At 43.1% G+C, this 72,089-nt stretch overlaps 2 protein-coding genes across 7 annotated transcripts; both read left to right on the top strand.

Moving 5' to 3' along the window:
* Positions 1–13,178: 13,178 nt before the first annotated feature.
* On the top strand, positions 13,179–33,900 carry YDJC (YdjC chitooligosaccharide deacetylase homolog). Of its 6 annotated transcripts, none has more exons than XM_072144604.1 (6): positions 13,179–13,428; positions 18,184–18,368; positions 18,707–18,866; positions 23,675–23,774; positions 24,165–24,342; positions 32,875–33,900. In XM_072144604.1, the coding sequence occupies exons 1-6, from the start codon at positions 13,408–13,410 to the stop codon at positions 33,209–33,211; spliced, it is 981 nt and encodes a 326-aa protein (XP_072000705.1). In that variant the 5' UTR covers positions 13,179–13,407; the 3' UTR covers positions 33,212–33,900. The 6 variants fall into 6 exon arrangements, with proteins under 6 accessions (XP_072000705.1, XP_072000723.1, XP_072000709.1 ...); XM_072144622.1 differs by lacking the exon at positions 13,179–13,428 and adding an exon at positions 13,764–13,858; XM_072144608.1 differs by lacking the exon at positions 13,179–13,428 and adding an exon at positions 13,818–13,853.
* LOC140115988 (uncharacterized) lies at positions 28,731–32,656 on the top strand. The gene is made up of 4 exons (XM_072132840.1): positions 28,731–29,117; positions 29,650–29,733; positions 30,048–31,910; positions 31,989–32,656. The coding sequence occupies exons 1-4, from the start codon at positions 28,731–28,733 to the stop codon at positions 32,283–32,285; spliced, it is 2,631 nt and encodes an 876-aa protein (XP_071988941.1). The 3' UTR covers positions 32,286–32,656.
* Positions 33,901–72,089: the final 38,189 nt, after the last annotated feature.

Raw genomic sequence — 72,089 nt, forward strand, 5'->3', positions numbered from 1 at the left:
TTCCTGCATCATCTCAGCTCCACTTATGTGCAGGTATGTGTGGGTCAGAACAACCATTTCCAAATGGTAGGTTTCCTTTAAGGCCTTCACCTATTTGGATCTGTAGGGAGCCATTAATAATCTCTACAATCTGGAGATAATTTGTCCCATAGCCAATATACTCATATAGTAGCTTGAGGACTAAATGAACACTTTCTGGACTGACACTGATTTCATCCATGTACAACAATAACTATAAAATAGGCGCTCTTTGTTAAAAAAAAAAGTACAATGTACAAAACTGTTGGTTATATAAAGGCATAAGTTGTTTACCTCTTTTTTCTCTTTAGGTTATTAGATACACATAGTCGCTGATTATTTGCGGTTTCATACAAATACATCTAAGAGATAAATGTCCCTCTAGGAGCAGGATAATTTTTATTTTCACTGTGTAATTTGTGTTGTTAAATTACCCAGAAAAAACATTACCCTTAAATATTTTACATATTTGAAAAACTTTTTTGTAATTCACAATGGTAAATGCTATTTGTGTAATGACAGCAGCTCATTAAATGTCATGAAAGTTTGATGATCCAGCAAAGCTATTCTCTTTATATAAAGTGTCATAGGAATTCAAACTACTGCAACTCTGAGACCTGCACATTTGTTCTAACAAGCAAAAACGTCAAAAAGAATGTCACAACCATATTGTTATCTGTTCTCAATTGCCATATATTCCCATGTTGCTGATATATTCTCAACAGCCACAGGAGGTTTATAGATTTGAGGATTCATGTAAATATTCATGTACTTAGATAAATCAACGAACAAAGTCGGAGTCATGAGAAAACGGACCGACTCCGCACACATATAATAAATTATAAAAATTGCAAAATTTCCTCTAAATGTTCATTCAATTTCTGATCTAAGGATTTAGACCAGGGGTAAGTTACATTTATATATTCAAGGGCCACATTGTCATACTGCTCAAGGCCTCATTCACATGGCTGTATGGAGGGATGTATATGTGGCCACAAATTGTGGCCACATACGGCTTTATGAATGTACCCCAACTTTAAGGGTTCCATCAGTAACCAGTACCCTAGATGCACCAACAACCACAGTACAGCACAAAATGCCAACCCAGAATATAAATATAAATACCACAGAACAGCAATAAATATTACCTCAGAAACCAAATACTGAATTCAGAGCAGATAATAATAGTACTGGAGATGACATCAGGCTTAAAATACTGGAGACCCCAGAGCATATAACTACTAATACTGGAGACCCATGTAACAAACTAACAATACTGGAGTACCCCAGAGCAGAATAACAATACTGGAGATACCCAGAGTATAAAACGAATAATACTGAAGACGCCATAGCAGACAATAGTACTGGAAACCCCCATTCCAGCAATAAATATTACCACAGAAACCAAATATTGCATTTAGAGCAGATAATAATAGTACTGGAGATGACATCAGGCTTAAAATACTGGAGACCTCAGAGCATAAAACTACTAATACTGGAGACTTCTGTAGCAGACTAACAATATTGGAGTACCCCAAAGTATAAAACTAATAATACTGGAGACCCAAGAGCAGAAAAACTAAACAAAACCTCCCCTCTCCTGGCTCTTCTTCCCCTCCTTGCACCACACTGAAACTTATTCTCACCTCCCTACCTCCGATCCATAGTCAGGGAACCCAGGTCAGACAGATTCCCCCCTCTCATAGTCAGAGACCCCCACATCTGACAGACCCCCCCCCCCCAATAGTAAGAGACCCCAGATCGGACAGATTACTGTACCCCTGCCATAGTTAGAGAGCCCCAGGTTAGACAGCCCTCTTCCATAGTCAGAGACGTCAGATTGGACAGATTCCCCCCTGTAGTCAGAGACCCCAAACCGGACAGAACCCCCCCCCCCAAATGTAAGAGACCCTCAGATCAGACACCCTCTCCCCCCATAGTTTGAGACCACAGATCAGACAGGTCCCTCTTCCACACAACACTGTGACATCAGGACAGGTGCTGAGAGAGAGGCTGTTAGTATGTGGAGCAGGTGGGCGTAGATGTGCCCGATGCCTGGCCCACAAACACATGACAGACCCGCCCAATGGCATCGATCATTTTTTTTATATATAAAAATAAACTCACACACAAGAAAGTTAGTAAGTGACTACATGACTAACCTAGGCATAGTCAAAAGTGACATATGGCATCTTACAGGTAATTATCTGCTATATTCTGCATGCAATGCCCCCCAGATGTATTTTTAAATTAATGAAGGGATGTTCTGGACAGAGCTAAAGTCAACAGACATTTATAGTCCCACACTGTGTTCCAAAATATTATATACTCTTTAAAACCCTTCTGACCACACTCTGATCATCTAAAAATATTATAAACCATATATCATAACGTTTATATAAATATGAACGAATATATACGTTTGAAACTTTGGAGGTTAGTCATTAGTCTGATAGTTCGGGAAAGGGCATTCCAGAGAATTGATGCAGCTCAGGAGAAGTCCTGGAGATGTGCATCAGAGGTTGAATTAAAGAATAATCTAATATCAGTGGCAGATTGAAGAACATGGGTTTGCCGATATACTGTATTCAGAAGGAGATGTGCAGTGACTGGCACAGTCTAGAGACATCCATGTAGCGAAAGACAAGCATGGCTGCTGCATTAAGAATAGATTAGAGTTTAGTGAGTAAAAGACCTATTAGTAGGGAGTTACAGTAGTTTAGTCGAGAGTGAATCAGAGCAACAATTAGCATTTTAGAGGTCTCAATTGTAAGAAATGGATGAATTCTAAATATGTTTCTGAGTTGCATATAGCAAGAGCGTGCAAGTGATTGAATATGCAGTGAATTAGGTGATGATGTTAGAGACTGCAGAGAGACAATCACTGGTGTTCTGAAGTAAGGCAGGGGTGATGTTATGTGCAGAAGTACTGTATATAGTTGATTATCATCAGCACAGAGATGATACTGGAAACCAAATCTGTATAGAGGAAAAAGAGAAGAGGACCTAGGACTGAGCCCCGAGGAACCATGACAGTGAGAGGAAGAGAAGAAAAGAGAGTTCCAGAAAATGAGACACTGAAATTGCAGTCAAAGAGATAGGAATAAAACCAATAGAATAAAATGACCTTCAGGCCAATGGAACGGAGCTGCTGGCCCACAGTATCAAATGCTGCTGAGAGATCCAGAAGAATTAGGAGAGAATAGCCACCTTTGGATTTAGCAGTGAGGAGACCATTGGAGAATTTAGAAAGAGCAGTTTAAGTGGAATGCATAGTATGAAAACCAGAATGTAGGGAGTCAGAGAGGGAGGTAGCAGAGAGAAATTTGGTAAGCCAAGAATAGACCAGGTGTTCCAGGAGTTTGGCGATGAATGGGAGATTAGAGACCCGTCGGCATTGGATGGGTCCAGGGAGGGTTTCTATAGTAATGGGGTAAAGAGAGAGGTTGAATATTTTAGTGAAGTGAGAAGAGACTGCTGGGGGGAGAGACTGTACGGGATATGAGAGGATAGGGTCACTTATACAGGTAGTGGGTCTGGGCACTTATTGCCTTCTGACTGGCTTAGAGGAAGAGAGCGAACAGGGTAAGGTACTGCGAGGAAGGGGATTAATGGAGTGAGTGGATTGATAGAAATTTCCTGGCAAATGCTGTCAATTTTATCTTTAAAGTAGGTGACCAGATCTTCAACCCCAAGGCCTGTGACAGGTGGCAGCACCTTTGGTGTTAAAATGGAATTGTCACAGGTGTTCCCATCTTCCAGGTGCACCCGTGCCCCTCTCTATGCCCAACGCTCTTTCTGGCTTCACTCACCTCTTCGCGTTCCTGCTCCCGTCCTGGCTGCCTGGCGCGCACCTCCCTGCCTCATAGAGCGCACACGGGCCGGCATTAGTAAACCGCTGATTGGTGCTACCCATTTCCAGTATATGAATAAAAGCCTCACATGTGATTCACTGTGTTTCTGATTCCCCATTGTGAACCCAGTTCTGTTATTTACTCTGATCCCTTGCTGCCTGTCCTGACCTTCCACTAAGTCCCTGACCACCAGTTTGCTTTATAATTCTGTACTTCGTCTTGGCCGCCACCATGTACAAAGTCACGCCTGTGGAGTGACCTGGTGGTACCATGCCGCAACAAGTCCAAGCTGCTTTGCATCAAGCTCTAGTGAAAACCGTGTGCCGCTTAGACTCCGGTCCCAGGAGTCAGCTTACGTCATCATCAGCAGTGGTACAGAGGATCCACTACCTTCAAATCAGGAATGAATAGTATCAAAGAGCCTTTTGGGATTGTTAGAGAGCAGATATTATATTAGTCAAATAGACTTGTTTACCTAGAAGAAGGGCAGAGTGTAGATTCTGAGCATAAATTTGAAGTATACAATGTCTGCAGATGCACACAATTTTAACCATCGTTCGGCACTGCAAAGGAAACGGGTTTTGCCAAAGCGTCTTTTTAGAAAATTTTGGAGAGAGCGGTACCATCTCATCTAGGGCCCTTTGAACAGTATGATTATAATGGGTAGCAGCCAGGTTGGGACAGGGGAAGGAGGAGATGGGGACAGTGAAGACTGCAAGGTTTCTGTGAGCTGGTGAGTATCAATGGCATGTGGGTTTCGGGTATGAATGATGGGTGGATGGATACTGTGAAGGTGACGGATTATTGACAGGGAAAAGAAAGAAAGTTATGGTCTGAAAGTGGGAAGGAGGAATTGGTAAAATGAGATATTGAAGAAAGTCGGGAGAAGACCAATTCGAGGATTTTTCCCTCATTATGAGTGGCAGAATCAGAGAGTTTTGAAAGACCTAGAGAAGTAGTTACTGATAAGAGCTGAGAGACAAGAGAGGAGTTAAAAGGTATGTTAAAGTCTCCTATGATGATGGTTGGAATCTCACAGGATAGAAAGTGAGGGATTCAAAAGACATCATGGTCAATGCATTGATAGGGTGGAGTCTGGAGCCACTACATATACTACAGCCACATGAAGAGAGAATGAATGGAAAAAGTCTGATGGTGAGATGGAAAGGATTCAAAGGATGGAAAGGTAAGAGGAATGACCTGGAATGTGCATTGTGGAGAGAGGAGTAGGCCTAACCCTCCTACCGGCCTATTCTCAGACGTGGAGCAGTGAGAAAAGTCTAAGCCGCCATAGGACAAAAAAGCAGGGGAGGCAGAGTCATCATGCTGGATCCATGTCTCAGTGATGGCCAGAAAACAGATTCTAGTTTATTGCACACAGAGCGGGCATTTCTTAGGGCATTCTTAACCTCTTAATGACACGTAACAGACACCTCTTCATAGCAGTTCAGCGTTTGCGGCATATTGCAAGAAACACCCACCGGTAACACCCACAAACAGTGGTAGCACCGTTCGCGGGTGTTAGCGCATCTATTGCTGCCGGCACAGCTGCTGGTGGCATCAAAAAGCCGGCGGCGCCTGGGTGCCACCATGTTGTCTTGGATTGCACCACGGTCTATTGCTATAAGAGCTCAAGTCTCGATTTAACCCGTGCACATCATCAAGAGTCACAAAAAATTACACCACACAAGCTTTGTACACTGAAGTATGAAAAAGTTATTAGGACCAGAAGATGGCAAAATTAAAAAAAAAATTCAATTGTACAGGAGGTGTTCATTTTGGTAAATGTATGAAAACAATATAAAACCTATACAAATTTGAGAAGAGGGGATACACTGAATCTTGATAAGGTTAGCAGGGTTTCTATGTGAAGTGTTAAAATGAGCAGATGGTGGGTCTGGGTTAGTAAGCAGGAGTAGAAAAAAAAGAGACAAATATGCTTCAGAGATTTATAAGAAGTTATTTAGAATAGAATAGAAAACTTTATTATCCCCATAGGGGAAATTGAATTTGTCACGACAACAGTAGCAACACCTCCATCCATGATCACAGATAACATATATAGACAATAGGGGATAATAACATACATATAATACAATACACACAAAAACACTGCAAACAATGTAAAAGCAAAAAAAAAAACACTTCACAAAATAACACTGTAATAAGTTAGTATGATTACATAAAGTATAGAGCGTGTGAGTGGTGTACAAAACTGAGTGAAGTAGTGAGGCATTGATGTGGATAGATGGTACTGGTTGAATAGATGGATGGTAGGCAAGTAAAACCACTATAGCAAACATTAGAGAGAAAACAGAAAAGGTTTGAAGACAAACAAAATAGACGATAACTGTTCAGTGTTGTTGGGTAAGCTGGGTCTAGCTCAATTTACAGGAGGGCTAGCTGTGGGATCAAAATGATTGGGTACCAGTAAATGAAGGATATCAGCCATCCTACACAGCTCCAAGGAATTGCGGTCCTACCAGATATGTCTCACCACATGTCCAACAAGCATCTTTAACTATTGATGTTCTGAAATGGAAATAGAGTTAGGTGTATATATAGTTTGTAAATCCAGGAGTCTCTGCTTATTCATACAACCATAGACAGTGGTCAAGAACAAATATGGCTATCCAGCACTTTAAATTCAATTCTTCTTTATATTTTTTATCAGTTACAAACTAATGGACAGCCATTGGGGTCATTTAACAGGTCTTGTATACTAGTTTTCTGGTTTACAAGCCCAGAAATAATCGCTTTGCCTAGCAAACCACAAGGCATTGTGATTATTTTGCCCTTTACGCCACCTACACAACAAGTGGGCATGGAGAGGTGTGAAGGGGGTTAATGGCAGCAGCGGAGTGGGACGGCACAGGGAATTTCTGCCCTGCACCTGTGCACTCACGATCACCAGCTGCTGAATCCATTGATCGCTAGACATTTTGAATAATATATTCTTAAAGGGGTATTCCCATTACAGCTAATTAATGTTATTGTTTGTATTATAAAAAGTTTAACAACTTTCCAATACATTTTTTTATATCAATTCCTCACGGTTTCCTAGATCTGTCATTCTATAGAAAGCTTCTATGTTTCCTTCCAGTGAACAGAAATCCGACTGTGGTCCCACGGGTGCACGGCTCGTTATATCACACAGCTCTGATTATTCTCTGTGATATAACGAGCCGTGCACCGGTGTGACCATGGTCAGTTTTCTGCCCACTGGAGGTAAACATAGAAGCTTCCTATAGAATGACAAGCAGAGATCTAGAAAACCGTGAGGAATTGATACAGAAAGTATATTGGAAAATTATATAACTTTTTACCATAAAAACATTAATTTGCTGAAATGGGAATACCCCTTTAACCACACTATAACATTCACCATTACATGGATATTAATTTACCTGACAAAATGTGAATATCACCCCATTACAATTCTAAATATATTTCAAATAATTTTATAAATCTTTTTCTTTTAAGCCTTGGTGGAATTAGTGGAAATGTTTTTGTTCCTGTGCTGTCCTTTGTTCCTGACACATTCACTTCAATGGGCTCATGTACAGGATGGTATTTTTTACTGATTGGTGTGGAGGCTTAGAAAAATGCATACAAATATATATTTATAAAAATGCATACCTCCCAACCATACTGGATTTCAGCACTGGAAAGAAGGAGGTGAGGGGGGGCACAATATCAGGGGGAGCAGCTGGGATGATATAAAATAAGGGTAAGCTACTGGGGGGAACTAATTACAAGGGAAAGATACTGGGAGGGGGGGTCTGGTCTGCTTGGAGGGGACACAATAAAAGGGGGTTCTATTTTATGGGAAAGATGCCTTTCTCTCTCCTTTATAGCTTTGAGTCATAGATGGAGTTTCTTCTCCTTACCAGTGTACTAATTGTGACATTACTACTTTTATATGCAAGGCAATTATAGTTGTTATGATAGATGTTATATGACCAATAGGGCATTTTGCATTCTCTTTTCTGTTATGTTTACTTTGGATAACCAAATAAAATATGTTTCCAAAAGGAAAAGAGGGGGTGCTGCTGTGAGTGGCACAACAAGAGGGGGAGCTGCTAGGGGGGATACAGGGGTGCTTTAACATGAGGGAAGTTACATGGGGTACAAAATAAGGGGGCTACAATGTGAGGGGGAGATGGAGGGCACTAAGGCGATAATTATACTGTGTGGGTGTAGAGTAAAGGTTGGCGCAAAAGGTGTGGTTTATTAAGACTGGCGCACAATTGGGGACATTTATCAAAGTGTTACTGAATAGACAAGTGCAGACTTCGACTACAAACGTTTGCATGTGGCCTACACAATCTTAGTTCAAAGGCACACGAACATTTGTACTTTGTAAGCTGCAAACAAGGGACTGTGATCCTTTGTCTGCAGCCTGTTTGTCATTGGCAGGTAAACACTGCTCACAGCACCAATGTCAATACAAAATGACTGCCTAAAGACTACAAACATTGTCAGGAATAGGACCTGAATCATAATTTGTGGCACATACAATCAGACTGCCCGAAAAGCGGCGCATGCTCTGGTCGTGGGCATGAGCCAATGGAGAGGAATGGAGACATGTGTTGCCCATTGAATTAGTGGATAGCACATGTATATATTATATATATATATATATATATATATATATAAAAACATTGGTGGTCATGGGGCCTTGTTCTGTGAATTTATTTAATTTTTTGGCACACTGCTGTTTTGTCTTGAGGTCACTAACCCATTTCCAAGACCATGCACCTTTTTTTTTTGTACAAGCCTGAAAATAGTGTCTGAGGACTCGCCATAACTTAGCGACCACTTATTATGAAAGTACATTAAAAGGACTATATCCCAGAATGGTTTCAGATTTGGGCAACTCTACCAAATATGCATCATTGTTCCTGTTTCCACCCCTCAACGCCAGAAGAGTTCTTAGACTGAAGGGTAGAAGTGATGAAGAAGTGTTGGACACGGTACCACCTCATGAGAAGCTTATAATTCTTTTCCGTGGCTATGCAGGTGCAATGTTCACCCAGCGGGGCCTGACAGCAGTGTGAGGTCAGCTAGATTCCCTGGGACTGGCTTGTAGAGCGGCTCAGTACTAGGAGTTATGTCACGGGTGGGTTGGTCAAGGAGAACTGTCCTCGTTCACGCCCATCAGGGCCAGCAGGGAGATGCAACAAGATGGGAAAACAGTGTTGTGAAGGGTTCCCATTGGGGGAACTCCTGGTGTGTGATGGTGAAAGGGATGCTTGTGGTGTTGGCGGCAGCAGACCAGGGATCATACAGAAATCTTGAACAAAAATTCACAGTCTCTTTGATAACACAAAGAATCCAATGAAGCAGCAGGTAACAGGCTGCAAACATTTCTCTCTGCAGACTGTCACAAGGCGGTGGATTGGTTGGATGTGGATTTGTAGCTTAAAAGCGTACCTCAGCCCTGATCCAGTGGTTAAGGGCTGGCTAGTAGGAGGCAAAAAGGGCTCAGCCGGTTGGGCAGAAATCTGGACACGGTCTCTGTCACTAGGACTGACAAAATAGAAATATTCTCTACACTCCCCTAAAAATTCAGCCAGAGGAAATATCCTTTAAGCTCCCAAGTATGGAGATTTTCAATGGCTCCAACCAATCACTGGCTTCGGGCTGCAAAAAAAAAAAAAAATTGAAACATTTAACATATACATTACAGACATTAACCCTCTAATACACAGGCAGGTGCACTAGATGGCAGCACGAAATAAGAAATAAGGAGATTTTACAGTATGAATAGGTAAAACTCCAAGATTAGCAAAATAGAGACAGCTATACTCCATTAACTAGCAAGGGAGCCAACTGAAACTAATTTGATGGTAAGGATCTGTCCATTACACAGACTATTGGGAGTTTGTGAGAGAGCATGAATGCTTATCCCATTCTTTGGAGTTAAGTGGGGACGGTAGCTCATCAACCCCAGCAGCAACAAAGAGAGATTGCGTAGGATTGTACGCATCAATCAACAGCCTATATATTTCCAGGAGTGGGCAAGTTGGGAGAGAAGATTCACATAAAAGGGATTCAAGTGGAGTCCAGCCCCTAAAAAATTAATGACCGGAAAAGTTAAAAAAGGAAGACAACTGGAAGAAGGCCATCTTCCACATGCGGACGTCTGAGTCCCTGGAGGAATTACTCAGTTCTGGAAAATGGGAATGATAGTTCGCTGTTTGGTTTGGTAAATAGGGGAGTAGTCTTGAATCTATTTGGGCCTATCAAGTCGAAGGAGCAAAGGTAAGTTGCAAATGTTAACAATGCTAACCATACTTTAATGCTAACCCATTGCTTAGTGTTACCATGGGATTGCCAATCAACTCGCCGTAAAAGAACATTGGACAAGTGGTAAAGTTTCATGTCCGGGAGAGTGGTTCCATCTTTTTTTATGTCTCCTGAGGGCCTGGTAACCAATCCTGGACCTTCTGTCTCCCCAAATAAATCGCCCAAAAGCAGAGCATAATCAGTAAAAAAAGAAAGTCCATTTTTAGAACGTTAATAATGGACTTATTGGACTGAACCAGGAAAGAGGTTTCCTGTTATAGAAGGCCAGATGATCCAGCATTTTATTTAGCAAAGGGAGATAGTTGAGGCAATATAGATTCTGAGGATTGAAGGAATATGAGTTCCCAAGTATTTGATAGCTTCTGCCAGACAATGGGAGACATTTAAAGGAAATCTACCATTTGATTTGATGCATTATGAACCAAACATACCTTGAGAATGCTGTAGCTACACTGATGCAGAAAGATATATTTTTTTCATTCCTGTGCTGAGTGGTTTTGCTGAAAATTATAACAATTATAAAATTATGATAATGCTTTGCCCTTATGCTTTCACATTAGTTATGCACTGCACCAGAAGATGATGCCAGGCAGAATAATCAATTGCTGCACCATCCCATAGCTGCTGTGTATGAGTGATCAAGCTCAGGTTGATTAGTACGGTCTTGGCTGTTCAGAAAAGTTGTGTGTAATGTGGATCCAGCTTTCCCAAGGTTCTGGATTTTATAATAGTTTTTTCAGAAAAACCACTCAGCTCAGGGATTAAAGGGGTATTCCAGGAATCAGCATAATTCATATACAAGTGGGCACTCAAAATATAAGCCAATATGTAATTAGTTGTTATTTAAAATTTTGCTCCCCTTAGCAAAAATTGCTGGTGACATAGACTGTAATGAAGAATTAAAATGCTACTGGTCCTTTAATCAGTCCGTTAATTTCCTCCGCGCGGTCCGTCGCAGAAAAGAAGATGGCCGCTGGTCACATGTCCACATCACATGTCCTATACCTGCCTGGGCAGGGTCATGTGATCACCACTAGTTTGGCTGTTGTCGGTTGGTTGCAGCGCATCCAGTATGGTCAGTGTTGTGGTGATGGCAGTTACACGTCAATACTATGGTAACAGAGCAAGAAAACCTGTTACATCATCACTGGGAGCAGAGCATAAGTGGTAGGAGGAGTTACTGAGAACTAAAGGATCATGGAACTTGTAGTTCACAGTGGCGGCCATCTTAGTGATAACGACACCTACTTTAGAGAGGCCATAAATTTAGTAAATCATAAAATGATATTATTTTAGCTCCGTTTTGTGACTAATGACATTGAGTATTGTTGTATTCATTTATTTATATCATCAAGGGTTTTTGTGTCAGACGTTCATATTCCCGGAATACCCCTTTAACCAAGAAATGATCCATCATTAGTGTAGCTACAGCATTCTCAAGGTATGTTTGCTTCATAATGCTTCAAATCAAATGGTTTCCTTTAAGCAAGATACGGATACGTGATGTATCCTTAAAGGGGAGAGAAAGGCCTTGATCTTGGCTAGATTGACCTTAAAATTACTTACCTGACCAAAGCGTGAAAATTCCTGTACGAAGGAGGGGAAGGAGACCTGAGGCAAGACCTGAGTGACGTTGGCCCCCCCACCTTGTCCAAATCAAACAAAATTGGTGTCAAACGTTTGTGCTGGTTTGTGCAGCAGAAATTTTTGTTTGTGCCGCTATCGTTTTTAAGATATTCATGAAAGTTTCCAGAGGTCATCAGAGGTCAACCAGCCCCCCCACATTGCCAAAACCAAACCAAACTGATGCTGAACAATTCTGCTACGTTTGTTCTGCTTAAATTTTTGTTTGTGCTGCTTTTGTTTTGAATAAATGAACAAAAAATGAAAGGTCAAAAGTTCAACTTGCTCCCCCAATGAATATATTAAAAATGATAGCGGCACAAACGAAAATTTTTGCTGCACAAACGTAGCACTAACGTTTGACACCAGTTTTGTTCGATTTGGTTAATGTGGGGGGGCTACTTGAACTTTTGACCTTTAATTTTTTGTTCACATATTAAAACAAAAGCAGCACAAACAAAAATTTGAGCAGCACAAAACGTAGCAGAATTGATTGGCACCAGTTTTGTTTGGTTTGGGCAATGTGTGTGGGGGGGGCACACACAAAACAAAAATTTTTGCTGCACAAACCAGCACGAACATAGCACAAACGTTTGACACCAATTTTGTTTGATTTGAACAAGGTGGGGGGGCCAACTTCACTCAGGTTGGGGCAAGACATGGACAACTGCAGATCTTCCATACCTTGCTCGGTGGGGCTGTGGGGAGAGACACAATACGCTGCATCTGCTCCCCATACCTTGCTTAGGCGGAGGCTGCAGGATGAAAAGACGTATCTTGCTACTTCCCTCCATCCTGCCTTTTTTTTCTACGTACAGGAGGTATAGCGGTGAGACAGAGGCAACAACTATGCCTCTATCTGACACTATGGGGCAGATTTACTTACCCGGTCCAGTCGCGATCCAGCGGCGGGTTCTCCGCCACTGATTCGGGTTCTGCCGGGATTCACTAAGGTCCGTGCGCCGATATTCACCAGGTGTCGCTGCTGCGCCTAGGTCCGCCGAAGTTCACCTGCTTTTTTCTGGTGTATGTGAGTGCTTGATCTTGCGACACAAATGGCTTTTTAAATCCGAATCCTTCGGGTTGTCCGGTGGCCACGCCCCCGATTTCTGTCGCACGAAAGTCGGCGCGATTGTGGCAAAAATCGATCGCATGCGCCACAATCCCGTGAAATACAGCGCAAAGCGGAAATATTGCCCAGAATGGAGTTGCAGGAACCGGATGACACTCAATGGGACATAACTTGGAGCTTCCCCTTCTCCCTCGTGTCTACTACCTGCTGCCATCCGCCTCCCAGTACTGCTGTACGGCCGCCAGCTCTCTTTAGTCTCCACCCACGTACTTCTATCCTTTCCATGATTGGGTAAAACGCCAATCTGCCCCGCCCTGGTCTGCTGTCACATGTTGAGGGAAGTAGTAGAGCAGCCGGGCTGAGGCTGAGGCGCTGGAGAAGCAATGCTGCGGGCAGGGTTCGGGCTCTTGTTGCTCGGTCTCTGCTGTACCTGGTGTCCGGGGCAGGGGAGTGAGGACGCAGAGTATGTGACGTGCGGCTCCGTGGTGAAGCTGCTCAACACCCGTCATAATGTAAGACTGCACTCCCATGATGTCAAGTACGGCTCAGGTGAGTGATCTCCCGCTATAGACTCATCTGCTTGTCCAGGCTCCTGTGCCCGGGTGTTATCCAGATGCCTGTCACTTCCTGCCAGTGTTGGGGAAGGTCATCACATAGCAGCACCTCCGCCTGGCAGTGTTAGGCTGCTGCATGTAGTGGCTGCATCGTGCCCAATGGCGGATTACAGCATGGTTGTTATGGGCACACACCTGGGGCCCCGGCTCTCGGGGGGCGGGGGGGGGGGGGCTGATGGCTTCTCCAAAATGTCCATATGATTATGGAGACTCCACAATTATGCAGATTCTGATGGCCGCTCTGCTGGAGAGAAGCTGTCACAGGCCCCCTGGCTCCTCCCTTCCCCATGGCTCCTCCCCCTAGAACTTTACAGGAGCTGCAGGACACTAAGCAGTGAGATGTGCCGCTGCCGGACACTGGTGAGGTGAGAGGCTGCGGCCCCTGTGCGCGGGAGAGAGGTCAGGTGTTTGGTGTGTATTTTGCCTTGTTTCTCATAGGCAGCAGTACGACCACAGTGACTGCTATACGTGTGGCCATGCTGTTAAGGTCTCCCCTCACCCAGTATGACTCCCAGAATGCATAGAACATAGGGGCCCCGCGCTGCCCCTGATATTTAGGTGACTGTATGGCTGATGAATACAAGACTTGGAGGACCTGTCAGGGAAATTTTGGGACACAAAAGCAACTAAAGGTCCCTATGGTGTGTGGTGGTTTGGGAAGCAGTTGCCTGGCCCTACTCTATGAATTGCTGCTTCTCCATGAATTGTACAAGCATACATCATATATACCAGCACAAACCATGATAAATCTCCCCATAGAGTCCCAAGTAATCCGCAGGCCGTGACCTGAATGCGCACTTAGCTTGGGCTGGAGCTATTGAGAAGTAAACCACCGAGCACAGAAATCTGATATTGTCTGTAAATAAGTTGTGTGGCAGGGGGCCCCTGGTTTACTTAATCTGCCATTGGGTGAGAGGTGCCCTCTGCCTCAGGCCAACGCTGCTCAGAAAAACAATTCAACCTTGAACTTTGGTATCAGAGAAATGGAAGATGTAACGAAGTCTGATGTAACTTTGTAATTGCTCCTTCAGCTGCTGGCACCAACTCTGTCTGCTACCTCCAACCTTAGGCAGCCAGTGGGCATTCCAGCTGCTGTAGAACTACAACTTCCAGCATACCCACCATAAGTAGTCAGTGGGCATTCCAGCTGCGGTAGAACTACAACTTCCAGCATACCCACCATAAGTAGTCAGTGGGCATTCCAGCTGCTGTAGTACTACAACTTCCAGCATACCCAGCATAAGTAGTCAGTGGGCATTCCAGCTGCTGTAGAACTACAGCTTCCAGCATACCCACCATAAGCAGTCAGTGGGCATTCCAGCTGCTGTAGTACTACAACTTCCAGCATACCCACCATAAGTAGTCAGTGGGCATTCCAGCTGCTGTAGTACTACAACTTCCAGCATACCCAGCATAAGTAGTCAGTGGGCATTCCAGCTGCTGTAGAACTACAACTTCCAGCATACCCACCATAAGTAGTCAGTGGGCATTCCAGCTGCTGTAGAACTACAACTTCCAGCATACCCACCATAAGTAGCCCTCACAGCCTGAGCCATCTACTGCAGATGCGCTGTATCTTCCTATGGAGCGGGGCGGGGGTGAGCAGCGCTCATCCCCTGCTCCTCTCCGCAGCGCCGATGTATGCCCGCCGTACTACGGTACGGTGGGCATACATCGTGTGAATGTAGCCTTAATCTGTGTACAAGTCTCCAGTATGTCACAGCTGTTGCTTGGTTTCTTTACAATTATCTCCAGCTATGGGAGGAGACGATACATGTCATGCTGGGCATGTGACTTTTAGCTGTAGCCGTGCCTCATGAAACGTTGTTTCTTTTATTGCTGGATCATTATTGTATGTTCAGAGTCCATTAAATGGAAAATACGACATCTTTGGAATGTTTAGTTGCTATTTCCATTGGTTACATAGAATAGTGTAGCATTCTGCGCAATTCTTTAGTGACATCCAGTAATAAAAATGACGACTGTTGCACTTCAGATGCTGGACTCCAGTTCTCTAGACAGCTGCTATACAATCCATCCTCCATATAGTTCTAACACTGAAGTTTTCAGAACTTTTTTTTACTTTTTAACCTCATGTTGACAAAAATAACTGCAATAGAACATAAATGTTGTGCTTTGTTGGGTTCACCTATTACAGTGTGTGTCTTCTGGTTATTTTATAGGGTTATTTTGTTATACTATGGGGCACATTGACTAAGGGCTTTGCTCCGCACTTTTGTTGGACTATGCACGTTCTTCTAGGCTATAACTGCTTGCTCAGGTATTTATGGTGTCTGCGCCGCTATTGTGTCGCACATGACCCTTTTGTGGCGCAGCTGCGCTGGCTTTTATGCAATACAAATTAGGGGCGTGCCGTCGGACGGTCCGACTGATTTGGACCGAGCGCCGTATTAACCCCTTCACGCTCCGCGGCGGATATATCCGCCACGGAGCGCAGTGACTTAGCGCTCAGTGGCGGATATATCCGCCACGGCGCCTATGCCGGCTCGGCTCTGGATCAGAGCCGAACCGGCATCGGGAAACACGGGGTGCCGGCTGTAACTAATAGCCGGCACCCCAGTGTAACACCCGCGATCGGAGTTGTCTCCGATCGCGGGTGCTTAACCCTTTAGATGCCGCGGTCAGCGCGACCGCGGCATCTAACAAGCATCTGGGGTGTCTTTCCCCCACGATCGGCCCCCCCGAACCGTTTTCGGGGGGCGCCGATCGTTGCTATAGTAACTCTGGGGTCCGATCTGGACCCCAGAGTTACTAGCAAGAATTGCCAGTAAGATGGCGTCTGTGACGTCATCTTACTGGCAAAGTGCCAGCCTATGCAAGTGCATAGGCTGACACTGATAATACTCTGCAATACATGAGTATTGCAGAATATTATCATGAACAAGCAATCAGAGGATTGCTTGTTCATATCCCATGGTATAAAAGTAAAAAAGTAAAAAAAAAAGTTATTCAATAAAAAAATAAAGTCATAAATCACTAAAAATGCCCCAAACCCCCAAAACATATAAAGAGACATATAACTCAAAAAAAAAGTCTAAATCATAACACAAACCCCACATATATAGTATCACCGCGTCCGTAACAACCCGTAGAATAAAAGTAAATCATTATTGAACCCCCACGATAAACGCCGTAAAAAAAAACTGTTATAAACCCTCCAAAAATTATGATTTTTACCTTTTCAATCCCACAAAAAATGCTATCAAATGCGACCAAAAAACCATATGTACTTAGACATGATACTGGTGCAAAGTACAACATGTCCCGCAAAAAACAAGCCATCAACCAGCTCCGTAGCCAAAAACGTAACAAAGTTATGCCACTTGGAAGATGGCAATACAAAAATTATAGATTTTTCCCCACATTAGGGTTTTGTTTGACAAATTTAGTAAAACGTAAGAAAATATATTCATGTCTGGTATCCCCGTAATCGTATCAACCCATAGAATAAAGATAACATGATTATTAGGCTATACGGTGAACACCAAAAAAAAAAAAGTCAAAAATCCAGTACAGAATTGATGCTTTTCTACTCCTGCCCTCAAAAAAAGTTCCTAAATTTTCAACAATAGGTGATACCAACCCCAAAATGGTAACAATGGAAAAAGCATCTCATCCCGCAAAAAAAATGCCGTCACATGGCCCCAATAACGAAAAAGCGAAAATTTTATAGCCTTCAAAAGGGGCCAATGAGGAAACTAAAATCCTGGCAGCTGCAGGGCTCTCCTTCCCTTCTGCGTCTCGCTGTGCGCCCATAAAACAAGTCACAGCCACATGTGGGGGGTCTTTGTACTCAGGAGAAATTGCAGAACAAATTGTATGGTGGGTTTTCTCTTTTTATATTTTGGAAATGTGTAAATTTTAGTGCTAAATGAACGTATAAGGGAACAGTATGACCATTCTAAATTTCACCTCCATTTTGATTCAATTACTATGAAGATCTCAAGGGGTTAACAATCTTCGTAAAAGCTGTTTCTGATAGCTTGAGGGGTGCAGATTTGAAAATGGGTAGATTATATAGGGGGTTTTGATGCTAAATATGTAAAATTTCATTCAAAACTGTATTTATCCCCAAAATAGTCAATTCTGAAAATCCGGAAAAGCGATATTCTATTTGTAAGCTGCGTGACATCAAAATAAATTATCCAGACATTTCAGAAATTATGAAAATGTAAAGTAGACAAATGGGAAATGTTATTCAGCAACTTATTTAGGTGGTAAATCGATCTGCCTGAAAACGCAATGATTTAGAATTTCGAAAATGGCAAATTTTTCAAAAAATGTATCATATTTTCTTTTTTTTGTAAATAAACGCAAAACTTATCTGCCAAAATTTACCACTAAAATGAAGTACAACATGTGGGGAAAAAACAATCTCAGAATCGTTTTGATAAGTAACAGTGTTCAAAAGTTATAACCATATAAAGCGACGCATGTCAGAATCCAAAAAATCGGGCTGAGCCTTAAGCTGTAAAATGGCTGCGTCCTTAAGGGGTTAAATAGCAATTTTAGTGCAGTTTCCGACTTTCTAAGTAAATGTGTCCCTCTTTGTTTAGTATAATAGTCGCAATTAAACCACTGAATGGATAGAATAAATTGTCTTTACTTGACAGTGAGGGAAACATTGAAAATCTTTTAACGTATATTCTTTACTTTTCTATATTCTTAGTCACCCGGGCAGCAGATGATGACTTTGAACCCAGGCATCAAGCTGGTGGTGACGGGAGATGACTTTGGTTACTGTCCGCGCAGAGACCGTGGCATTGTTGAATGTTTCAATGCTGGTGCCATTACCAATGTTTCCCTTCTGGTAAATGGCAGCAATGCAGCTTGTGCAGCAGACCTAGCCCGCAGGTAAGAGTTATAAACACGGTTCTTATGGGATGTGATGCTAAGCAAACACTAGGAGGCCACAATTACACGTATGCAGCTAATTTCCTACACGCAGCAAGCTGTATGCCCCGTGACATGTTTACAATACTCCACACCCATTTAGCTTACTGAAGTGACATGAACACAAGTATTTGACATTTTATTTAACATTTTATAAATATGCAAGTTTTTCCCTCATAGCTTCAAGTCAAATATTACCGCAATTGTAAATCTCGTATATGCTTTTTGTATTAAGAATTCTGCTAAAGTGTGCATAGAGAAGGTTTTGCAACAACTTTTATTAACATTTATTATTTTAGGTATAATATACCAATTGGTTTGCACGCTAATCTCTCAGAAGGAATACCAGTATGTAGAGAACTCCATCAGAACTCCACTCTGGTTAACGCTCAAGGAGTCTTTCTTGGAAAAATGGGTATCCGAAAAGCGCTGGCACAAGGACTACTCAGGATGTCAGAGGCAAGTACATGATCAAATATAATATAGAACACATGATGTACACCAAACTAAAATGTGTAGATAACAAGCCATGAACATTATAATTTTCCGGAGCGATCTACTATTATGTATATTACCCCCCCCCCCCTGTGAGGGCTGCTGCTAATCAGAGCTGTACTTGGTCTGATCAGACTCAGAAGCTCTGATTAACCCCATGAGACCCAGCAGTGGCGTGGCATCCGAGTCTATAGAGCCAGCAACAGTGCTAGCTCCGCTCTTCTCTACATCGCGCTATTTCAGCATGAGGCTGTGAGGAGTGGAGAAGGGAGAAGCGGCAATAAACCACATCTCCCTTCTCCCTAGGAGACAAAAGGAGACCCAGTCCTGATCCCATGACTAGCGTGGGATTAATAGAAAATGGAAGCGATATCTAAAGATGTTGCTGTAGATTCCGGACCAGTGTTCACTGACATCTAAAGTCAGCGGGTGGTTCAGAAGAGGTTAAATATAGTGAATATTTGTTATTACAGCCATTCTGCAAATATAAGCAGTGAGATCTGAGTATCCATTTACTGTCACACAACAAAAGGCACTCTGTAGCCCTGGAGCAATGTTTGTGCTCACATAACTTATACAGAGATGTCTTTGTGTATCTTAACGGAAACAATACAAAGTAAGACGCCATTTAATATTATGGGTTAAATTGGTGATAAGCTCTCCATAAAATAGCAAATCAATATCAGATTGTAGGGGATCCTGCAACTGACATCCCAAAGATCATTTTTTTTTTAGAGGAGATGCTGAAAACAACAGAATGGAGCTGAGGGGACATGTGACATTTTTACATTGTATCCGTCCTGGATTCGGCAGGAAAGTTCTGTTTTCTAACCACTGTGCTGCCTTCCTGGGCCTTCCTGGTTGCTTGGTTTATCCTGCCTCTTCCTGGTCCTGATGCCTCTGCTGCTCTGCATCTGTAGCGTATGGGACCAGAATTCTGCTACCTCCATACATATTCATACCATATGCTGGCTGCGCCCCTTATGAGAGCAGTGGAGGATTGTGGGTGCACTACATGAGGGGGTGGAGGACAGGGGGGGGGCACAATATAAGGGCAGAGGAAGAGAGAGGCCATAATGTTGAAGAGATGGGCCACAATATGAGGACCCGGTGGAGACGGGGTAATTAGAACAGACTGGGGTGGACCTAAAGGAAAGGGAGGGTAAAATTAAAGGGGCATTATATGTTGCCGAGTTGCACTTGGGGGTATTATTTGGATCCATAGCGGGGTTGGTTACAGGAAGGGGGAATTATACTATGTGGGGGCTATTAAGGTTGATATTATACTATGCTTGGGGTGGACCAATGGGCAGGTTTTAGCAAAAATGGGATGGTCTTTTTGTACCTCCTTCTCTAGCATAAGAGTTGGGAAGTATGCAGTTACATAACGGTGTTTGTTTACAGGACAGAACAGCTTTGGCTGGCCACCTGTCCCCATACTTCAGTGCCTGATGCATGCAGTGCATGGCTGGCCTGTTCCCAGCGCAGCTTCCATGCCCCTGTAAACAAATAGGGAGGGACCGCAGAGGTAAGTACAAGTTTGCTTGGGTTTTTTTATTTTTTTTTAAAGCAGCTGTGGTTTCTCATTATTATTATTGCCTATCCATGGCCTCCCTTCTAAAATTGACTTTTATAATTATTTTAATGATTCTAAAGGGCCCCCTGGGTTGTTTCCAAAGCCCCCGAGTGCTGTAGCTTCACAGGCTATTACAATAAGGCCCGTTCCACACTTGCGAGTGTGATGCGATGAACTCGCAACGCAAGCTGCCGGGAACGCACGGCCCGAACGCTGCACACCGGGAGTGAACTGACATGCTGAGTTCACTCCCGCGGTGCAGCGTTCGGGCCGTGCATTCCCGGCAGCTTGAGTTGCGAGTGTGATGCGAGTTCATCGCATCACACTCGCAAGTGTGGAACGGGCCTAAGCAGAGCAGGTCTCCTCTCACCCTGCACTTTCTGCTGCTGCTAGATTATGGAGGGAGAGGGTGGAGATATCTTCTGTTCCTTGTAACAGCCTGTAAATCTGCAGGTCTGAGTGGCTCTGGTAACGCCCCCAGAGCCCTTGTTAGCATAACTTTAAAAGTTGATTAGGAGGAGTTGGGCCCAAGAAAGACCAGCAAGGACAGATCATGGATAACAAATATAAGAAGATTCAGTGCCTGGATCTATGAGTGAGTGTCACCGGTTTCAGGTTAGATTTTCTTTTTTCCTAAATGCGATGTTGGCACAGTGCAGTTCAGCAAATCAAAAGCCACGTGTGAACATATACCTTGAGGGACAACATTGTATTGGCAGGATTAGGTTATTGCAGCTAAGGTGCAGTTACTAAGGATTCCCACACTTGAAAGCCAAGTATCTGCTACAGAATCTGCTGTGTGTGAATGCACCTCAAGCATGGGGTGGTTTAATTGCATCTCCATTTGCCAGACCTTTGTTGCAAGGAAAATTATCTGAGAATTGGTTAGAGGGTTCCTCTGTGTGTTTTTTTTTTTTTTTTTTTAAAAAGGCCCTTAGACAGAAAGCACAAACATGTGCAATATAAAATATTACAAATGCTTTTTAAAGCCATGAAAGCGGGAAGAAAAACATTTGCAGTTTAAAATGCTGTGAGCCATCATGTGACCATCAAGCTGGAGTCACACCACTGCAGTCATTCAGCTCAAGACATCCCTGCACAATGTATCTCCAGTGTAAGAGCTCTATATAACCAATTGCAACTTGTAACCCTTTTCATGAATATCCATTCATTCTATTGCCTCTTCGGACAACACTCAAGTGCCTTAACCCCTACGGGCCTATTTTTGCCTTTAGGACGCGGCCTTTAGGACGAGGCCTAAATAATAGCTAGACTCGTAAATTATCCCATTATGGAAACTACACCCCTTAACGTATGAAAAAGCACTTTTAAGAAGTTTGTGTAACCCTTTAAGTTTTTTTGAGGGATTAAAACAAAACGGAGGTGCAGTCTACAAATTGTAATTATTTTTGACAAAACAATCATTTGAAATGGATTAAATGAAAAAAGGCTCCACAAAGTTTGATACCCAATTTCTCCCGAGTACACCGATACCCTATATTTGGTGGTATCCTGCTGTATTGGCGCACGGCCGGGCATAGAAGGGAAGGAGGCGCAATCCAGAGCAGATTTACATTGTCACATTATACAGGCTATATTTTTTTTTTTTCTTGTTTTTTTTTAATGTGGACCTACAGGGGCTTTTTTTTTTTTTTGCAACATGAGATTAACTTTTCTGTTACTTAATTTTGGGGCATCTATAGCTAACTGGTGAGATTTTATTAACTCTTTGTTAGTGGAGGAAATGAAAATCATCAGACCTCGGGGCTGCCCAGAAGAGGATCGGATCCCCCGGCAAGCAGCACGGGGGATCCGATCCATCGGGGGAAGAGCCTTACACGCTGCGGTGTGTAAGGGATTAACACGATCATAGCCGGCTCCGATCGTGGGTGTTACAGCGCGGTTCGTGAGCCGGTGCCAGAAGCGAGATGTTATAGAATGTCTCCGTGTGGGAAATATCTACCCGCAGGGATGTACTATAACATCCTGGTGCGCGGTGGGGGAATATCTACCACGAGGATGAAGGATTGTAACCAAGCACACTGACAAACTTGTGTGTGCCCCCTCTGGCAGGATCCACTCTTATTTAAAGGGAACTTACCACCACAAATCTACCTATGAAGGTTGGTAGGTGCATGTATTCGACGTGAGGCTAGCCCTTTTTCGAGCTAATCCTCAAATCCCCGATATTTTTTTTAAATCATTGGAAAATGTACATATTAGGGCAATAAAGAGGCTACTGGGGTGTGGAGTAGCCGGACATGAGGCTACACGTCGCGGCTACTCCACGCCCCAGTAGCATCTTTGTTCCTCCTCATAGCTGCATGTCCTCGTCTGAGAAGCCGGAGTTATGCGCATGCACAGAAGCTCAGGCTTCGGAGCAGTGGCCGCGCAGCCGCGGGTCAGAGGGCCGGCTTCTTGGACGAGGGCCGAAGATGTCAGGGTAGGAAGAACAAAGAGGCTACTGGGACGTGGAGTAGCTGCGATGTGTAGCTTCATGTCCGGCTACTCCACAACAACTACTACTCAGGCTACTTTGGAGTCTGAGGGGTTCCAGGCTTTTTTTTTTTTTGTAAAAACCAGGGCATAAGAAGCTAAGAGAAGAGTGGATCCTACCAGAGGGGGCACACGCCAGCATGTCACTGTGCTTGGTTCACAATCCTTGATCCTGGTGGTAGTTGTCCTTTAAAGTGCCCCTGTCAATGTAAAGGGGCGCAAAATATTTATGGTGAGTAAAAGACCGTGCACCTGGAATGCTGTGCGCCACATTTACTGAAGGTTTTAGGCCGTTTTCCCACTCCTCTGAAAAAGGGGCGTGAACAGAAAATGGCCTGTGCACCAGAAGATTCGATATTGTGGTGCAGAAAACTGACCAGATTAATCATCCAGCATCAGACCCAATGATTAGTTCTACTTTGCATTGGTCTGAAGACCGACATATTAATACATCTCCCCCATTGGGGCAATGTAAAAGCCACGTGTGAACGCAGCCTTAAGGGTAACATTACTACATTAAAAGAGGAAAGTATATTCGTACAGCTCCATGTTTTTTAATAACCTCCCATTGAAGAAATATATGCATATGGCAGATGAATTAAATAAAATGTCATTTCCCGGATGAGAATACCCCTTTTAACTGTGATTTAATTGGTGTTTACATTTTTGGTGTATAAATTACTGACCTTCTGCTTATCAGGTTCGGCAGGAATTGAGTGCGCAGGTCAAGCTGTTTTGTGAGTTGACTGGACAAAAACCCCAACACACAGATGGACATCAACACATTCACGTCTTACCAAGTAAGATTTTTATTTATTTAATTTTTTTTAATAGTTAACAAATGTTTTTAAAAAGGAACACATTTACAGATGATTGCATAATCTACAGGCCATGATAAAGACTGTGGCCATGCCAGGATACAAAAAAATAAATTTTTCACGTATTTAGAGAATGTGATAAATCTTTTTTTGCACGGATTTCATAATAATAGCTTCCATAAGGGTCCCAAGATCTCAAGCCCCCTTTCATCTCCTTGTAAAACTGCAATGAAGGTGGTGGTTACATTTAATGCCAGCATGTAATGGGGTAAAGAAAACTCAATTCAACCTTCTACTTTCTGCATGTGAAGATGAAAAGGTAATGAATGTTCTCTGGTAATCTAAGCTGCTCACATTTAGTTTTTGTCACAGAAATCAGAGAGGAGTTTGCAGAAGTTCTCAAGGAACATGGTATTCCTTATACTCGGGTGCCAGTAGAAGTTGGACTGCACAGATGTAGCTGGGTTAAGGAACAACTCCTGGAGTTTTACAGAGGCGTGGAAGAAGATGCATTAAATAGTGTGGAAATCTTCAGAAGTCATGGCATTCGGTGAGTTATGTAAACTTGTATGACTTCACAAAGTCATTGATAGACTCCTATTAGAATAATATACAGCAGAGGAAAAAAGCAGGCAAAAAATGCAGCGCTAATGTCTGTGACTAAAAAGGATTATCTTCATTAAAGGCTTTGTCCCATTTTGGCAATTTATGTTTTTGTTTGTATAATGAAAACTTTTTTAGATCTCTTCTTGCTGTCATTCTATAGGGAGCGTCTGTTTACTTCCTGTGGACAGAAATCTGACTTGTTATATCACACAGCTCTGATTACTCTGATACTAACGAGTCGTGCACCTGTGTGACCATGGTCAGATTTCTGTCCTATGGAAGTAAACATAGAAGCTTTCTATAGTATGACGGCAAGCAGAGATCTAGAAAACTGAAGAATTGGTACAGAATACAATATTAATTTTTTTAGCTGAAATAAGAACTCCCCTTTTAAACTAATTAATTCAAATCAATCTTGGACTTGTGAACCCATTTTAGGGACACTTGGCATATACCCAGGTGTTAATCCAGTTAGCACCACTGATTAGGGGTTGTTCTTTTCCCTTTTTTTCTTTTCTTATGCATCCTAATAGAATAAGTTCCCTTACCCACAAACACATTTTCTCATACGTGCTGTCAGAGTTCACATTGGACAGACCTCTGGCTCATTGATGGCCTATTTTCAGCTTCCTTGAAACGTGTGTGAAAAAATTGACCACACTAGGAGTGCATCTTATTCAGCAAGTTTCACGTACAAACTGGATCAGAAAGCTGTGTTTTTTCTTTAACAGTGAATGATTGTATCACAGACTTAAGGCCCCCGACGCGGCTAACACTGTAAGATAAATCTGTTGTCCAGTCTGAGTTCACACTACTATTAGCCTACTTTTTGCCAGTATTTTTGGATGAGATGGGGCGGTGGGGGGTAGTGCAGGTATTTTTGGTGACAATGTAGAAATTAGTTTGTTAAATTTCCCCTCAAAGTAATTTATAACATTTTGAGCCATAACTGTTTTCAGGAAGCTGGGATCCCCTTTGCTTGACCGTTGTATACAAGGGACTAGTGGTGCATGTTGCTGACAATGATTTCACCTATTAAAGGGCTTGTTCTGGATTAGTGAAATGAATGCTACAGTTTCTTATTAAGCACATTGCCACAGATGGGTACTGGTGGGTGGCAATGATATTAGGAAGGCGTCCCTGCCCTTCTGCCGCTGCTGTCTGGAGTAGATTTGCACCGCACTCAAGAGTGAAAGTTTGCAGGCTGTAATGTGTGCATAAGACAAACTCTTCCGCTGGCTGTGCCTTGTCCTTTACTTCCACTTGCCATTGTGTTGGCATAAAAGGGGGAAATAATTTGCAAGCAGTGTACAAGCCCTGATAAATGTCCCCCGGTGACCTGCATTTGGCATTGAAGCAACATTCACTTAATGATATTGAAGCGCACACACAGGCCTTGTGACAAATGTATACACTCACCGGCCACTTTATTAGGTACACCATGCTAGTAACGGGTTGGACCCCCTTTTGCCTTCAGAACTGCCTCAATTCTTTGTGGCATAGAGTCAACAAGGTGCTGGAAGCATTCCTCAGAGATTTTGGTCCATATTGACATGATGGCATCACACAGTTGCCGCAGATTTGTCGGCTGCACATCCATGATGCAAATCTCCCGTTCACCACATCCCAAAGATGCTCTATTGGATTGAGATCTGGTGACTGTGGAGGCCATTTGAGTACAGTGAACTCATTGTCATGTTCAAGAAACCAGTCTGAGATGATTCCAGCTTTATGACATGGCGCATTATCCTGCTGAAAGTAGCCATCAGATGTTGGGTACATTGTGGTCATAATGGGATGGACATGGTCAGCAACAATACTCAGGTAGGCTGTGGCGTTGCAACGATGCTTAATTGGTACCAAGGGGCCCAAAGAGTGCCAAGAAAATATTCCCCCACACCAGGACACCACCACCACCAGCCTGAACCGTTGATACAAGGCAGGATGGATCCATGCTTTCATGTTGTTGACGCCAAATTCTGACCCTACCATCCGAATGTCGCAGCAGAAATCGAGACTCATCAGACCAGGCAACGTTTTTCCAATCTTCTACTGTCCAATTTCGATGAGCTTGTGCAAATTGTAGCCTCAGTTTCCTGTTCTTAGCTGAAAGGAGTGGCACTTCTGCTGCTGTAGCCCATCTGCCTCAAAGTTCGACGTACTGTGCGTTCAGAGATGCTCTTCTGCCTACCTTGGTTGTAACGGGTGGCGATTTGAGTCACTGTTGCCTTTCTATCAGCTCAAACCAGTCTGCTCATTCTCCTCTGGCATCAACAAGGCATTTCCGCCCACAGAACTGCCGCTCACTGGATGTTTTTTCTTTTTCGGACCATTCTCTGTAAACCCTAGAGATGGTTGTGCGTGAAAATCCCAGTAGATCAGCAGTTTCTGAAATACTCAGACCAGCCCTTCTGGCACCAACAACCATGCCACGTTCAAAGGCACTCAAATCACCTTTCTTCCCCATACTGATGCTCGGTTTGAACCATGGCCTGACCATGTCTATATGCCTAAATGCACTGAGTTGCCGCCATGTGATTGACTGATTAGAAATTAAGTGTTGCCTAATATTAGGTGTACCTAATAAAGTGGCCGGTGAGTGTATGTGGTCACTGATGATGTGTAAAACCCAACTTAAATGGAACCTATCAGCAGAAAATGACCTAATAAACCACTAGCAGTTTGCTGTCAAGTGGCTGCCAGATAATGCTTTCATGGCCCAGCATGATGGTATTACCCAAAATATGTACTTTGAAGTGAAATCTAAATTGGCAGAGAGCTCAGTGCTGAAGTCAAGCTCTCCCTGGCTCGGAATGGTCACCTTCGCTGCATCCAGGGACTACATTGAGCAGGTCTACTGTATGATGCCAATCACTGCAAAGGGGGCATTCTGAGAGGGTGACTTTATACGTAGAATTTACATATCACTTCAAATGTGATTTTCCGCTTCGTCCCCCATGACGGCCCAACCTGGAGGATGCCCCTTGACCTCTGCAGGGACAGGAAGAAGAGAGGTTAAATGCTCCCCCCCTTGCATCCTCCCGCCAGTGTTCTTCCTGTCCCTGCCGAGGCAGGACAAGAGAGGTGCCCTCTCTCCTCCAGGGGGGGGGGGGGGGGACGAAGTAAACTTACGGGTAGTCCTGGCTGGCTAAATCCCGGCGGGCTGGGGCGTTCGGTCGGCCTTGTGTCCTCCCTTTCGCCGCCCTTCCAGTCCGTTCGTCCTGGCCGCCGCTCCGCGATCCGTGTGTGAGCGCGCGGCGGCCGAAAAAACTACAATTCCCGGCGTCCTCGAGGTCCGATGACGACTTCCGGTCGCGACCGGAAGTGGCGGCTCACAGGACCGCAATGCATCCCTGGGAACGGGAGCACGGCGCAGGCGAAGTCTACAGGGGGATGGGCTCCCCATTAAGGTATTTAAGGTCACCTGGAGCAGGTAGTCTCGCTGATCTCAGGTCTAAGATCTGTGTGTGACGCTGCGGTGCTGGTTTCCTGTGCTGTGTATTTCTGAATTTTCCTGTGCGCTTCCACGGCTTTTATGATGGCTGACGAGGCAGACCCTACCTTCCTGCATCCTCCGGTTTCTGTAAGTGGGATTTTGTGCAGGTTTGGGTTTTTTACTGTGTGTAAAATAGTGGGTCATTTATTATCCTCCGCTTGCCCTTTCAGGAGAAAGACCAAGGGTCTAAAACGAAAGGCAAGGAGGATAAAGGGGATAAGACGAGCAGGTCTGAAAAACCCGAGAAAAGCCGGCTTAGAAAGTGCAACATGTGTGCCCACTCTATGTCCGACTCATACAAAAAGCCGATTTGCAAGTCTTGCATCGACAATTTTATGAGAGAGGAAAAGACATCCTTCTTAGACGAATTAAAGGGGTTTATCGAGGAGAAAATAAGTTCTTCAGTGGCCGCTGCTACGTCCAGGCCTCCACCGTGTAAAAAACCTAGAGTGGAGCCGGATTCTTCTATATCTGAGGGGGGGGATGATTCTGAAGCTCCCTCATGCTCATACGTAGAAGATGATGATCCTACGGACTCACAAAAAACAGAAGATTCACGTCATCTGTTTCAGTTCGAGGAACTCGATGGTCTCTTAAAAGCAATTAGACAGACCTTGGAAATCGAGGAGATTCTTCCCCCTAGATCTAAGGAGGAGGAACTATTTGGGGGATTGAAGGCAAAACGCCAGAGGGTGTTTCCCCTGAATGACACGTTAAAGGAGCTGGTTTCTGAGGAGTGGCAAGAGCCAGAAAAAAGGGTTATCGTGTCCAAAAACTTTAAAAAGAGACTTGTTTTTGAGCCCGAGGAGTCTAAAGTATGGGACACTTGTCCAAAGATGGATGTGCAAGTTACCAAAATAGTAAAGAAGACTGACCTTCCTTTTGAGGACGCGGCCCAATTAAAGGACCCTATGGACAGGAAGTCTGACTCCCTGTTGAGAAAGGCCTGGGAGACCTCCATGCTCAGTCTGAAAACTAACTTGGCTTCCACCTCAGTCGCAAGGAACTTGCTGTACTGGCTGAATGAGTTGGAATCCCACATCAAGGAAGGGACTCCGAGATCAACAATCTTGGAGAACTTTCCTTTGCTGAAATCTGCAACAGCCTTCCTCGCAGATTCTGCTGCCGAGGGAATTCGTTTCGCTTCAAAGGAGGGAGCACTTACTAACTCTACCCGACGGGCGCTGTGGCTAAAACAGTGGAACGGGGACATCAGATCCAAGGCAAAACTGTGCAGTCTTCCCTTCTCAGGGGAGTTTGTGTTTGGCCCAGAGTTGGATGCTATACTTGAGAGAGCATCAGATAAGAAAAAGGGCTTTCCTGAGAGATCGATACCCAAGAAGCAGCCCTTTCGAGACTTCAAAAGGGATTCCTACAAGGATAAAGGGAAAAGGGGACGCTGGAGCTACCCGAAAGGAGGTAAAGGGAGAGGGTTTCTGTTCTCCACCCCAACAGACCCTAATAGAAACAAAAAACAATGATGCCATAGTAGGGGGAAGGTTGCTGAGATTCAGAGGAGAATGGACAAAGGTCACTTCAAATCCCTGGGTCTTAGATATATTACTGCATGGTTACAACATCGAATTCCTCAGACTTCCCCCTACGAAATATATGCCACCTTCACCTTCCATGTCACTTACATCCCACAGTTTAATATGGCAAGAAGTAACTTCTCTTTTGTCTTCTGGAGTGATTATACCTGTTCCACAGGATCAAGAGAAATCCGGTTTTTACTCTTCTCTTTTTTTGGTAAAGAAACCGAACGGCACAAACCGACTAATCATCAACCTGAGAGGTCTCAACGAGTTTATCGTCTACCGGAAATTCAGGATGGAGTCGGTAAGATCAGCCACACACATTATTCACCAAGATGCATTAATGTGCACTATAGACTTAAAGGATGCATATTATCACATCCCTATACACCATTTCTCACAAAGGTTTTTAAGGTTTTCTGTCTTGTCTCCAGAGGGTGCTACTCTACACTTTCAATTCTGTGCACTCCCCTTTGGAATATCATCTGCACCAAGGACCTTTACAAAGGTGATGGCAGAGGTGGTGGCGTCTCTCAGACTACAGGACGTACTGATCGTCCCGTACCTAGACGACCTGCTCATTGTTGGCCAAGACAGGGGGAGCTTACTCTTCTCCAGAGATCTCACCCTAGAAACCTTAAAAAGACTGGGATGGATAGTAAACTACCAGAAGTCAGAACTTTCCCCAGCTACTGTGAGGAAATTCCTGGGTGTAAACCTGAACTCAGTTTACCAAATGTCGTTCCTTCCACAGGACAAGGGAGACCACATCAAGGATCTGATAACAAGGTTCAGGAGAAAATCAGTGATCTCTATCAGAGAAGCTATGAAGATTCTGGGCTCTCTAACAGCCTGCATCTCCTCGGTAGCCTGGTGTCAGGCCCATTCCAGAATACTCCAGGGATGGATCTTAAGATCCTGGAACAGAAAACAGGAGGATCTGGACAGGAAAATCCCAATCCCACCTGCCGTCAAGGAGGACCTGCTATGGTGGTTGGAAGACGGAAATCTGAGGAAAGGGATCTTCTGGTCAAACAGCCCTTACATCCCAATCCAGACAGACGCGAGCCAGAGGGGCTGGGGGGCAGTGATGCCTCAGCAAATTTCCCAGGGTACCTGGACAGAGGAGATTACAAGAAGGTCCTCAAATTTCCGAGAGTTGCAAGCAGTATGGGAAGCACTCAGCGCGAACACTCCTCTTCTTGCCCACCAACACCTCCTAATTCTATCAGACAATACAACTACGGTCTCCTACATAAAAAGACAAGGAGGAACCAGGTCTCCTCTCCTGAGTACCCTAGCTCGGAAAATATTTTTGTGGGCAGAACAACACACTCTGTCAATATCTGCCACTCATCTAAAAGGCACGGAGAATTCAAGGGCGGACTTTCTAAGCAGAAGAAAGATCCTACCAAACGAGTGGAGCCTCAAGGAGGAGATCTTCCAGCGGCTAACATCTTTGTGGGGTTATCCTCTAGTGGACTTGTTCGCAACAAGGGAGAATACCAAATGCCTGCATTATTTTTCTCTGGAAAAAGGGGAGAACAGGGAACGGCTGGACGCCTTCTCTCACTCCTGGGACATTCCGCTAGTCTACGCCTTCCCCCCAATTCCCCTGATCGCCAGGGTCCTGAGGAAAATATTTCAGGAAAATACCAGAGCCATCTTCATCTGCCCGAACTGGCCGAAGAAAAGCTGGTACCCACTCTTGAAGAAGATGTCACCAGAGAATCCAGTCATTCTTCCGCTATCAGAGGACCTACTACATCAGGGTCCAATCCATCATCCAAACCCAGGGAAATTACAGCTGTCTGCCTGGATCCTGAATCCAGCTTCTTAAGCTCTCAGGGACTCTCATCTGAAGTCATCAAGACCCTGAAGGCAAGTAGAAAACCAGTCACCTTTGCCATCTATCATAAGATATGGAAGAGGTTCTGTTCCTTCTGTAAGGACAGTCCACCTTCCCAAGCTAACCTTAATATTTTGCAGGTGCTTGAATTTCTTCAAAAGGGTTTGGAGTTGGGTTTGTCTACCAGCACCCTGAAGGTCCAGGTGTCGGCGCTTAGTGCCTTCTTCGACCAGCCTCTCATCGAGCACAGGTGGGTCAAAAGATTTATTAAAGCTGCCTCTAGGTTAAAGCCTCAGACTGTTAAAAAATCATCAGCATGGGACTTAACTCTAGTTTTGAATGCCTTAATGAAGGAACCATTTGAACCTATTGATTCCTCCAGTGTTAAAAACCTGACACTTAAGACAGTTTTCCTGATAGCCATCACTTCTGCTAGAAGGTTAGGTGAACTTCAGGCTATATCGATTAGGGAACCCTACATGAAAATTCTAGATGATAGAATTGTGTTGATGTTGGATCCAAATTTTGTTCCCAAGGTGGTTTCCGACTTTCATAGGAATCAGGAGATTATCCTACCCTCCTTCTGTGAGAACCCTTCTTCGGCAAGAGAACGCGAATGGAGTTCTTTGGATGTAAGACGTTCTGTCCTAAAATACCTACAAATTACAGAGGCCTGGCGTATTGACTCTAACCTTTTCATCCAATTCCAGGGGAAAAATAAGGGGAGGAAGGCGTCGAAGGCGACTATTGCAAGATGGCTGAGACTGGCAATTGCCTCATGTTACGACCTACAGAAAAGCCCGATACCAGCAGGAATCCGAGCTCACTGGACCAGGGCTATGTCCACATCTTGGGCGGAAAGAAGAGGAGCGTCACTAGATCAGATTTGCAGAGCTGCAACGTGGTCTTCATCCACTACATTCTCCAAGCATTATAGGCTGGACTTGCACTTGTCAAAAGACCTATCTTTTGGACGCAAGGTGTTACAGGCTGTAATCCCTCCCTAAAAAAGCTTACTAATTTTGTAAGTCTCCAGGTTGGGCCGTCATGGGGGACGAAGCGGAAATTGTGAATTAGATTACTCACCGGTAATTCTATTTCCGTTAGTCCACCATGACGGCCTATATATTTTCCCTCCCAGCTGGATTTCTTCCTTTCTTTGTATTATTATTTCCAGATAATTTTCCTTTGTATGTGGAGCAAACATACTAAATAAACCTGGTTGTATCTTCCTCAGCATGGTTATTTTGTAATCACTGGCGGGAGGATGCAAGGGGGGGAGCATTTAACCTCTCTTCTTCCTGTCCCTGCAGAGGTCAAGGGGCATCCTCCAGGTTGGGCCGTCATGGTGGACTAACGGAAATAGAATTACCGGTGAGTAATCTAATTCACAATTTCTGGATAATGCCCCCTTGCTGGACAATGATAGAAACATGATCTGGAGGATGTTTACCTGTTTCACAACATATTGGTAATGGTTTATTAGGTAAAGTTCTGCTGAGGGGTATATGACATATGCATTAGACACTAATAATTTGCTTCTGTATGAAGTATGTACAGTCTTTTAAAAACAATATTTTTACTTTTTTTCTTCAGGTGGCCTGATGTTTACATTGGTCTAAGTACCATGGGGGAAAACATGACCATAAAGAATATTCAGAGAGCCCTGGATTACAGCTTTCAGTCGCTTCACAACTGCCGGACACAACAGAACTCTGTGCACAGTCCAAGTTCTCGCTCCCCCAAAAGTATTGAACTAATGACCCACCCAGGCTACCCCAGTGTGTCATCTGAAGGCGGCTGCGGGGAGGGCCCTGATGACTTTTCTCAGTCTTGGGAAAGATTACATGAGATGAAAGTCCTTAAAGATCCATTATTGCATAGTTATTATAGTGAAAGGGGTATACATCTATGTGCATTTAGAGACCTATGATACATGTTCGTGCTGTGCCTTTTGTTTATCAGCAAATGTGTTCTCATGCAAAAAGACTAGTTTTTTTTTTTTGTTTTGCAAAGAACTCAGGGAAGATATTTAATGAAGTAGTTTTTTACGTATATATTCAGCAAAGGATCTTCTATTGACCTTGACCATGACATCTGTAACAATTACAATTGGTGCTGCTGTTCTGTTGGGCACATGCTCTTGACCATACAACGTTGAGGGTATCTTCAAACAGCTTTGGCTTGTTTCTGATGTGTGCACTGCTGCCATAGCCAGGGAACAGAGCTCAACCTTTGCAGTGCAAAGGAATAAGGGACATGTTACTTCCTAAGAGACATGGTGCAGATTAAAAAAGCACAGTGGAAATGTTTTCATGTGTATGGGATTGTCATTAATCCCATATGTGTCTGTATTATGCTGCAGATTGGCCACACCGTAAGTCTGCAGCTAATTTGGAATAGGATGACCTTAACCAGTTGATGCTCCATGACATACTATTGGCATGGAGATCGACTGATTGTGCTCTTTGTCGTCATAGTATGTCATGGACCTGATCCTAGTTCAGATCATCACTGAGCTGAACTGTCATTAGGAAACACAGGGTGTCAGCTGTCAATTACGCTTGTGTTAACACTTTAAATGCCTGCAGGTGGATTCCCTGCCCTATTGGAGAGCTTTTTTTTGGAGGGGGGGGTGGATTGGGGATTGGTGCTATGGCAATCCTGGGGTCTGATCTAAGACCCCAGGGCTGTCCTTAGTAAATGCCTGTAAGGTCGTATTACAGACATCACCTTACATGCTCTGGCTCAAATTTACTTAGGACCTTGTGTCAGTTTTCTGTTGGACTATGCACATTCTTTTCAGTGCAAACTGCTTGCACATGTGTTTAGAAGTGCCTGTGTCGCATGCAACTTTTTTTTTTTTGTCACAGTTGTACTATTCTTCATGCGACACAAATTTCTGCCCTGAAATGGGTGTTCTGGTTTTCATGCAAAGTCTGGCAGAAGTGTGTTTCGCACCATATGTTAAAGGTGCCCAAAAAAACTAACGTGGTGCACCCTGTCGGGGCAGTGCAAAACATGCACCAGAAATCATGAATTTGGCGCACACTACTAAAAAAAAAGTGCAAATGCCACCTGTGTAAATGTGGGTCACTATGTCAACCTATGCATCAGTGTTGCAGGGTATTATAATGAACGGGCAATCAAATGATGGATTGTTAATGTCCCATAGTGGGGCAAGAAAAAAAAAAAAGAAAAAAATGGTTTTAACCCCTTTCTGTTGCGCGCTGTAATGGGAGTTATTTGACAATAGTGCACCGGCCTGTCCATCACAAGACCATGGACAGATCTCATTGCATTGGAAGTAAACAATGAAGCTTATTATAGATTCGCAGCAAGCAGAGATCTAAAAAACTGTAAGGAATAAATACAGAAAGTATATTGGTGAACTGTATGATTTTTCTTTACACAAACCATATCAAATATTTGGTGAAAGTGGAAAACCCCTTCAAATGGCCTTCATTTTATAAAATGGTCAAACAGACGTTTTTATTTTAGAAGTCATGTGATAATTAGAATATCATTTTTTAATCAATTTTATGGCACTTTAGTTGAAAAAAAAAAAGCAAAAACTGAGTGACATTTCTTACAGATACCAAATGAGTGCATACTAGTATGTGTGTGATTATGATACACGTGATTCACATTAAACTTTCTATTTAAATTAAATTATCTCTTCAAATTTACTACAGTGTTTTTCAAAAGCATGGGAAAGAAAGGAATCAAATCTAAAATAATAACCATATACGAAGAACAAAGACTAATGGGAGATATTTACCTGGCATCAGAATGCATCTTAACTAATGTTTAAAGGAAATCTACCATCAGAAATGTGCATGATAAACCAGGGACACTTACGCATGGATCCAGGCCCCGTGACTAGTTCTCTTATTATATTTGTTATCATGCCCTTCGTACTTCTAAAATCAACTTTTTGAAAGACCTGGGGGGTCTTATCTGAGACCCTCCATGCTCTGGCTTCACAGACTGTTACACTGTCTTCCCCTCCCTCTGCTGGATCTTCCTCTACTGCAGTGAGATTACATCTGCCACAGAGTGGGAGGGGAGTGCTCCTGCACAGCCTATCCCTGGTTTATCATGCTTCATTTTGATGCTAGATTTCCTTTAAGACACTTTTACAACTTAAATTGTAACAGAATTTTAAATTTGTCTGTTAAATTGTTGTGTATGAATTGCAAAGACAACATGTCTGTGCCTTATGTGACATAGGTTTAATGGTACAAAAATAAAGATCAAAGAAAACTTCAAAGTTCACACCTTATTTCATAGTATCATAGTTTATAGGGTTGAAAAAAAGACACATGTCCATCAAGTTCAACCAAGGAAGGGAAGGGATTGGAGGAGAAGGGATTTAGGGGAAACTTTTCTATGTAACATAACCATCAATGTTATTAAGGTGTAAAAAGGCATCTAGACCCTTCTTGAAGCTCTCTGCTGTCCCTGCTGTGACCAGCGCCTGAGGCAGGCTATCCCACAGATTGACAGCTCTCATAGTAAAAAAGCCCTGTTGCCTCTGGTGATTAAACCTTGACAGTCACATGGCGGCTACTCAGTGCATTTAGGCATGTAGACATGGTCAAGACAATCTCCTACAGTTCAAACTGAGGATCAGTATGGGGAAGAAAGGTGATTTGAGGGCCTTTGAACGTGGCATGGTTGTTGGTGCCAGAAGGGCTGGTCTGAGTATTTCAGAAACTGCTGATCTCCTGGAATTTTCACGCACAACCATCTCTAGGGTTTACAGAGAATGGTCCGAAAAAGAAAAAACATCCAGTGAGCGGCAGTTCTGTGGGCAGAAATGCCTTGTTGATGCCAGAGGTCAGAGGAGAATGGGCAGACTGGTTCGAGCTGATTGAAAGGCAACAGTGACTCAAATCGCCACCCGTTACAACCAAGGTAGGCAGAAGAGCATCTCTGAACGCACAGTACGTCGAACTTTGAGGCAGATGGGCTACAGCAGCAGAAGACCACACCGGGTGCCACTCCTTTCAGCTAAGAACAGGAAACTGAGGCTACAATTTGCACAAGCTCATCGAAATTGGACAGTAGAAGATTGGAAAAACGTTGCCTGGTCTGATGAGTCTCGATTTCTGCTGCGACATTCGGATGGTAGGGTCAGAATTTGGCGTCAACAACATGAAAGCATGGATCCATCCTGCCTTGTATCAACGGTTCAGGCTGGTGGTGCTGGTGTCATGGTGTGGGGAATATTTTCTTGGCACACTTTGGGCCCCTTGGTACCAATTGAGCATCGTTGCAACGCCAAAGCCTACCTGAGTATTGTTGCTGACCATGTCCATCCCTTTATGACGACAATGTACCCAACATCTGATGGCTACTTTCAGCAGGATAATGCGCCATGTCATAAAGCTGGAATCATCTCAGACTGGTTTCTTGAACATGACAATGAGTTCACTGCACTCAAATGGCCTCCATAGTCACCAGATCTCAATCCAATAGAGCATTTTTGGGATGTGGTGGAACGGGAGATTCGCATCATGGACGTGCAGCCGACAAATCTGCGGCAACTTTGTGATGCCATCATGTCAATATGGACCAAAATCTCTGAGGAATGCTTCCAGAACCTTGTTGAATCTATGCCACGAAGAATTGAGGCAGTTCTGAAGGCAAAAGGGGGTCCAACCCGTTACTAGCATGGTGTACCTAATAAAGTGGCCGGTGAGTGTATATTAAATAGCCAAGCACAGAACCTTGGGGTACACCACTTATAACTGGTGACCATTCTTGGTAGGAATCATTGACCAAAACTCTCGATCTTTCAGCCGGTTTTCAATTGCAAATTATTCCTGCCAAACCAATAGACCCCGGCATTTAACGTCCCTTCTGGGGGTCTTTCCCCCACAATGCCCCCCCCTGCTGTCTTTGGGGGGGGGGGGGGGGGGCGATCGTTGCTATGGCAGCCCTGGGGTCAGGACCCCAGTGCTGCATGCTTGCAGTGCCTGAAAGATGGCGTAGATGACATCACCTTAAAGGCACAATGTCAGCCTATACATGTGCAAAGACTGACACTGTTAATACTCTGTCATACATCAGTATTGCAGGATATTATCATCTGATTGCTTGTTCATGTCCCAACAGTGAAAAAGTAAAAAAAAACCCCTTATCCAATAAAAAAATAAAGCAATAAATCAATAAAAATGCCCATAAGTACCATAACATATAAAGAGACATATAACACAAAAAAAAGTCTTAATCATAACACAAACCCCACATATATAGTATCACCGCGTCCGTAACAATCAGTAGAATAAAACTAAATCATTATTGAACGTGCACGAAGAATGCTGTAAAAAAAAAAAACACAAAAATGACAATAATTATGATTTTTACCTATTAAATTCCACACAAAAAGCAATAAAGTGATACAAAAACATATCTACTTCAGAATGATACCGTTGCAAATTACAACATGTCCCGCAAAAGAACAAGCCATCAACGGGCTCCATAGCTACAAAAGTAAAAATGTTATGCCACTTGGAAGACGGCAGTGCAAAAATTATAGATTTTTTCCCCACATTAGGGTTTTATTTGGCAAATTTAGTAAAACGTAAAAAAAAATATTAATGTCTGGTATCCCCGTAATTGTATCGATCCATAGAATAAAGATAACATGATTCTTAGGCTATACTGTGAACACGAAAAAAAAAAAAAAAGTAAATCATCCAGTACAGAATCGATGCTTTTCTACTCCTGCCCTTAAAAAAAAGTTCCTAAATTTTCAACAATGGGGGCTACCAACACTAAAATGGTAACACTCGAAAAAGTATCTCATCTCGCAAAAAAATGCCATCACATGGCCCCAATAACAAAAAAGCAAAAATTTTATAGCCTGCCAAAGGGGCAAATGAACAAAAGTAAAATCCTGGCAGCTGCAGGGTGCTCCTTCTCTCTTGTGCCTCGCTGTGCACCCATAAAACAAGGAACAAGGTCTCTATACTCGGGAGAAATTGCATAACAAATTGTATGGTGAGTTTTCTCTTTTTATGTTTTGGGAAAGTGTAAATTTTAGGTCTAAATGAATGTATAACCGACAAAATTTGACCATTCAAAATTTTCCCCTCCATTTTGATTCAATTACTATGAAGATTTCAAGAGGTTAACAATCTTCCTAATAGATTGTTTGTTAGTTTCTGATAGTTTGGGGGGTGCAGATTTGAAAATGGGTTGATTTATATAGGAGGTTTTTTATGTTAAATATGTAAAATTTCATTCAAAACCGTATTTATCCCCAAAATAGTCAATTTACAGAAAATCTATATTCGATTTGTAAGCCGCGTGACATCGAAAAAATTATCCAAAAATTATGCAATGGTATGTAGATTTCGAAAATTTTTCCAAACAAATTCATAATTTTTTTTCTTTTTTTTTTTTTTTAAATAAACGAAAAGCTTATCATCCGCAATTTACCACTAAAATGAAATACAGCATGTGAGGAAAAAACTATATCAGAATCGTTTAGATAAGTAACAAAGTGCAAACTAGAGATGAGCGAGCACTAAAATGCTCGGGTACTCGTTATTCGAGACGAACTTTTCCCGATGCTCGAGTGCTCGTCTCGAATAACGAGCCCCATTGAAGTCAATGGGAGACTCGAGCATTTTTCAAGGGGACCAAGGATCTGCACAGGGAAGCTTGGCCAAGCACCTGGGAACCTCGGAAAAGGATGGAAACACCACGGAAATGGACAGGAAACAGCAGGGGCAGCATGCATGGATGCCCCTGAGGCTGCTTAATCGCACCATTATGCCAAAACTATGGGCAACAGCATGGCAATGACAGAGTGACCGAATGAGGCTAGATAGCATCTAAAACATCCAATAATTGACCCTGACACTACAGGGGACTATGCAGAGGCAGCGGCAGCGGCAGCAGCGGCAGGCTAGAGAGTGTCTTGGCAACATACCCCAAATGGACTCAGGCTTAAAACCAATGGGTGGCAGAGAGGAACCAAAGGAGGTGAGCAAGAAGCGCTCAAATAATATCGGTAAATGATAAAAGTTTGCCAGTATATTTTGTGGATTACACAGCAGGGTGGCGACAAAGTTAACAAGTTTGATGAGGAAGCCATGAAAACAACCCAAAATTCTGCCTGACACAGCTCGTTTGATAAGGGGACCATGTATGGAGGCAGTGAACTAGTAGTAGATTAAAGGTGCTGCAATTAAAACTATGTTAGTTGGATCTTGGGATGGAGCTGGCGCTCCGCTGCCAGGCGAGCTTTCGCCAATCCAAGCCCCTGTCTCTAGGCTACTCCCCAAACAGCACTTCTTTTTTCAACTTACATTTTTATTTTTCCAAAAGAAGAGTTACAAACAATCATGTTCAATCACTAAAACATAGTATTACCAGATTGGTATAAGCATATACCGCACATCAATACATAAAGTAATAGTTAGGTCACGCAGGACCTCTTGTAGGTGGTGTAGAAGTCGAATAAAACAGGCAGCTTTAAATGACTCACTAAATAGCAGGAGAGTAAGGAGCAAAGTCCAGTTCTTATGTGAAAAAGAATAAAGTCTTTCATTCGAGCTCAATCTCTTTTGCTGCGTTACTTTATGTAAGAGAAGTATAAAGAAAAAAAGTAAAAAGAGACCAAAGGTCCAACTTATCAACACATTAAATGTCAACACAAAACAGAACATACTATATCCATGGATCCCATTCCTAAATTAAGATTCTAGTAGCTAAACCATAGGTAGGTTGTCTCCAATAGTATCCCAAGGGGACCAAATTTTGAGGAACTTGTCCGAATTTTCGTGCAGCGAGGCAGTCATATGTTCTAGAGTTCGTATATGCCTAATGCGGGAATAAAGATCTAGCATTGAGGGCGGTGCAGGACGTCTCCAGTGCAACGAGATCAGGGTCTTTGCAGCACACAGAATATGGAGGAGCAGTTTTGACTGCATTTTACCCATCTCCGGGGGAGGAAGCCCTAGCAAAAACACAATTGGGTCTCTACACAAACTTATCTCTAGTACCCTTTCTATTACTAATCGAACCTTGTCCCAAAAAGGTTGAATAGCCCCACATTCCCAAAAGATGTGGTATAGGGTGGCGTCTGGGGCTTTGCACCTCCAGCAGATATCTGGGATGTTTGGATCCATTTTGTGTAAAAGCGCCGGGGTGTGGTACCAATGCATCAAGATTTTATACTGGTTTTCTTTGTATATAGTGGACAAAGAACCTTTCGGGGCCTTATCCCATATCTTTTTCCAATCCAATATCGAAAGTGTCTTACCCAGCCAGTCCTCCCATTTAGTCATGTACGCATGTTTATCTGAATTCGGGTATGTCTGGGCCATGAGCAAGACGTATAAATCTGAGATAAGTCCTCTAGACGCCGAACCCCTAAGACAGATCCGCTCAAATTCTGTAAGATCCGGTATTATGGGAGATTGTAGTATAGATATACAATATTGGTAGATCTGTGGGTACGTAGTTGCGGCGGGGGCAAACTGATCAGATGCACTGCTGAGGTCTGATAGCTTAAGGAGGTTCTTGGTAGTTGGGTGTGTCAGGTCCCTAATCTGGAAAATTTTCATCGGCCTCCAAAAATTTACAAAGTCTGGTTTGAGACTTTGGGGTAGACCCGGTGTATATAGAAACGGGGTAAGAGGCGACTTCAAAGTAGCAAGAGAATATCTGATGCGACATCTTCTCCAAACCTCTCTAGTAAACGCTATGGGACCTAAAAGGGAATGTGTAGGAATTTCCAATGGTGGCCCCCATATCAATGCAGCGGGATGAGCGGGAGCTAACCAGAGCTTCTCAATTTCTGTCCACTTATTGAAGGCCGCCAGTGAAGTCCAGGATACTATGTGTCTTAGATGAGTAGCATAATAATACACCGCTATATCAGGTAGTCCCAGACCCCCTCGTGACTTAGGTGCTGTTAAGACTGTTTTTGAAATCCTATGTCTCTTGGAGTTCCATATAAAATCCAAGAACAGTGATTGGATTTGCCTCAGAGTGCTAACTGGCACCCTCACTGGGAGAGTTTCAAAAAGATATAAAAATCTGGGAAGTATTGACATTTTTATAGCCGCTATTTTACCTAGCATAGAGAGGTTTAGAGTACGCCAGCTTTGTAGCTGCTTCCTCACATCTTGAATTAAGGAGGGGAAGTTTTCTTTGTATAGCGAGTTATATGATGCGGTAAGTTTTATCCCCAGGTATTTTATGGAGGTCAAGTTCCAAGTATAATGAAAGTTGTCCTCTAAAGAGCTTAATAATGTGGGGGATAGATGCACTGGCAATGCCTCTGATTTAGTCTGGTTAATTTTGTATCCAGAGACATTACTATATTCCTCGATTTCAGTGTTTAGGTTCGGGAGTGACATGAGGGGGTCAGTGATAGTGAGGAGCACATCATCCGCAAACAGAGCTATTTTGAACTGCTTGTCCCGTACCTCAATGCCCTTAATGTCTGGGTTGTTTCTGATGCGTGCTGCTAAGGGCTCAATGCTTAAAACATATAATAAAGGGGATAGAGGACAGCCTTGACGAGTGCCATTATTAATTGTCAGGGAATTTGAATGGGCATGCGGTAGTCTAATTTGCGCTGTAGGGAAAGAATAGAGATTAGACAGGGCGTTCAGAAATGGTCCGCGGAAACCAAAGTGTGTTAATGTCCGAAACATGTAATGCCAATTTAATCGGTCAAATGCCTTTTCAGCATCTAGACTCAACACTAAGGCTTCTGATTTGGTTTTCTGCACCAGATCTATCAGATCAATGGTGCGGCGAGTGTTATCGCCTGCCTGTCTATACCGGACAAACCCCACTTGGTCCTTATGTACCAGGTGCGGGAGCCATTCACTTAATCTGCTAGCTAGAAGCTTAGTAAAGATCTTAAGATCTGTATTTAATAAGCTAATGGGCCTATAGCTGGAGCATTCTGAAGGGTCCTTGCCTTGCTTAGGGATAACTGTAATATGTGACGTCAACATTGTTTGGGGGATCGCCTCGCCTTTAAGAAATTTGTTGAATAATTCCACCATGTGAGGCAAAAGAAGTGGCAGAAAAGTCTTGTAGTAGAGGTACGTAAATCCGTCCGGGCCTGGGGCCTTATTTCCCGGCAAATCTCCTACCACTTCCTCTATCTCCTCCGGCGTCACCACTCTGTTTAATTGGGTTAGGGCCTCTGTAGTTAGACGGGGTAGAGAACACTGGGAGAGATATTGATCTAGTTTTATTCGCCGTTCAGGGGATGACGAAGGTAGTGTGGATGGCAGTGAGTAGAGGCTAGAATAATAAGAGTGAAAAAGCTCAGCAATCTTAGCGGGATGATAGTGTAGGGTGCCGCTTCTATCTTTAATGTGATAAGGTGTCTGGTTAACCATCTTATTTCGTAGCTGGCGAGCCAGCATCGTGTGCGCTTTATTCCCAAATTCGTAAAACCTACGTTTGGAGAATTTGATCATGCGTTCGACATCTAACAGGTCTAGCTCTCTTATTCTCGAGCGGAGCACCAAGATCTTCCTAAGTAGAGAATGTGTGGGGTGAGACGTGTAATCCCTCTCCGCTTGGCGTAATTGCTGTTTAAACTTAGAGTAATTCAAAAGTCTATCTCTCTTTAATTTAGAAGCCAGTGATATTGCCTCTCCTCTAAAGACCGTCTTATGTGCTTCCCATAAAATCGGGACCGAAGGTGCTGTTGGGGTGTTTTCTTTAAAATAATTAACCAAGACTGTCCGCAAGGTTTCCCTGGAAGGCACTGACGTTAAAAGTGTATCATTTAGCCGCCAGTGCGTTGTTTTAGAAAGGGCATCTTCCAGTTGTATATCTACGACGACTGGGGCGTGATCAGACCATGTAATGTGGCCTATAGTTGCCAAATGCATGGCTTTTAGGGCAGGGTAATTACCAAAAAAATAATCAATCCTAGAATGAGTTCTATGAGGCTGGGAATAGAAGGTGTACTCTTTGGCGGTAGGATTATTTACCCGCCATAGGTCATACAGGGAGTGCTTACGAATTAATTGACGGAAACGTAATGCAAGTGATTTCACACTCTGTGGCGTTGAACGTGCAGGAAGGGTCAGGCGATCCGCAGTGTCTGAAAAAAATGGTATTGAAATCACCCCCTAGTAAGAGTACTTCATTCTGGGTCGAGTATAATTTGGAGAGAACCTTAACAAGGAAGGGCACCTGACGGTTATTGGGGGCATAAACATTGCATAGGGTTACATTGAGATCACATATGGTACCCCTAAGAATAATGAAGCGACCTTGGGGGTCAACCTCACTATCCACTAGTTGGAAGGGACATTGGCTGGATATCAGTATAGCTACTCCCGCTTTCTTTTTTGTGGGTGCATGTGCCATATAGGCTATTGGGAACCAATGTTTAGCGAAATGGAAGGATCCTGATGCTGTAAAATGTGTCTCTTGGAGGAAGACTATATCAGCTTTAGCGTGTCTTATTTCTTTAAGTGCTAGTCGCCTCTTGGCATCTGAGTTAAGGCCTTTCACGTTTAGAGAGAAGACTTTAACCATTTTCAAAGTAGTGAGGCCTGTGAGCTTTGTAGATGAAAAGTAGAGCAGATGGAAACTCGGCTATGGGGTCTCCCGGGGGAACCCAGCCGAATACTGTTTCCACTCTACGCTTATGGGCACTGGAGAACAACCTATAGAGGGATCCATGGATGTACCTTAAAATCAAATAACAACTTTCAATTAAGAACAACATAAGAACAAAAAGTGTGAATAGCGAGGGAGGCCTACTGCCATTCTCGCTGCGAATCCTCCCTAAAACAGTAACAAAGCACAAGAGGAATGTCAGCTCCTCAGCGAAGGAGCGAAGACTGTCAGGAGGATTCACTTCGGGGGGAAAATCACAACCGATTGTCAACATAGTATAGAATAATCTATCTTTAACCACTGAGTTTCACCCGGGCCTTATGATAAGGGCCTAGCTGGGGACCATTTAAGCAGAGGGGAGGTCAAAGAAAGTAAGGAGGTATATATTGGTTAAGAAATATACACAAAAGATCCAAGTATACGATACATTTAACCCACCATACATTTGAAATATACCCATACTAACAGATCAAGGCATAGCGAATAGGTCAAAGAGAAACATCGACATAGATACTTATCGCCCCGTTGGAGGCCTTCGGTCCGGGGCTTTCTGCTTCTTCTTAGGTGGATGGGCTGGTTGCCAAGTTGGAGACAACATTGGTGTCGCTGGCTGCTGAGGCCAATCAGGGAGGTCAGGCGGGTCAATCTGGAAGGTCTCGCAGAAGTCCTGCAGGTCCTCCGGGAAGCGGAGGGTGGCAGAGAATCCATCTTTTCTAGCCGTCAAGCTGAAAGGGAACCCCCAGCGGTATGGTATTCCTTTATCTCGTAGCATGTCCAGAAGAGGTTTGATGGCTCTGCGTTGTTGGAGCGTAATCCAAGAGAGATCTTGAAATAGTTGGAGCCGAGAGCCAAGGAAAGATACTGATTTGAGTTGTCGAGAGCGTTTCATAATTTCCTCCTTGGTCTCAAAGTCAGTAATATGACAAATAACATCCCTAGGGGGACCGATTGTTTTCGGGCGAAGTGCCCTATGAGCTCTGTCCATTTTTAATGGAGTCTCCGGTGGTCTATCCAGGATCATATTAAACAGCCGTTGCAGGTAACCATGTATGTTCTCTTCGCCTTGCTGTTCTGGAATGCCCCGTATTCTAATGTTGTGCCGGCGTCCCCTGTTGTCAAGATCTTCTACATGGCGTTTCAGATCCCTAATAGTTGAAGCTTGCTCAGTCATTTGATGTTGTAAGGTCGAGATTACTGCCCGGGCAGCGTTATGATCATCTTCCAGTGTGTCCACTCTTTGCGCCACCTGCTGTACATCTTTATGAACTGCTGCAATTTCTTGCCTGCAGGTTTCCTTGACTTCATCAATCAGCTCTCTAAAGTCCTTTTTAGTGGGCATTTGTTGGATATAGAGCCAAAGTGGGTCTTGGAGAGGTGGAGACAGCTGAGACAAGGAGGATAGAGGGATAGGCGATAATACTTGAGGCGTAGATGGTGGACTACAGCTCTTGTGTAAATCAGGAGGCAGCTGTGGTGAGCATGCCAATAGGACATTATTAAGCGTTTCCCTGACAGCTGCAATTCCTGGAGAGTTTCTTTCATCTTCCCCTTGAGATAGAGAGGGTGAGGACGGCATGGAAGGCTGGTGTGCAAGTGAGGTCCATTCTATGGCTGGGGCAATCGTCTCCATACCCTCCACTGTGAAAGTTGGACCTGGTGTAGGGGGTGTAAGGGAGGGGGCTGGAGACCTCCGGTGAGCCGGGTCACCCCCCTGCGGTATAGACGGCTGGGAGCTTTGTTTATCTCCTGGGCGCAGTTCAGGAGAACCCCCCTCTATATTGCCAGGGCACTTACTAGATGTATATTGTGCCTCTGCTGGCAGGGGGGCTGTGGGGGGGCATGGTGGTGTCTTCCCCCCCACAATCGGGCTCAGCAGGGCCTCACAGTAGGAAGCGCATGGTAAGCGCTGCTGCAGGGGAGAGGGGGAGGGTGCCTGCTCACCGCTCTGAGTTGCGGGCGCCATCTTGGATCGCGGCGCCGGGACTTCCACCGCTCTTTTTTTAAAGAAATCCGCCGCGGAATGCGGCGTCCCCGGCCTCTCCTGGCTCCTCGAGAGGCGTGTCGGCTGCCCCCGTCGTCCTCCCATGTGTGGGTGAGCGTTGGCCCGCTAATTTAATTCAGATTTGCCCCGGGTAGTGGAGCGCTCAGTGGGACACGTCTGTTCCCTTCAACATCCGGTCACGCCCCCCTCCCAAACAGCACTTCTAAGAACCTTTTGTATAAGATCAAGTGTAGTAGCGTTCTTATAAGTTTAGGATATGGCGGGTGAGGGGAATGTAAACAGATGCGCAAGAAGCGCTGAAATAATATTGGTAAATGATAAAAGTTTGCCAGTATATTTTGTGGATTACACAGCAGGGTGGCGACAAAGTTAACAAGTTTGATGTGGAAGCCATGAAAAGAACCCAAAATTCTGCCTGACACAGCTCGTTTGATAAGGGGACCATGTATGGAGGCAGTGAACTAGTAGTAGATTAAAGGTGCTGCAGTTAAAACTATGTTAGTTGGATCTTGGGATGGAGCTGGCGCTCCGCTGCCAGGCGAGCTTTCGCCAATCCAAGCCCCTGTCTCTAGGCTACTCCCCAAACAGCACTTCTAAGAACCTTTTGTATAAGATCAAGTGTAGTAGCGTTCTTATAAGTTTGGGTTCTGGCGGGTGAGGGGAATGTAAACAGATGCGTAAGAAGCGCTGAAATAATATTGGTAAATGATAAAAGTTTGCCAGTATATTTTGTGGATTACACAGCAGGGTGGCGACAAAGTTAACATGGAAGCCATGAAAACAATCCAAAATTCTGCCTGACACAGCTCGTTTGATAAGGGGACCATGTATGGAGGCAGCTATATGGACTACTTTTGGAGGCAGCTATGGCGATGACGTGTGGAGGTAGCAATGGAGACAACGTGTGAAGGCAGCTAAAAAGACGACGTGTGGAGGCTGCTATGGAGACAATTTAATTTGGATAGTGCCTGTATGTGGCAGTCCAAAAAAGTTTTCAAACCAGAGGAGCAGGTAGCTGGTCCTCCAGAAAAATTACATAGATTGAGTGCCTGTATGTGGCAGTCCAAAAAAGTTTTCAAACCAGAGGAGCAGGTAGCTGGTCCTCCAAAAAGATTAAATAAATTGAGTGCCTGTATGTGGCAGTCCAAAAAAGTTTTCAAACCAGAGGAGCAGGTAGCTGGTCCACCAGAAAAATTACATAGATTGAGTGCCTGTATGTGGCACTCCCAAAAATTGTTTAAAACAGAGGACAGGGTAGTTGGCCCTCCAGAAAAATTAAATACATAGAGTACTATAGCCAGAGCCAGTTGGCCCTGGCAAAAAAATAGCCAGTTTCCTCTGCTTTACTGTACAAAGAGTAGGAGAAGGAGGACAATGAGGAGGAGGAGTGCATACATTATTCAGGTTCAGCTTCTTTCACCTGGTGGAGAATGGAAATGCGGAGAAATCCGGGCTTTATTCATCTTGATAAGCGTCAGCCTGTCAGCGCTGTCAGTCGACAGGCGTGTACGCTTATCGGTGATGATGCCACCAGCTGCACTGAAAACCCGCTCGGACAACGCGCTAGCGGCAGGGCAGGCAAGAACCTCCAAGGCGTACAGCGCCAGTTCGTGCCACATGTCCAGCTTTGAAACCCAGTAGTTGTAGGGAGCTGTGTGATCATTTAGGACGATGGTATGGTCAGCTACGTACTCCCTCACCATCTTTCTGTAAAGATCAGCCCTACTCTGCCGAGACTGGGGACAGGTGACAGTGTCTTGCTGGGGTGACATAAAACTGGCAAAGGCCTTGTAAAGCGTACCCCTGCCAGTGCTGGACAAGCTGCCTGGTCGCCTACTCTCCCTCGCTACTTGTCCCGCAGAAGTACGCCCTCTGCCGCTAGCGCTGTCAGAAGGGAAATACTGTTTCAGCTTGTGCACCAGGGCCTGCTGGTATTCATGCATTCTCACACTCCTTTCCTCTCCAGGGATGAGAGTGGAAAGATTTTGCTTGTACCGTGGGTCCAGGAGAGTGAATACCCAGTAATCGGTGCTGGAATAAATTCTTTGAACGCGAGGGTCACGGGATAGGCAGCTTAGCATGAAATCTGCCATATGCGCCAGAGTCCCAACGCGCAAGAATTCACTCCCCTCACTGGCCTGACTGTCCATTTCCTCCTCCTCAAACTCCTCTTCTTCTGCCCATACACGCTGAACAGTGAAGGACTGAACAATGGTCCCCTCTTCTGTCTCGCCAACATTCTCCTCCTCTTCCTCCTCATCCTCCTCCACCTCCTCCGATATGCTCTGAGAAACAGACCTAAGGGTGCTTTGGCTATCAACAAGGGAATCTTCTTCCCCCATCTCTTGTGACGAGCGCAAAGCTTCCGACTTCATGCTGACCAGAGAGTTTTTCAACAGGCCAAGCAGCGGGATGGTGAGGCTGATGATGGCGGCATCACCACTGACCATCTGTGTTGACTCCTCAAAGTTACTCAGCACCTGACAGATATCAGACATCCACGTCCACTCCTCATTGTAGACTTGAGGAAGCTGACTGACCTGACTACCAGTTCTGGTGGAAGTTGACATCTGGCAGTCTACAATCGCTCTGCGCTGCTGGTAAACTCTGGATAACATGGTTAGTGTTGAATTCCACCTCGTGGGCACGTCGCACAACAGTCGGTGAGCGGGCAGTTGGAGGCGGCGCTGCGCTGCCCTGAGAGTGGCAGCATCTGTGCTGGACTTCCTGAAATGCGCACAGATGCGGCGCACCTTCGTGAGCAAATCAGACAGATTGGGGTATGTCTTGAGGAAACACTGAACTATGAGATTTAACACATGGGCCAGGCATGGCACATGTGTCAGTCTGCCGAGTTGCAGAGCTGCCACCATGTTACGGCCGTTGTCACACACAACCATGCCTGGCTTCAGGTTCAGCGGTGCCAGCCACAGATCAGTCTGCGCCGTGATGCCCTGTAATAACTCTTGGGCGGTGTGCCTTTTATCGCCTAGGCTCAGCAGTTTGAGCACCGCCTGCTGTCGCTTAGCGATGGCACTGCTGCTGTGCCTAGAGCTACCGACTGATGGCGCCATGCCCACGGATGGTAATACAGAGGAGGAGGGGTGGGAGGAGGAGGAGGCATAGTAGGCCTTTGAGACCTGGACCGAGGTAGGCCCCGCAATCCTCGGCGTCGGCAGTATATGACCAGCCCCAGGGTCAGACTCGGTCCCAGCCTTCACCAAGTTAACCCAATGTGCCGTCAGCGATATATAGTGGCCCTGCCCGGCAGCACTCGTCCACGTGGTCAGGTGTTGGTCAGGGCACGGAGGATGTTCTCTGACACGTGCTTGTGCAGGGCTGGGACGGCACATCGGGAAAAGTAGTGGCGGCTGGGGACCGAATACCGAGGGGTGGCCGCCGCCATGAGGTTTCGAAAGGCCTCGGTCTCTACCAGCCTATAGGGCAGCAACTCCAGGCTAAGCAACTTGGAGATGTGGACGTTGAGGGCTTGGGCGTGTGGGTGGGTTGCGCTATACCTCCTTTTGCGCTCCAGTGTCTGGGGTATGGAGAGCTGAACGCTGGTGGATGCTGTGGAGGATCGTGGAGGTGAAGATGGGGTTTTCGCACGGGAGGTGTTTGGGCCGGGGTCCTGGGCAGGGGGCTGACTAGCAGATGACACAGGGGAAGGAGCAGTGGTGTGCCCGGCCGGAGGTGAACGGGCTTGGTGCCATTGAGTGGGGTGTTTAGCATTCAGATTCCTGCGCATACTGGTGGTAGTTAAGCTAGTAGTGGTGGAACCCCTGCTGATCCTGGTTTGGCAAAGGTTGCACACCACAGTCCGTCGGTCATCCGGTGTTTCTTTAAAGAACCTCCAGACTTCTGAAAATCTAGCCCTCGCCACGGGAGCTTGACTACGGACAACATTTGGCACTGATGCACCAGCTCTGGCCCTGCCTCTCCGTCTGGCCCCACCACTGCCTCTTCCAACCTGTTCTGCTATAGGACTCGCCTCCATCTCAGAAGCCCTTGTTCACCCGGCCTATCAACCCAGCTTGGGTCTGTCTCCTCATCATCCTCCGATCCCTCAGTCTGCTCCCCCCTCGGACTTCCTGCCCTGACAACAACTTCACCACTGTCTGACAACTGTGTCTCCTCATCGTCCAACACCTCTTTACACACTTCTTCCACTACGTGAATAATGTCATCATCACCCACAGACTGCGACTGGTGGAAAACCTGGGCATCGGAAAATAGCTCAGCAGCAGCAGGACAAGTGGTTTGTGACTGTGGGAAGGGTCCAGAAAACAGTTCCTCAGAGTATGCCGGATCAAATGCCAAATTTTGGTGGGAGGGGGCAGACTGGGGGGAAGGAGGCTGAGGTGGAGGAGCTGGAGGAGTGCCGATTTCGGTGACATGGGTGGACTGCGTGGAAGACTGACTGGTGGACAAATGGCTAGAAGCATTGTCCGCAATCCACAACATCACCTCTTCGCACTGTTCTGGCCTCAACAGTGCTCTACCACGAGTCCCAGTAACTTGAGACATGATGAACCTAGGGAGTGTAGCTCTGCGGCGTTCCCCTGCTCCCCCATCAGCAGGTGGTGTCTCACCCCGCCCAGGACCACGGCCTCTGACCCCTGCAGTAGTTGGACGCCCACGTCCACGCCCTCGTCCTCTACCCCTAGCCCTCGGGTTAAACATTTTCCAAATTAAAGTGTAAACTTGAAAAAAAAAAATTTTTGTGTTTATTTTTTTTTAGTTTTTTATTTTTTTTAACAAAACGATGCTATCCTATTGCTATGGCTAGTTTCTAACCTACACTGACAGCACACAACTGGATTTTGTGCTTTGCAAGATGAGTTTGAGCTATAAAATGAAATAAAGGTTAAAAAAAAAAATAAATCAGCAGACTCTGCCTAATTCTAATCAAACCCCTAATAAATTGTCCCACTTTGGTGTTTGAGGTGGATATGCGTGCCACTAAGAGCTAAACACAACGGTCGCAGGTCTCCCAGCAAATTCCTCACAGTATGGTACTAGCTGCACTACTAGTGCCAGCAAGCCCAGCCACAAGCAAACAAAAAAAAGGAAAATATAACGCTATTGTAGGCCTAAGTAAGCCGTTGGGGTTCTCCTATGGCTATTTTGTAGCCTACACTGAAAGCACACTGCTTTGCAAGATGAGTTTGAGCTATAAAATGAAATACAGCTAAAAAAAAAAAAATCAGCAGACTCTGCCTAATTCTACTCAAACCCCTAATAAATTGTCCCACTTTGGTGTTTGAGGTGGATATGTGTGTCACTAAGAGCTAAACACAACGGTAGCAAGTCCCCCTGCAAATTCCTCACAATATGGTACTAGCTGCACTACTAGTGCCAGCAAGCCCAGCCACAAGCAAATAAAAAAAAAAAAAGTATAACGTTATTGTAGCCCTAAGAAGGGCTGTTGGGTTCTTGTAGAATCACTCCTGCCTAACACTATTCTAATAGAACACCCTAACGCTTTCCCTGACCAGCAGCAGCTCTCTCCCTAGCGGCATCCAGACACAGAATGATCCGAGCAGCGCAGGCAGGGGCTAGTCTATTCCAGGGTCACCTGATCTGGCCAGCCAACCACTGCTATCGATGTGTAAGGGTACCACGTCGTGCTGGGTGGAGTGCAGAGTCTCTTGGCTTGTGATTGGCTCTGTTTCTGGCCGCCAAAAAGCAAAACGGCGGGAGATGCCATTTTCTCGAGCGGGCGAAGTATTCGTCCGAGCAACGAGCAGTTTCGAGTACGCTAATGCTCGAACGAGCATCAAGCTCGGACGAGTATGTTCGCTCATCTCTAGTTATAACCATATAAAGCATTGCATGTCAGAATGCAAAAAATTAGGCTAAGCCTTAAGCTACAAGCTGGCTGAGTCCTTAAGGTCATAGGCACACGTGGCGTTTTGAGCTTGTTTTGGGACGTTCTTAACCCCTACGGGACTCTTTTGGCCTTAAAGAGAACCCGTCATGCAAAATAACCCCCCTAAACTAAATATATTTTCATAAACTACCATTAGAGAGCATTGCCTTTATCCCTTCATTGTCCCTTTACATGCCTGTAAACCTAAGCAATGAGGTCCTAAAGCTGTATGCAAATGACCTGTGAAATGTCCAATGAAGCATTAGCATATTCAAGCTGTCCACTCTATTCATGAGTGGGAGGCACAGCCACACCCCCAGTGCATGACTGACAGCCTGTATAATGATGTGAGGCTGTATAATGATGTGCTTCCTGGTGCTGGTGGCCACGCCCCCTGCAGCCTGTGTGTGCATGTGTGTGTGTTTAGGAGAGATACAGCAGCTCCAGGCAGCCATGTTACAGCAGAACATGTCAGATTCATGTGTAGCTGATGTCTGTGTCTCTCACCTGTATATTAGGAGGATGCAGCATGTCAGCAGATGCAGCACACACCATCAATGCTTTACTATACATTACACACAGACATGAGCAGGGGGAGGAGAGGGGAGGGGAAACGGGGGTGACATCACTGCCTCTGACCATGTGACCAGCCTCATTTACATAATAAAGAATAGATGATTTTACAATGAATAATGTATGAAATAACTAGATAAAGGCTGGGATGGGATCCTTGTGAGCTGCTCCAACAGGTAGAGGTGACAGGACAAGTGGCAGAGACCTGATGACAGGTGTCCTTTAAGGACGCGGCCCCATTTTACAAATCTGGCCTGTGTCACTATAAGTGGTTATAGCTTTGGAACGCTATGAGATATCCAGGGGATTTTAAGATTGTTTTCTCGTGACATATTGTACTTCAAATTAGTTTAAACATTTGGATGAAATCTTTTGTGTTTAGTTATGAAAAAAAACTAAATTTGGCAAAAATTTTGAAAAAATCTTTATTTTCAAAGTACTAAATTCCCTACTTTTGATGCAGATAGTCATAGCACCCAAATAAATTCATAACTTGCATTTCCCAAGTGTCTGCTTTATGCTGGCATGGTTTTTTAAGATTCCACATATTTTACTAGAATGTTATGAGGCTCAGAATTTGGGTGCCATTTTTAAAATTTTTGGGAAAATAACCAAAACTAATATTTAGATGGACCTGATCAACTTTTAATTGACCGTGAGAGGCCTAAATAATAGCGAGACTCATAAATTACCGCATTGTGGAAACTACACCCCTCAATGTATGAAAAAACATTTTTAAGAAGTTCGATAACCCTTTAGGTGTTTTATAGGGGTTAAAACAAAATGGAGGCGTGGTCTACAAATTGTAATATTTTTTGACAATACACTCATTTTGGGTGGAAAATTAAACATTTGTAATGGATAAAATGAAAAAAGGCTCCACAAAATTTGATACCAAATTTCTCCAGAGTACACCAATACTCTATATGTGGTGGTAACCTGCTGTATGGGCGCACGGCCGGGCATAGAAGGGAAGGAGGCGCTATGCAGATCAGATTTGCTATGTCACATTGTACAGGCTATAATTTTTTTTGTTTTTTTTATTGTGGACCTATAGGGGCTTATTTCTTTTGCCACATGAGATGCACTTTTCTGGTACATAATTTTGGGGCATCTATAGCTAATTGGTGAGATTTTATTAACTCTAATTTTTTTTGGCCGTTTACCGTACCGTAAAAATAGTATATTATTTTTATTCTATGGGTCTCCACGATTACGAAAGGACCTAATTTATATAGTTTTTAAAAAAACATTTCCCATTTTACTGAATAAGAAGTAATTAGGCAAAAATGTAAATTTTAGCATCACTGACTTTCATATGCATAACTTTTTTATTTTTCAGCTTACAAATCTGGTTAGGGTATTTTTTTGCGAGAAGGATTGTTCTTTTCAGTGGTCTTATTTTAGATTGCGTAACTTTTTTTAAAATAACTTTTTAGAGCATTTTTTAAAGGGTATTAATTAAAAATCATCTTTTTGTCAGAGAGTTTTTTGAGGTTGTTTTTACGGGCTTCACTTTGCGGGTCCAATAATGATTCTGTTTTATTATGCAGATTGTTACGGACGCAGGGATACCAAATATGTGGGGGTTTTGTGTATTGTATTCAATTTTACTATATAAAAACTAATTTGGAGAAAATTTTGTTCATTTTTGCATCACCATCTTTTCATATGCAGAACTTTTTTATTTTTCGGCTGACAAATCTGGTTAGGGGCTTATTTTTTGTGAGAAGAGTTGTTCTTTTTAGTGGTCTTATTTTAGAGTGTATAACATTTTAAATCACTTTTTATATTTTTTTTTTAAGGTATTAATTAAAAATTATCTTTTTTCGGAACGTTTTTTGCAGTTTTTACCGTGCAGGTCCAGTAACGATTCTGTTTTATTATACAGATTGTTACGGACGCAGCAATACCAAATATGTGGCTTTTTTGTGTGTTTGTGTTTTTAATAGTTTATTAATTGTTTTTATGGAAAAATGTCATTTTAGGGGCTTATATTTTTATGTATGAATTTTTTATTTATTCTAATGTGTTAACTTATACATAGTTGAACTTGAACCAGCGATGCTCTGATTGCTGATTCAAGTTCATTACACTGCTCTACAATACTATATCATTATAGAGCAGTGTAAACTGTCTGAGCAGGCAGGCGCATGATCAGACAGTTTACAGTCAGACCCGGAAGGGGTCTGAATGTCTCGGACATCGGGCAGCCCCCGGAGCATTAGGCAGACTTCGGGGCTGCCCAGAAGAGGATCGGATCCCCTGGTAAGCGGCACGGGGGATCCGAACCACAGCAGGAACACCCTTACACGCCGCAGTCATGCTTGATTGCGGCGTGTAAGGGGTTAACACCCGCGATCGGAGTCGTCTCCAATTGCGGGTGTTAGCGCAGGCTGTCAGCTGTGATAGACAGCTGACAGCCGCTGCTTCTGGTACCGGCTCCGTTCGTGAGCCGGTCCCAGAAGCTGTACGTTATACTACGTCCCGGTGCACTAAGCATCTAGCCCCGGGGTCGTAGTATAACGTCGTGGTGCGTCTAGGGGTTAAGCAGTCCGCTAAAAATGCATGCTTGCCAGGTTAAGAACATCTGGTCCAGGAGCCTTGTACACATTGATTTTATTGAGCTTAGATTGGATCATGTCTACATTCAGCCAGTCTAGTATATTACAGGATGCATGACCCGCACTGGCACCACCCACGTCAGAAGTTCTTTCTTCTATCATATAAACGGACTTAAAAAAAACCCATTAAGTATCTCCGCCTTTTCTTAGTCTCCAGTTACTGACGCCCAATTTTCTGAATAAAGGGGTCTGACCTGCTCTGACCCCCCTTTTTTTTTTGCATTGATATAATATAAAAATTTCTTAGGATTTGTTTTGCTATCTTTGGCTGTCTTTCATTTTGTATTTTGGCTGATTTTATTTCCTTACAAAAATAGGAGGAAAAAGTGGTCAGCTCACCTGGATGTAGTAGAACATGCGGTAACAGCGTGAAAGTTCGTGAGCACGGAAGACTGCGGCTCTGAAGTTGCATACAAAGAAGGAAAAAAATCCAGCTTCAAATGGAACCCACGTGGATATAAAATGTTCAAATTTATTCAGAAAACTTCTTAAAACGTGAAATTGGCATGCAAAAAAAAACAAACAAAAAAACGCTCAATGGATATATATATACAGGTTAGTGGGGAGACCAACAATTGCCAGATTGCTCTACACCAGAATACTACCTTGGAGGTCCTTCCCTTAAGCTTTGAACCTAATTCTTTAAATTTATTCTTCAGGCTCCTCCCCCTACCATGTATTCTGTCATTGGTACCAACATGGACCACGACAGCTGGGTCATCCCCAGCCCCACCCAGTAATTTATCCACCCTTTCCGCCACATGCAGAACCCTGGCACCAGGGAGACAGCAAACCATTCGGTTGAGGCGGTCTTGGTTACAAATTATTATATCCGTCTTCCTGATTAGAGTCCCCTACAACCACTAGCCGCCTTGGCTTACCTGCACTCCCATCCAGCCTACTACTAGCTGGTCTGCTCCCCCGGCTGTTAGAGGGAGCAGGATCTGCTAGGGCTGCCATTTCTGACACTGACGTCCTGATCATTGTACAATTTTGCAATTTTGCTTGGATGTTCAGTCGGAATTGGCCTTTATTTTCTTGGACTGCTTTCTACCCCCTCTATTTACACTAACCCAGCTACCCAATTGGCCCTGTTGGCTTACCTCTCCACCCTCCACTTCTACCCCGCTTATTGCTTGCTCAGTGAGAAGCATACTCCTCTCAAGATTGTCGATTGCTCGCAGCCGTGCAATATCTTCCTCCAGATCTCTAACACGAGCATCCAGTAGAAAAATATGGGCACATCTGTCACAGTGGTATTCACCCTGGAACTCCTGCTCCAGCAGTGTATACATACGGCAGAGTGTGCACTGGAGCATAGCACTAATCTTGCTAGCCATATCCTAATTACAAAACTGTGATGAGTATATAAATCAAGAGATATAAATTGAGGATTACTTACAGTTCTGTGGACTCCTCTTATGCACAAGCCACAAGCTAAAATGAGCAAGCTCCATTTATAATGTTAGTGATTGAAGATAATAGCGAGGTCCAATGGATCCATTAAAATGTTCATAGATTTAAATGGACTTATAATAGTTTCTGTTAGTGTCCGCTTGCCACTTCAGCTAGGCTTCTTATTTCAGCTCCTGTCCAATATTCCACTCAAATAACAGAAGCATTAAAAAACGGAATCCATAAAAAAAAAAAGTCCATTAAAATTAATGGAAATTTTTACTGGCCCATTTGAGTTCTATTTTAATTGTTTTAGTGATGGAATAGGATAGCTGTGGTCTAAACGTAGGTGTGAACTAGGCCCAAAATATTGATAGTATAAATAGCTGAACTAAATAAACACTGATTTAAGAATTCGGTTAAGACTCAGATGACACTCGCCATACAGGTTTTATACAGCAGAGACCTAGTGCTATGGTCTGTGATTGGAGACTTCAATTAGAGACCATTAACCCTTCAGATGCAGTGAAATTAAGGGAACGGCTCCTCTGTGTGGAGATAGGGGGAGCTGTTCCATGGTGTAGACAGCCACACATGTCTACCCATAGACTATCTGCTCAGCATTGGGTTCACCAGACAGGATTCAAAGCGTCCTCCTACAATCCCAGGATATCCTGCGTTCAGTGCTATTTTAAACCAACAGATGCTGGATGGCTGGGACTGCAGGAAAAGCCAAAAGCAGCATGCATGCGCTGCTTCAGACCCCGTAATTTTTCCTGTTCAGGGGCTCTGGAGAGAAGCTACAATGATAATCGGATTTTCCCCTCCTTTCAATGGTACTGGTGTCTTTAAGATGTCAACACTCTGGAAAACTGGGGCAGACCAGGGATTGCAGTTTGGGCACTCAACCTCCAAAAGGTTCACCATCACTGTCCTAGAGGACAGCGGGAGCTACTTCTCTAGACACTGAAAACATAATGGTACGGTAAGAACACACATGATGAGATATGTTGAACATATACAGTAGCCAACTACAGAAGAGTCCTTAGACTATATTGGTCTATATTATCTTTGTGAGAACAAGAATTAAATATCAACATAGAGGGGTCCGACTATGTTGCAACTTCTTTTAGGGGGAGGAGAGCCTTGCAAAGCCATGGCAATATTTATATGTGTCAGATACCATATACAGTATACTCAAGTATAAACCAAGTTTTTCAGCATAAAAAATGTGTTGAAAATCTCAAACTCGAGTCAAGAAAAAAGTAAAGTCAAAGCTCACCTTTACGACGCCCCCGCAGGTCTTCTTTTTTTCTTTCGATCCGGCATCGGCAGGTCCGTATGCGTTGGCCGACCGAGACTATAACTTCAGCTGCTGCTGACATCATATTGTGTGTGTCACCCGGAGAAGAGAGGACCTGTGGAGGTGTTGCAAAGGTGAGTTTATATTTTTAGGAATTGGGCAAATTGCGGCATAGGACTAGTTATATCGGGGGAATGCTGGCTGGCTATAGGGGCAGAAGGCTGGCTATATACAGGCAGTCCCCGGGTCCTCAAAATGGTGTTATTGAAAACATCATCAAAAGTTGCAAAAAATTACACCACACATACCTCCGTACACTAAAGTATGAAAACGTTTAGTTAATTTGTACAGGAGGTTTTCATTTTTGTAAATGTATGAATGAATGACATAATAAAACCTATACAAATTTGGTATCCCTGTAATCGTACCGACCCAAAGAATAAAGTATACATGTCATTTGGGGCACAGAGTGAAAGCCGTAAAATCCAAGCCCTCAAGAAAACGGTGAAAATGCGTTTTTTCACCATTTTCACTGCATGGATTAGGTCCTGGTTAAATACCATCACTATGACGTGCAATTTGTTACTCAGAAAACAAGCCATCACATAGCTTTTTGGATGGAAAAATAAAAAAACATTATGGAATTTTGAAGATGGGAAGTGAAAAATGAAAAAGCAAAAACAAAAAATGGCCATGTCGTTAAGGGGTTAAAAGCCTATTTTATGTACATTTGACTTGTATGTATACATGTGACTTCACCCTAAAAAAAAAAGTGGAGATCTGTTGCCTCTCAAGTATATTGAAATACTGTATAATGATGTATTTGAAATAAAATAGAAAACACAGTGCAGTGGGAAATAAAGTGCAGTGTGTAAATCTTATAAGATTAAGAAGTCATAGGAACTTTGAAGGGAAAAAACTACCTTGACCATTTCAAGTTTTTTTTAGGTGGTCATGAAGCCAGGTTTTTAATCATGACTTTCAACAAAAACTTGCCATCCTTGTAAATTAGAAGTGCTTGCCTAAATATGGTAATTATGGACAGCACTGACAATACTCTTTCTCTGTTTCGTTAGGATGGTCATTTTGTACCGAATCCTACCAGCACAAATACCTGTAAATGTACAGGACCCGCGGATCATTGTTTGCATTTCACGTGTCATTGTTGGGTGAGCTTTTACAATTTGAAAGAAATGCTGGGACGCAAACACAAGCAGGACCTGCTCTGTCTTTTTCTTCTCGGGAGCCCCCTGGAGTCCTTCAAAATAATTTTCATAAAGATTAAAGTCTTTTTCAAAAGGAACCAGCTGGTGATTATCGATAATAAATGTATGTCAGGGTTAAGCTGTTTAACATTTACAAAGCACTGATGATAAGGTTACATCAGGTGGTAGATTTCCTTTAACCCCTTCAACTTCAAACGGCCATATCTCCTGAACCTGGCTCCTAGAAACACATTCTGGTGTCATATTAAATGGGAGAACTTCCCCTCTAATATGCTATCTGGATTGTGTATACATATCCAGAGATATCCACTCTTCACCCCTTAACGACAAGGCCGTTTTCCGTTTGTTGCATTTCCATTTTTCACTCCCCAACTTCCAAAATATATATATTTTTTATTTTTCCATGTAAAGAGCTGTGTATGGGCTTGTTTTCTGTTTAACAAATTGCACTTCATAGTGATGGTATTTAATATTTCATGCTGTTTACTGAGACGTGGGAAAAAATGCATTTGCAACATTTTCTTGTGGGCTTGGCCAGGAATAACCATTATTATATTTTGATAGATTGGACATTTTAGGACAAGGCGATACCTAATATGTTTATGATTTTTACTGTTATATTTGTATCAGTTTTTTCTTGTTTACTATTTTTCAGATTCCCTAGGCCAGTGATTTTCAGCCACAGGGTCGTGGCCAAAAACTCAAACAAACAAAAAAAACTGTACTTACCTCTGGTGCTCCTCTTCACCCCTTCTTTTGCTCTCATCTTCCCGGGCACTGTGCACCTCTGTCCCCAGTGCCGGGAAGCTAAGGTCAGAAGAAGAACGCTGGAGGAGATGCCTCTGCTGTGGACATTTTGTTGGTGGTAGTGAGGAGCAGTGCTGGGGACATTTCATTAGGTGGGGAGCACTAATGGGGGCATTTAATTTGGGGGAGCACTGCTGGGACATTTAATTAGGGACTTTTTTGTGGCCTTTGCTGCATTTTATGGGAGGGAGCTTTGCTAGGAACATTGTATTGGGGGGGGACTCAGCTGGGGACATTTCACTGGGTGGGGGCTCTGCTGGAGACCTTTCATTAATGGCAGAGAGGCTGCTGCGGAACTTTCATTAATGGCGTGGAGGCTGCTGTGGACCTTTCATTATGGCATGGAGGCTGCTGCAGACATTTCATTAATGGTGGGGAGGCTGCTGTGGACATTTCATTAATGGTGGGGGCTCTACTGCAGACATTTTATTAATGAGGTAGGCTGCTGCAGACATTTTATTAGTGAGGGTAGGCTGATACTGGACAATTCATTGAAGAAGGGAAACTGCTGGACATTAATGGGGGACCACTTCTAGGGGCATTTCATTAGGTGGGGAGAACAAATGAGGGTATTTCATTAGGAGGAGCAAAGCCAGGGAACATTTTGTGTGTGGGGGGGGGGGGCACTGCTAGGGACTTTTTATGGGGCCTCTGCTGGGGACGAGTTAACTGGGCAGGGAGCACTGCTGGGGGCATTTTATGGGAGGAGTAGTACTCCTAGGGACTCAATTAGGGACTTTACATGGGAAGAGCACTGCTGGGGACATTTCAATGGGGAGGGGGCTCTGCTGCAGACATTTTATTTATGCCGGGGAGGCTGCCGCAGACCTTTCATTGATGGCATGGTGGCTGCTGCAGACATTTCATTAATGGTGGTGGTGGTGGGGGGGGGGGTGATACTTTTATACATTTTTATTAAGGATTGAGGCTGCTGTAGACATTTTATTAGTGAGGGTTGGCTGATGCTGAACATTTCATTGAAGAAGGGAAGCTGCTGGACATTTTAATAAAGACTAGCGGCTGCATTCCCCACCCTAGGATTATACTCGAGGATAAGTTTTCTTGTTTTTTTTTGTGCTACAATGGCTTATACTTGCGTATATGTGGTATGTATATTTTTTTCCTTACAATGAAAAGCCCAAAGACAAGGGAACATTACAGGTGTACGGGGGTTGATATATAAAAGGGGGTATTATAATGTCCTCTTTTCTATAGCTGTCTTCGTATCAAGACATTGAAAGGGGGCATTTTAGACCAGGAGCTGCAGGAAATGGGACATTATATAGTGTGAAGAAAACTGTGATGTTTCGGACCCCCGAAGGGTATGCAAGGTCACTTAATCATCCTTTTATAGACACTACCAGAACGTACGGGTTCTTAGAAGCGCAGGAAGTGATTTAAAGTTGTCCACATAACTTCCAGATATGACACAACAATAAATCACAGCCCTGGATGGCCATAAGACCTCTTTCACTAGCCTCAGTGAAATCGAATCTTATCCAACCAGATAAGCTGCCACCAGTTCTCCTTTAATATAAGCCCTGTCCGTAACGGGATTACATAGGGTGAGGAACCAACCCGGTAGCATGTATATGACCGAGACACGGATGTTTGGGTTCGAGGATCAAGATAAAAGAGCAACACAGGTTACATTTTATATTTAATTGCCTTAAGGGCACACTAGGCAAAACAATATACACAGTAGAGATATATACAGTTAAACTGAGTACAAAATACAAAGGTAGCACTACAAGTATCAGCAGTTCAGTAAGTTAGTTACCTTGTGTGTGGCCCTAATGGAACATGATAGTCCACTCCTTAAGATCTTCCGCTGCACTTGAAGGTATAATGGGTTCCCAGAAAAAGACGAGGCTCATTCAGAGGTGTCTGATTATATCAGGTGCATACACACCTCTGTCCACCCCCAGTCGGGGTCATGGATCTCTCCTACCTTCTATTGCATCCAGAACTTTGGAGAAGTCACAGCTTCTCAAGGGGAAATCGTAGGGTCAGGGTTCTGTTATCATTGGATCCAAGTGAATCCCTGGATCGCATTGATACCAAACCTGACACATTTGCGATGTAACTATCCAGAGGTATTTATATCTCGGAAATTGGACCACTATGATCCCTTGAAGACAACTAATCCAAAAATGTAGTTGCCCTTGGGCTGTGATGGACGATAACTCCATAGCTGTCCCTAATCTGCATATTGGTTTGAGTTTTTATGACTCTTTCTCTCCTGTTTGAAAATAGAGGAAAAATCAGCTCAAGTCTTTGGAGACAATGCAGCTGAATAGATCTGCCGTGTTAGGTAACACTCTGGGGGATTTGAGTAGTATAAGGCCTTCCTCCCCCCAGGCCCTAATTATCACATAAGGGTTGGGGTTAGATATGGAATATTTGCGGGGCACACAATTTTTTCCAGGGACTATGGTAAGAGAGTTAATCTGACCCTGGAAAATTCTTTTGGATGCAATCCGGTTGCTATATACAAAAAGGTTGGGGAACACTGCCCTAGGTACCCTTGGTTGTCTAACTGATCTTACCATATATGCCCATTCTACAGTATGGCATATATGGAGGTTTTGCACATCATCTATTACATTGTAATAGAAGGCTTAACTCTAGACAACATGGGGAAGACTGTCATGATAACAGATGTAAGAGCTTTATACAGTTTCTATTTCAGAGTTCAAGTTCAGATTTCAACTTTAAAGGACACCTGTCATCAGGTCTCTGTTACTAGTCCTGTCACTCTCCTATACACACACACACACACACACACACACACACACACACAGGCTGCAGGAGGCGTGGCCACCAGCAAGCACATGGAGCAGCAATTACATGGAGCAGCTGTCAGTCAAGCACTGGGGATGTGGCTGTGCCGCCCACTCATGAATAAGCAGGACAGCATGAATATGCTAATGACTTATTGGACATTTCACAGGTCATTTGCATACAGCTTTAGGACCTCATTGCTTAGGTGTACAGGCATGTAGAGGGACAATGAAGGGATAGAGGCAATGCTCTCTAATGGCAGTTTATGAAAATATATTTATTTTAGGGGGGTTATTTTGCATGACGGGTTCTCTTTAAGAGTGGATATTTCTGGTTCTGTGAAGCATCCATCACAATCTTTAGCACATTAAAGGGGAGATTCACCTGTTTAATATGACACCAGAATGTGTTTCTAGATGCCCGAATATGACACAAGAATTGTATTTCTAGGTGCCAGGGCTCAGGAGATATATGCGTTTGAAGCGTGACCCCCTCCAGGATTTCAGCTGAAGGGAGAATGTAGAAGAAGCTTCAGGAGAGAATAAGTTTAGAGTTTGCAGAATTGTAGAAGTACATGAACCCTCTGCATCTGTAGCTGAACTTAGTGAAAGGATGCTGTACAGAATTATTACATATTTTAGTAAAAGTATATTCAGTTTTCCCACTTAGTAAAAAACATTTGTAGTCATACTGGCTTTTTTTTACATTTATTTATTTTTATAAAGAAAAGAATAATTAAGTAATTAATAAAACTATCCTATGACGTTAAAGTCTCACGGATCATAATCAAAACAACAAAGTAAAAATTGTTTTCATATGTAAATCTTTTCCAGAGTTATCTGCATTTAACCCCTTACGGTCTAAGCTCATTTTCACCCTTAGGGGACAGCCTGATTTTTCAAATCTGCCACGATATGTAGTTATAACTTTGGAACGCTTTATTTTACCAACTTTATTTTCAGACTGTTTTTATCATCACATGTGGTAATTCACTTTAAATCTATATTTTAGTTGAAATATATTGCACTTATTTGTAAAAAAAAAGTTTGGTGAAAATTTTAAAAATGTTCCTTTTTTTCTGATTTCTAAATGTTATACTTATCATATTTAGTCTAAGCGCCAAAATTGGTTGCTAACTAACATTAACCATATGTCTGCCTTATGCTTACATCATTTTTTATACATTATTTTATTGTATTAGGGTGTTAGGAGGCTTACAGTTCGAACAGCAATTTTCAAAATTTTCAAGTTAATTTCAGATTCAATATTTTTAGAAGACAATTACTGTAATCTTTGTAAGATTAAGATTATTTGAAACTCCCCACAAATTGCTCCATTGTTAAAACTGCACCATAAACTGGATGTAAACTACTTTAGGGGGTACAGCAGAGCGCAGAACAGAAGGAGGCATTGAGCTTTTAACCCCTTATCACCGACACTAGTTTTCAGCTCAATGACCAGACTCGATTTGTCAAATCTGACATGTCTCATGATAATTGGTTATAACTTCGGAACGCTTTAACCTATCCCGGTGATTTTGAGAATGTTTTCTCGTGACGCATTGTACTTCATATTAGTTATAAAATTTAAGTGATAAGTTTTGCATTTCGTTCTGAAAAAAAGTTAAAATTTGGCAAAAGTTTGTAAAAATTCTTCATTTTCCAAGTTTGAAATGTTCTGGTTTCCAGACAAGATGTAAAACTACCCAAAAAGTTTGATAATTAACATTTACAGAATATCTGCTTTATGTTGGGATGATATTTTATGCTTCCGGTCATTTTTCTAGGATGTTATGAGGTGCAGAACTTTAGGTGCGATTTTTCTTATTTTCATGAAAATTGCCAAAACTCACATTTTGAGGGACAACTCAGCTTTCAAGTGACTTTGAAAGGCCTAAATAATAGTAAAACCCCATAAATTACCCCACTATAGAAAGTTCACCCCTCAACATATGTAAAACAACTTCTATTAAGTCTATTAACCCTTTAAGTGTTTCACGTGGGTTAAAAAATATGGACTTGCGATTTAGAAACTATAGAATTTTTTTGGAAAATACATTCATTTAGGCCAAAACTGACATTTTCAGAATAAGTTAAATGATGAAACGCATTGTAACGTTTGATGCCCAATTCCTCCCGAGTGTACTGATACCCCATATGTGGTGGTAAACTACTGTACGGGCGCACGGCCGAGTATAGAATGAATGGAGGCGCCATTCACAGCAGATTTGTATTGTCACATTGTACGACCTATACATTTTTTTTTTTTGGTAATGCGAACATATGAGGGCTTATTTTTTATGGGATGAGATACAATGTATAGATAATTCATTTTGGGAGTCTAAAGCTTATTCATGAGATTTTATTAACTATTTCAAGGGGCACACAAACAAAATCGTCAATTTTTATTTTGGATTGTTAGCATTTTTTTCCCCCCGCTCACCGTAACGTAAAAATTATATTTTATCTTTATTCCCTGGTTCACTACGATTGCGGTGATATCTCATTTATATAGTTTTTCTTATTTTTGCTAAATTTTCCTGAGCAAAACCAATATTGGAGAAAATCGCATTGTTTTTACTATTGACAACTTTTCAGGGCCATAACTTCTGTATTTTTCTGTTGTCAGACCTGGTTGAGGGCTTATTTTTTGCGAAAACAGTTGTTATTTTCAGTCGTATCATATTAGGGAACGTAACTTTTTTGATCACTTTTTAGAACATTTTTTTGTGATGGTGTTTGATGAAAAATTGTATATTATGTTTTTCGAGTTTTTTTTTTCACGTAGTTCACCGAGCGGGTTCAATATTGATTTAGATTTATTGTAGAGATTAATACGGACGCGGTGATACCAAATATGTACGTGTTTTTGTGTTTTATTTACTTTATTTGCATTTTATGTGTTACTGGGGAGATTATGGGACTTTTATTTTATTTATTTAATTATATTATAAAAAGATTTAATTTTTTTTAACTTTTTTACATTTTCTACTTCTTGGCTTGAATAAGCGATCATCTGATCGCTTATTCAAGCCTTTACACTGCAATACACTTGTATTGCAGTGTACAGTGTAAGTAACTGAGCATGCCACGCATGCTCAGTTACTTACAGCCGGGTCCTGCCAGGAGGAGAGAGAAGCCTGCATCCTCGGGTCACTCGTTGGGACCCGGGGCAGCGGCAGGAGGGATTGGATCCCCCGGTAAGCACTCCGATCCCGGGTGTTAGTGCCGGGTCTGGGCTGTAATATCACAGCCCGACACCAGCACCAGCGAGACCCGGTGTCCCGAAATCTTCGGACGCGCCACCGTAGAAAGGCGTACGCGTCAGAAGAAGTACCCTTAATGACCGCCGTAAAAAGCCGATACGGCGGTCATTAAGGGGTTAAAAGGCAGATTTTGTTGACGTTTTCAGGTGCCATTATATATTTGAAAAGTTACTGAGCTACGAGAACAGTGACCACTCCTCCCCCTATAAATCATCTTATAAACTATCCAGCTTCTCCTGAATGGAGTAATATCCCACATGTGATCACAAGCTGCTGTATGGGCGTCTATTCGTGGATTTTGCTGAACAGATTTCAGGTGGTAGCCTCCTCAAAGATTGTAGTAACACTATATTTGGGGTGCAATACCCAGTTGTTTAACCTTTATTAGCTTTTTTTTGGGGGTGGGGTCACTAAATAAAAATCTATGTAGGAATTGATTTTTAAGTTTTGTGTTTTATAAACCAAACAGCATAGATAATGTTACATGTTACTTATTTTCTATGGGTCAGGACGGTTCTGGCGATATCCCATTTTTATAGCTTTTTTATGGTTGACTTGTTTTACAATATAAAAACTAATTTGGAGAGAAAAATCCCTCGATTTTGCATTGCCGTCTACTAAGCGACATATTTTTATTATTTTGTTGACTTTAGTTGAAATATATTGCACTTATTTGTAAAAAAAAAGTTTGGTGAAAATTTTAAAAATGTTCCTTTTTTTCTGATTTCTAAATGTTATACTTATCATATTTAGTCTAAGCGCCAAAATTGGTTGCTAACTAACATTAACCATATGTCTGCCTTATGCTTACATCATTTTTTATACATTATTTTATTGTATTAGGGTGTTAGGAGGCTTACAGTTCGAACAGCAATTTTCAAAATTTTCAAGTTAATTTCAGATTCAATATTTTTAGAAGACAATTACTGTAATCTTTGTAAGATTAAGATTATTTGAAACTCCCCACAAATTGCTCCATTGTTAAAACTGCACCATAAACTGGATGTAAACTACTTTAGGGGGTACAGCAGAGCGCAGAACAGAAGGAGGCATTGAGCTTTTAACCCCTTATCACCGACACTAGTTTTCAGCTCAATGACCAGACTCGATTTGTCAAATCTGACATGTCTCATGATAATTGGTTATAACTTCGGAACGCTTTAACCTATCCCGGTGATTTTGAGAATGTTTTCTCGTGACGCATTGTACTTCATATTAGTTATAAAATTTAAGTGATAAGTTTTGCATTTCGTTCTGAAAAAAAGTTAAAATTTGGCAAAAGTTTGTAAAAATTCTTCATTTTCCAAGTTTGAAATGTTCTGGTTTCCAGACAAGATGTAAAACTACCCAAAAAGTTTGATAATTAACATTTACAGAATATCTGCTTTATGTTGGGATGATATTTTATGCTTCCGGTCATTTTTCTAGGATGTTATGAGGTGCAGAACTTTAGGTGCGATTTTTCTTATTTTCATGAAAATTGCCAAAACTCACATTTTGAGGGACAACTCAGCTTTCAAGTGACTTTGAAAGGCCTAAATAATAGTAAAACCCCATAAATTACCCCACTATAGAAAGTTCACCCCTCAACATATGTAAAACAACTTCTATTAAGTCTATTAACCCTTTAAGTGTTTCACGTGGGTTAAAAAATATGGACTTGCGATTTAGAAACTATAGAATTTTTTTGGAAAATACATTCATTTAGGCCAAAACTGACATTTTCAGAATAAGTTAAATGATGAAACGCATTGTAAGGTTTGATGCCCAATTCCTCCCGAGTGTACTGATACCCCATATGTGGTGGTAAACTACTGTACGGGCGCACGGCCGAGTATAGAATGAATGGAGGCGCCATTCACAGCAGATTTGTATTGTCACATTGTACGACCTATAAATTTTTTTTTTTTGGTAATGCGAACATATGAGGGCTTATTTTTTATGGGATGAGATACAATGTATAGATAATTCATTTTGGGAGTCTAAAGCTTATTCATGAGATTTTATTAACTATTTCAAGGGGCACACAAACAAAATCGTCAATTTTTATTTTGGATTGTTAGCATTTTTTTCCCCCCGCTCACCGTAACGTAAAAATTATATTTTATCTTTATTCCCTGGTTCACTACGATTGCGGTGATATCTCATTTATATAGTTTTTCTTATTTTTGCTAAATTTTCCTGAGCAAAACCAATATTGGAGAAAATCGCATTGTTTTTACTATTGACAACTTTTCAGGGCCATAACTTCTGTATTTTTCTGTTGTCAGACCTGGTTGAGGGCTTATTTTTTGCGAAAACAGTTGTTATTTTCAGTCGTATCATATTAGGGAACGTAACTTTTTTGATCACTTTTTAGAACATTTTTTTGTGATGCTGTTTGATGAAAAATTGTATATTATGTTTTTCGAGTTTTTTTTTTCACGTAGTTCACCGAGCGGGTTCAATATTGATTTAGATTTATTGTAGAGATTAATACGGACGCGGTGATACCAAATATGTACGTGTTTTTGTGTTTTATTTACTTTATTTGCATTTTATGTGTTACTGGGGAGATTATGGGACTTTTATTTTATTTATTTAATTATATTATAAAAAGATTTAATTTTTTTTAACTTTTTTACATTTTCTACTTCTTGGCTTGAATAAGCGATCATCTGATCGCTTATTCAAGCCTTTACACTGCAATACACTTGTATTGCAGTGTACAGTGTAAGTAACTGAGCATGCCACGCATGCTCAGTTACTTACAGCCGGGTCCTGCCAGGAGGAGAGAGAAGCCTGCATCCTCGGGTCACTCGTTGGGACCCGGGGCAGCGGCAGGAGGGATTGGATCCCCCGGTAAGCACTCCGATCCCGGGTGTTAGTGCCGGGTCTGGGCTGTAATATCACAGCCCGACACCAGCACCAGCGAGACCCGGTGTCCCGAAATCTTCGGACGCGCCACCGTAGAAAGGCGTACGCGTCAGAAGAAGTACCCTTAATGACCGCCGTAAAAAGCCGATACGGCGGTCATTAAGGGGTTAAAAGGCAGATTTTGTTGACGTTTTCAGGTGCCATTATATATTTGAAAAGTTACTGAGCTACGAGAACAGTGACCACTCCTCCCCCTATAAATCATCTTATAAACTATCCAGCTTCTCCTGAATGGAGTAATATCCCACATGTGATCACAAGCTGCTGTATGGGCGTCTATTCGTGGATTTTGCTGAACAGATTTCAGGTGGTAGCCTCCTCAAAGATTGTAGTAACACTATATTTGGGGTGCAATACCCAGTTGTTTAACCTTTATTAGCTTTTTTTTGGGGGTGGGGTCACTAAATAAAAATCTATGTAGGAATTGATTTTTAAGTTTTGTGTTTTATAAACCAAACAGCATAGATAATGTTACATGTTACTTATTTTCTATGGGTCAGGACGGTTCTGGCGATATCCCATTTTTATAGCTTTTTTATGGTTGACTTGTTTTACAATATAAAAACTAATTTGGAGAGAAAAATCCCTCGATTTTGCATTGCCGTCTACTAAGCGACATATTTTTATTATTTTGTTGACTGAGCTGTTTTAGGGCTTAGTATTTGCGGGACCAGTTGTACTTTTTATTGACATCATGCAGACATATATGTGACTTTTTGATCACTTTTTATGGTGTTTTCTTGTTTGGTTGGATGCGCAAAAATCATAATTTTTGCTTTGTTTTTAATTTTTTTAAGGTGTTCACCATACAGGTTCAGTAATTTTATTGCATGTGGCGATACCCAATAAATGGGGTTTGTGTGGTGATTTTCACGTTTTACAATATATGGGGCCATTTAGGGGACTTTTATTTTGTATTAAAACTTTTTTATTAACCTTTTTTTTCCCCCCTCTGGAACTTGAACACTTATTCAAATTAATACACTGCCATACAGTTTGTTTGAATAGTCAACTGCATGGGCTGACAGCTGCACTGCTGGTTAGGACCCAGCAGGCAGTCATGTAAGGCAGTTTTATCAGACCAGTGGAGACTATCGGCACCCCCATACTCGGTGCGGGGGAGGCCGATGCCATGCAGAGGCTCGGCTGTCACGTACAGCCAGCCATCTGCACGGATCGCACAGGCGCTGCCTCTGAGCCTGTGCGGTCCACATGACGTTGGGGAACGTCATGGTGGCCCAAACAGAAGCTCACGATGACCACCCCCAACATCACGGTGGCTGAAGGGGTTAAAGAAGCACAGAACAGAATGGCAAAAAATTACCTGGACATTCAGGCATCAATGACCCCCACAAAGGGGTTAAAGATTTTTTTTCAGGCAATTTGCTTTGGGGAATAAATTTCATGTGTGGGGGTCAACCCTCCACTGATGAGCTGTTCATAAATTCCCTAGGTGTTAAGTGACAGCTTAGCAGCATTGCAGAGCAATTGATCAATGTAGGACTGGATGTCATCCGCCCACTGCAGAGATATTTACAGCTTATTCTATATTTAAAAAGAAGCCTGGTAAACTTCTTTAAGGGGATTGTCAGGTATCAAAGAAAACGTTATGCATGGCTTGCGGGTCACTTAAAACAACTGATATTTACCTCCTCCAGCACTCCCATTCACCCACGGCACTGTCTGTTCCTGCCAGGTCTCTGTTTAAAGGGTTTGTCCACTTTACTGCATGTTTTTTGGAATGTAAGTGTGGGGGGCAGGATATTAGCCCGCTAGTGACTGGAACTTTTTTAGCAAATCTCTGCTCTATACTTTGGCACGATGCAGTGAGGATTGGAAAAGGGAGAAGCGGTAATAAAGTACTTCTCCCTAGGGACACCTGGTCCTGCTCCTGTGGCCATCAATTAAGGTTCTGCTCTGTCTTCTTGATATGTGAAGCCTCCTGTCCTATACCTCATCAGCCAGACATTTCTGTCCATAAAATGGCCGCAGTTGGAGGGTCATGTGATCTTATCTGTCCATGAACAATCGCCAATAAGAGATCACATGACCTCCATCTGTGGCCATTTTATGGACAGGAATGTCTGGCTGATAAGGTAAAAGACAGGAGGCTTCACTTCACATATCAAGAAAGCAGTGCAGAACTATTAATAGATGTATATTGCTAAATTACCTAATATTGTGCCTCCTAAGGATTACAAAAAAAAAATTTAAAAGTGGTCAACCCCTTTAAATAGGCTAGCTGTGCCATCCCCAGCCACTGTTGTGTGCCTACTACAGCCTGAAACTCACATTGTAGCAGGCACAAGGCAGTAGTCGGGACAGCACAGGTGAACAGGAGTGCTGGAAGAGTTGTGTATAAGTGGTACATTGTTTTTATATCACCAACAAACTCTGTAATATTTCACTATTAACTACATGCAGTCCCCAGGTTACGTACAAGATAGGTTCCTTTAGGTTTGTTTTTAAAGAGGACCTGTTGGCTCAATAAAACAATTTAGCTGCACATATTAAAGGTAGAATCCCCCTAGCCCTCCTTCAGTTATCGCGCTGTTAAATTTCTAGCTTTACCAGGACTTACCAAAAAGCTGGGAAGCACTGAGGTACATAGCGGTCCGAACGACGGACCTAGCTTCAAGTGGTTCAGTGTATTCATGAGGGGGCAGTCATGGTCGGCACCTGGAGTGCTAGTGGCGGTCTAGAGAAGCTGAAAAGAGGGGAATGCCTAGGACCGCCCCCTCATGAATACGCAGGACCGCTTGAAGCTAGGTCCGTCAATGGGACTGCTGCATACTTCAGCATTTCACAGCTTTTCGGTTTGTTCCGATAAAGCTATAATTTTAACAGTGCGATAATTGGAGGGGGCGGGTCGGGGGGTTGTTTAGGGAGACCATTCCTTTAGTATGTGCAGCTAGATTGTTTAATAAGCTGACAGGTCCTCTTTAAGTTGAATTTGTATGTAAATCTTAATTGGTGTATTTTAAAATTGTAACTCCAGACAAAATTTTATTTGTCCCCGTGACAATTGGATATTCAAAATATTTGCTGACATGGGAACAATGATTATCAATAAAGCTTCATTACAGACACCTTACAGCACTGCAGACTCAAGTAAAGCATCCAGAGAGCTTCACCAGAGGTCCCAGTGGGTAGAAATGTCTGTAACTAGTGGTCGTCTGCAAGTCGGGTGTCCTTACTTCGGGAACCACCACATTTATATGAAAAATCTGGCACAACAATTGTTTTTTTAAAAACAAAGTGGTGACAACTTGGCTTGTCAAATCTGCTCCGTTAACCTTGTAAATCATATACACGGATCACTGCAGGCCAAATTCAATTACATGGAAACAAAGTCTACAGAAAATCTTTCATGCACCCCTCAGTCCTTAAAAGAATGTATCACAAAAGCTTAAAGAC

Source organism: Engystomops pustulosus, chromosome 1, assembly GCF_040894005.1.
Source record: "Engystomops pustulosus chromosome 1, aEngPut4.maternal, whole genome shotgun sequence".
Classification (NCBI taxonomy): Eukaryota; Metazoa; Chordata; class Amphibia; order Anura; family Leptodactylidae; genus Engystomops; species Engystomops pustulosus.

Excerpts from the sequence above, each read along its gene's own strand:
- YDJC (XM_072144604.1), top strand. The coding sequence starts at position 13,408 with ATGATGTCAAGTACGGCTCAG. Across the intron at positions 18,369-18,706 it reads GCAGCAGACCTAGCCCGCAG|GTATAATATACCAATTGGTT; the intron begins GTAAGAGTTATA and ends TTATTATTTTAG. Across the intron at positions 23,775-24,164 it reads ACACATTCACGTCTTACCAA|AAATCAGAGAGGAGTTTGCA; the intron begins GTAAGATTTTTA and ends TTTTTGTCACAG.
- LOC140115988 (XM_072132840.1), top strand. The coding sequence starts at position 28,731 with ATGGATGTGCAAGTTACCAAAATAGTAAAGAAGACTGACCTTCCTTTT. Across the intron at positions 29,118-29,649 it reads ACGGGGACATCAGATCCAAG|AAACCGAACGGCACAAACCG; the intron begins GCAAAACTGTGC and ends TTTTTGGTAAAG. Across the intron at positions 31,911-31,988 it reads GCGAATGGAGTTCTTTGGAT|GGGAAAAATAAGGGGAGGAA; the intron begins GTAAGACGTTCT and ends ATCCAATTCCAG.